Genomic DNA, 72,089 nt, shown 5'->3' on the forward strand with positions numbered 1-72,089 from the left:
GCTTTCGATACGGATTGCCATTTCTACTATTGCATGGCACATCTGTATTGCTGGTTTGAGTCATGCCAAGCTCATATAATCTCATATCAACATCAGCAAGTCATCTTCAACCATGCAAAAGCACGACCAAGCATTCGTCAAGCTGCTGGAAATCTACTCGAGACACCCATATATATATATATATATATATATATATCTCTCTCTCTCTCCCTCTCAAAAAGCAACATCCCAAAAGAATCTAAAACATATGTCCTCTCAAGCTAAGCTGAAACCATAATCATTACCTTTTTAGTAAGAAAACGTAGACATCGCACTCTCTTCGCCTAGCTGCCGAAAACACTAAAATGTCAAGCCTTAATCCCTTCTTTATACTCATTTTCTCTTAGCTTCCATGCCACAAGCCTCTCATGCCAAGCCTAGTAGTATCTTAATTCACCAACGCAAACTCTTATGCCAAGCCTGTGCAACATCAATGCACCATCTCCAACTCTTTGTCTAGTTGTCGGAAACATCAGCACAAAACACACAGCCGCTGGAAGAAGATCAAAGTACTCCCCTAGGACTTGCTTCTCCCTTGAGATGGTTTGAGCCTAGTTCTCGCTAACTCAGAAAAAAGGGCAACGAAGGCTTGATTCACCACTCTATGGCGGTCCAAGAATCAACAAGCCCGGACAAGCCTTTCGACGAAAAAAGACCCCAACAATAGTGAAAAGAAATTATTGAGGATTTGTTTTCGGCTTATTTTTTGATATACCCCTTAAAGTGTATTGGAGTCTCACTTTGCCCCCTGGAACTCATTTTGTCTTACTTTTCCCCATTTTCATACATACTTGTCTCACTTTACCCAATTTTCATAAAATATTAATTAAAAATTAAAATCCATAAAAAAATGTTACTGAAAAATTAATTTTTTAGAAAAAAGAAGACTTAAAAAAAAAAAAAATTGCATCCTACCTCTCCCCTCCTCTTCATCTCCACCTCTGCCCCGTCCTCTTCTTCTCTCTCACTGTTACCTGCGACCCAAACCTTACCCCCTCCCCAACCCACTCACTGCCTCTCTCTCTCTCTCTCTCTCTTGTTTGTCTCCCCAACTACCTATGCCCACCCCCACCCTGGCTACAATCCACCCTTGACCCATCTCCCAAACATTAGAATATATTAATATTTTTAATATCTCATTTGATTTAAAATTTTGAACTTTAGTTTTAAATTTTAATTAATATTTTATGAAAATAGGGTAAAGTGAGACAAGCATAAAGATCTTGGTGGCGTTGGAATCAGAATGGCCAATCATTTTAATCTTGCTGCTCTTGCAAAGTTGGGTTGGAAATGCATTACTGACCATTCCAACTGGTGGTTCAAGGTTGTTTCTCAAAAATATTTAAGATATGAAAATTTTTTTAGCATGCAGAAAAAATCTAATCATTCTGTAGCTTGGAAGTCAATTTTGGATGCTAGACAGGTGCTGTGCAAAGGTTTGAGATGGGTGATGGGCAATGGCGATTCTATTCCTTTCTGGACCTCCCATTGGGTTTTGCCTGTCCCCCTCCTTGATCTCATTCCCGAGCACCAAAGAGGTTCTTTGAATCTTGATGAAAGAGTTTCAGACTTTATCATAAACAACAACTAGGACAAAAGAAAATTATCTCAGGTTATTGATGATGATGATGATTTCTTCTCCAAATCTTCAACTAACTGCCACCACAAATGCTAGGAATTTGCAGGGGGTTCCAAATGAGCATTTGAGTAGGAGTCATTTCACACAGAATGAAACTTTGCAGATTGCTACAGATGCATTGCCTTCTGCGTTAAATGGGGATGGGTTTGTAAAGCTTCTTGGGATGATTTCTTGGGATAAACAGCTTCTCGAATATTATCGGGGATTTGGTTTTGGAGATAAGCTTCTTAGTTCATTAATGCCTTTACCAATGCTACACATATGGCTTCAGGGAGTTCCACCGCTTCTTCAATATTTGAATGCGCTGGTGGATTTTCTGCCTGTGTTGAGACCTTTCGCTCTTCATGAGTTTCATATCTTCCTTCCAGAGGCATCTTTGTCATCTACCTGATAAGCAAGTTATCATATGGACTGTCTCCGTTGGCCCTCTTACGAAGAACACTTTGGGAAAGTATTCTCCTAGCATAACTGGAGTTCGTGGCCCTTGGATTAATGGTCCATCTTCTTGTTCAGAGTCTCTCCTCACCATCCGTCTGGTTTTGTTCTTAGAATGTTGGTGTGAGCCTCTCTTTCGCCGCTCCTTCTTTGATTGAGCATTTTGTCGTTGAGGAATGCACCGTACGAGACTTCCGCCAAGTAACGAGCATTCATCCTTCATTGTCATCAAAAGACGAGTTACCAACAAAGCTATCACCACATTGATTATTTGGTTCGCCCACCACTTCTTTTGTACATAGACCAGTCTTTTGGTGTATGCTCCTTGTAGATTGAAACTCCGATCTTTTTGACAATACGGGCAACGGCACCGGATCAAAGGATTTGAACACAATTGTGGCAACGTTCACCTCTGCAATTTTTTCAACATCCAACTCGATCCTTCCTTGCCTAGCTAAGTTCATAATTAGCTCCTTCAACACGAAGCACTTTTCTACTGGATACCTGCGACATCGGAGTCAGGAAAATGGTACGTTTTCTCTTCCAATTCCTTCAAGGTGCGCCGACGTCTATCTACTTCTTGGGATGACTCTATCCTTTTGACTTCCCTCTTCTTATCTCAGGTGGAGATTTTGACCAGGACAGTGTTGATTGTCATTGCTTCCTTGGTAGGCTTCTTGACCGGCTTATCTATCTTTTGTCCAAAGACTTTCTCCTTTCTATGCTCGATGACGGGCTCATGCTTTCCTCCGTGGCTGGCGATGCTTAACCTCATATCATGGGCACGAGTGGCTGGCGATGCTTAACCACATATCATGGGCACGAGTGGCTAGCTCCTCAAACGTGCGGGGTTTAATCCATTGTAGAATGTAGAGTAACCCCCAATGCATCCCTTGAATGCACATCTCGACTGCCGATATCTCCAAAAGCTTATTTTTGCAATCCAAGCTTAATGAACGCCATCGGTTGATGTAATCAACGACAGGTTCATCTTTCCATTGCTTGGTATTCGTGAGTTCCATCACACTCACGGTGCGACGAGTGCTATAGAATCTGTTCAAGAATTCTCGCTCCATTTGGTCCCAACTGTCAAGGGACTCGAACTCCAAGTCTACATACCAATCAAATGCATTTCCCTTCAGGGACCGAACAAATTGTTTCACCAGGTGGTCACCCTCCGTTCCAGCATTGTTGCATGTTTCGACGAAGTGTGCAATGTGTTGTTTTGGATTTCCCTTTCCATCGAATTGTTGGAACTTGGGAGGTTGATATCCCGTCGGCATCCTCAAGTTGTCTACCCTCCTGGTGTATGGCTTAGAATACATGAGCGTGTCTCGGGAAGGTGCTCCGTATTGAACTCTGATGGTGTTCGCGATCATGTCCTGAAGTTGTTGGACCGACAAAGAACCCACCGAGGCGGCGTCAATTTTTCCGTGCGACTTCTCACCCGACTCTATTTCATGACCCAATCCTTTCTCGCTGGATTCAGCCTCATGATGTAGTCCTTTCTTGTTTGCGTCTTGACCAGGCTCCTTATCCTGATGTGCTTCCCACTTGTTGATGAGAAAAGCAATCTGCTCATCCTTCTCTTTGACCATTTTCATCAGTTTCGTGACCGCTTCGCTCATATGGGCCAGCTGTTCTTTAATAGACATTGCTCCCGTCACCATAACCTGCATGGCCATAGAATAAGACTCACCTATGGATGCCGAGGCAATCTTCTTCTGTTGGTCGTTAGGCGGGGATCCATGGTATGAGCACGTGCTTGAGTCGTCGTCGAAGCAGTGAGAGGGCGTTCTCTTGAATTCTTGAGCCCGAAAAACTCTTTTCTTCATTCCTAGAGTTTCTCTCACCCGCCAGGGAGGTATTCTTCTTTGCCCCCAAAGAGGCCAGATTGATAACGGTTCATGCCTTCGGTTCACGTCTTTCGCCTTGGCTTGAGTCGATATGGAAGTGACCTGTGGAGTTGAGGATATCGCCTTGGCCTTACTCCGGGTGACGACCCCAGCAGAATCTCCGCTTGAGAAGGAGGCGCTCACGCTTTTCCCTTTCGCCACAAGAACGGTTTGAATCTTCTTAGAGGCCATCGTGTTTGGCGTGTTGGTTGATTTTGGAACTGGAAAAAGAGATAAGAGGTAGAGATGGTCCCACTGGGCGTGCCAAATTTGTAAACACGAATTTCCTGCGACAAATGAGACAAGAACACGTGTACAAAATAATATTTGTATTTATGAAATTTAGGGTTACAATCTCTGTATTGAATCCTCTGATTCGATCTCCAAAATGTGTAAAGAAAATTTGTGTTTGATGCAAGGGTCGTAGAGACTTGATCTTGATCAAACGGGTAGCACAAGGCTTGTTTGGTGTTTTGGATTTTCTAGGGTGGAGGAACCGGCACGTATTTGTTGTGCTTGGTGGCTCTTCCAAAGTGTAGATGAAGAATGCGGGGAGTTTTCTGCTTCTTCTCAATGCTAGGTTTTTTTTTGCCCTTTCTTTCGTCTTGAGGTCTCCTATTTATAGGCCCTTGTAGGATGCTTAACCTAGATAACTTTCCCCATTTAAAACCTTGTTTTGTGGGATTTTGATTTGATTTAAATCAATTCCCATAATTTGACAATTTAACCAGATTATCTTCAATTGATTGACCTAATTAATATTTGATTTAAATCAAAGTTAATCACAGAAGATTCTTTCCCTTAATTTTGTCTTCATCTTGAACCGTTTGATGCACTCCATCGGATGTCGCCACGTGTCACTTTTTGACAACTAATCCAATTTTGATGAGTCACACGCCACATGGGCGAATAATGGGCCCCACAATTTAATCCACCAAACCCTAATTATTTTCTCGTCCAATGGGATTTATTACACTAAAATTCCATTGTCTACACATATAACTAAATATTTTATAAATTCCTTTCTTCTCATGCTTCATTACTCAAAACCATTTCCCTTTAAATACTCACAATACAAACGACGATTTGCTCCAATGACCGTCGTCTAGGATACAAAAACGCAGAAAATAAATCTCCAATTCCAAGTTATTTTCCAAGAACCCATAATAGAGAGTTATTATGAAAAGCATGCAAACGCTAAACGGGTTTTTCAGATTCCATTCCCGATTCATAGCTCCCAAAACATTTATTAAGAACCCATAGCACCCAAAACATATATTAAGAACCTATATCTACCAAAACAAACGAAATCATTAATTGATTTAAGAAGCAGGTCGGATTAGGTTTGTACTTAAGAACCCATAACGCAATATCATTAAATAAAGTAGGACAAGTTTGTGAGATTAGGGTTTGTACTTACAGGTAGACAGAGCTCAGAGAATATCACCAATGCCGCGAGAGGGAAAGCGCAATATAAAATGACGGAGGATGGAGAGCAAAAACATTAAGATTAGAATTTGAGTTGAAGAGAAAGAGCGAAATGTTTTCGAGGGAAGGGCGAATTCTGCAAATTTTAGATCATTGTCAAATATTTCAAAGGCCCGCATTTTTAAACAATGACAACAACAATAAAAAAAACACCATTGAAGGTCACAACATAGACAACGGTTATAACATGTATAGGGCAGTTGTACGAGTTTACTATGGCGGTAATATATGGGTCACACCATAGTAAAACCTTTTCAAGGTGCAAAAACTAACACCGATGTCTTAAAAAATAAAATAATTAGGTGGGCTTTGGTTTTCCTGGGATTCGAACGCTCGTGACTAAGGGTGTAATTGACCAAAAACCGTCGAGAGGAAACTGGCATCGTTTCAATATACCCTAAACCCTAAACCCTAAATTCTTTATTTTTATTTTACAAAAATTATATAAAAAATGCATAAGTATGAGAAAAATAAACCAAAAATTGCTATGGACTCCTTACGACAATGCCTTCTATATTAGAGGGCTAAAATCTAAATTTCATATATTTGTATTTATGGCAACCAATGGATCACACAGACCTTAGGGTTAATGAAAGTATAAGTACTATTGTGCTTTGTCTACAAACAATTTTGACTTTTGTTATGATTTATAATTTTTATAAATAAATTACATTTTTCAAAGCTTTAGGGGGAAGACAATCTCTCAATGAGTGCATAGTAGTTGTCGGTTTATTTTTTGGATTTTTTTTTGAATTTATTATGAATGTTAGGAATTTAATACAATTAAAAAAAATATCTTATTAATGGGAAATGACATGTGCCAAGTGCTCATAGGCTTATTCCCGCATTTCTGACGCATGTCGTAACAAGAGATTCAGAGAGCGAGATGGCTGCATGCGATATTGAGAGATAACCGACGTTGTATGCCTTTACAACGGCGTTATTTATCTACCTACCGTCGTCCTAGTCCCTTTAGATGTCTACAATTGGGTGAGAACCGATGTTTATAAATTACAAGATCACTTATTATACATTTGCCGTCATCTTCCATCATTAAAACATCTATAAGTGGGTAAGTACCGACGTTGTTTGAAGTTACAACGTCATTGTTTGTATATTTGTCGTTGTTGTAGTCCTTTAAGACATTTATAAGTGGGTAAATAACGACGTTGTTCGAAGTTATAATGTCCTTTTTTATGTATTTATCGCCGAAGCAGTCATTTAAGACGCCTCTAAGAGGGTAAATACTGACGTTGTTTAACATTACAACGTCAGTTTTTATGTATTTATTGCTGTTGTAGTCCTTTAAGACGTCTATATGTGGGTAGATACAGTCGTTGTTGATTTACAGTCGATGTTTTGTTTTCAACTTTCATAAGACGATAGTGTATGAAATAATCATGTTGTTGTCACTGTCATGGGACGTTGGTTTAGTGAATTACTTTCATGTTCAATGGTAAGTCATTCATATACACATACATCTCCTCAGTCATTGATTGTTCACTAATTACAAAAAAAAATATGTACATTCCAAATGGCTATTTTGCGAGATTGTTTGCCTACGTGTGCATTATACATTTTGATGGCACTGTTTCAAGACAACAAGGTGTTAATCAAAAATATTTTAGCCTACGAACACACATTACGTGTTCACTACATGTTTTCATTCCTCGTCAACCGTGCGGTTTGATAATGGATCCATATAATATACAGTCTCCTTTTTTGGTCTCACAATCATCAACACCCAATGACACCTAAACAAAATGAGGATAGGTTAAATAGTTTAGAGCTGCTGCCTAATTACAAAGAAAATCTTGTTAAGGGGACTAACCCTAGATTATAAGGCACCAATAAAATTTGATCCCCATTTGCCTTTTTAAGGTGATTTGCTAGATGCCGTGATCTTTGAGATAACGATCCACATTGAGTGCTAACTTGGGCAAGCTCGACAAGGCCAACAAGGTTTACCATATTTACCAGTTTTAAGAAGTCAAATAGGTACCTAAACATATGAAATCCAATGAGTTATTTATTTTAAAGAAAGTGAATTTTAAAATGAAAATTGGATTTTTAGGTTTATGTATACAGCAATGACAGTGGCTCCTATCTCAACCATGGATGCAAACTGAAAAATATCTTCATGCAAGATGAAAGTTTCATGCTAAAAAACAAACACTTCCTCTGCCATTGTAATTCTCATGGTTTTGTCAACATCCTTCAATGTTGTTTGAACATAATAGCAAAGGGCTTTTAGAGCTGGTAGCAAGTCTAGCATTGAGAAATCATGTTTCAAGAAATAAAGGAAGATATATAAGATAGTTTGTACAAAAGTAAAATAAATGATAGTAACTAAACCATACAAACCATCGTGGTATTTAAATTCAACTGACAGTTCCTTGAAAAAATTGACGTAGTAAATGAATGAAGACGACAATAAATAAACACCATCATTGTGTACAATTTCAAACGTCACAAAGCAAAAAATTGTCGTCTAAATCAAATGCAAAATGTAGAGAAATAAAAAGTTGACAAAAAACCAGCATTATCTAATAGAATTGGAGATAAAAACAATTGCACAGAGAGAGAGAGAGAGAGAGTGTATGTGTGTGTGTGTGTGTGAATGAGTGAAGATAACTTGTAAAACAAGTAAAATAAAACAGTCATCTAAGTCAACCATCTAAACCGTTATGGTATTTCATTCACAACGACGGTTTCATGACAATACTGACATACTATGAAATTTCAAACGACAATAAGAATTCAATCTGTCGTGATGGTTAGTTTGCTTTCCTGATGAACAACTCTCTGTTCCCTACTTATCTCTTTAGAAAATGTGGTTTGCTTATCCCTTGGAAATGATACCTGCTTTGAAGCAGACTTTTCTTTGTATATAGAAAGGGACTTTGATCTTCTTCCTTTATTGTAAAGACCGGAGAAATTTTCATGTTTAAGACATGCCTTCATTAATTCCCCATCAACTCTAGTTGAAATTTTTGACTTTTCAAAGTCAGGTAGTCACGTGGGTTTTCTTTGTGAATAGACTTTTTAAAAGTCTGCTGACTTTGTACTCTGGGATTGAGATCAATGGTGAGATTTTTAGAAGCTGGGCCCAATCAAATTCTTTTTAGAATTTCATCGACCTGTTTGGTGATGAATTTCTATTTAATTGGCAATTTCATTGACTTACTTTGTGTTTTTTACACCTCTGCCACTTTGTAAAAGACATGGGTCTCTTTTGTTTGGTTTGGGCTGCTTTTCTGGAATCAAGGCCCATTCTTTTGTCTTCTATTTTGTGGGCTTTTGTAAAAATGGGCTGTCGTGCAGAGCGTTGGCCCAAACATAAGGAGAATTCCGGTGGTTGCCAAAAATTGACATGGGCTTTTTGATTTTGGACTGGGCGTGCCGAATTAAGCCTAAACAGCAGCTTGCTTTGTTAAACATTAGATTTTTGGGACTTTACTCTTGAGGCAATATTGGAAGTTTGAGCATGCTAGGTGATAAGTCCATAAATATACTCATTTATGTACTCTTTTTACTTAGGTTTTGTAGGAGAATTAGATTTAAAAAGGGCTTATTACTTTACTTTTCTGATTTTCAGCTTTTCTGCGCTCTTAGAAGGTTTTTAAGGAAAAATCAACTTTTTGGAGGAATTTTAGTGCAAGGCCAATTGGAGATGAAAGCTAACATCTTGAAGTTCAATCTGTGATTTTTCTAGAATTTTCTACCTAGCCAATTGGTACAGTATTACAAGTAAAGTTAGCCCACGTGCAGACAAGACAGTTTCGTACATGTTACGTGAATGTGAAGAACGGAAGCCTTCCTGAATTGTCCAAGTTACGTGCTATATATGGTTGGAAAGATAAGACATTTATCTTTCTAAAATATATTTTTAATAATTTTTATACAAGGCCAAAGATCCCCAAATCGTGTGACAATTGGGCTGAGCTGTATTTCCCTGTGGAGTTAGGAATTGTGATTTTTACTTTTCTATTTGGATTCCTTGTTTACCAAGACTTCTTGGACGACTCTCAGTCAATTTTAGGGTTTATAACCTTTGATATAAGTGATATAAAAGGCCAGCCAAGGCCCTGATATAGGGGATTCACGTCCAAAAGGGATCAACCGCGTAAGAGGAGAAAGCTGCCAACGAGTTCTTTCTTTTCCTTTCTTCTTTTAAGTTTCAGTTCTTATGTATTTATTTTTGAGTTCAGCCAAGAGCATGAGTAACTAATTTCTTGTTAGTTAGGGCTTAATCTTGAAGCCCTAAACATGATTTCAATTCTATAAACAAGTTTGAATGGATTTTCAGTTTCTACAAGTGTGATGATTTCGGTTTCTCTATGTTATGTGAATTCTGATATTTTGTTTCTTTGAGTAGCTAACTTTGAAGCATGTATTGGAATTAAATTGTTGTAGAACATAGGTCAATTGCCATATTGAATGTGTTCTTGTTTGCAACGAATAATTGGGTTAAGAACTAGTTATGAGAAATCGATTCTTGAATTCCTAATAACAAATGCCATGTTTTAGGGTTTTTGTGACACTCATATTCTCTTTGATCTTAATGGATTCTTGATTGTTAATTTGAGTAAATGCCATACTAGATTTCAATTAAGAATACACGTATTGATGTAAATGCCATATACTTTACATGCACTTAAGAGAGAATCATACAACTCGAGTCAAATGCCATGATCTTGTTGTGAGTGTCGTCATCATATGCTTGCTAGAAATTGATTATCTATTGTTGTTTATGAATTGATTGATTGGTTAGAGGTGGATAGTGTGTCCTAGCTATTGTTCTTGATTGATTATAAACCAATTTCTCTTAAACTCTAATTTAAATTATGTTTTGTTGTTTTCCTTATTTTGTTTTATTCACAAAATCAAATCAAAACCCCCCTTGGTGTTGGCGTGTGTGTGGAAGTCCTTGTGTTTTCGTTGCGTGACATTGATAAACATCTCTCTAGATTACAATCTCTGTGGGAATGACCTTTGCTTGCTTACTATACTATCATTTGATTTGTGCACTTGCAATGTTTTAAATATTGTTGTTAAAAATTACCAACAAGTTTTTGGCGCCGTTGCCGGGGATTGTCAATCTAATTGAGTTTTGTTTTCAATTTTCAGGTATATGCTGGGTCGTCGTTCACAGAGTCACGAGCTTATACCATACGACCCTGAACTAGAGAACACACTTCGTTATCTTCGTCGAGATAAAAATAAGCAAGATACACTTCCAATCAAGATGGGAGACGCGTTGGAACTTAACAACCTCACCCGACCTTTGAAGGATTTCACGGTTCCTAAAGCATTGGACCAGCCGTCTTGCATTGCATATCCAGCCACTACAACCACCTTTGAGATCAAGAGTGGCACCATTCACCTTTTGCCACAATTCTATGGCAAGGTTGGGGATGATCCTCACATACATATCAAGGATTTCTTTGCTGTGTGCGCAACTATGCACAATGGAGGGATTAGTGATGAGGCAATCAGATTGCGTTTGTTTCCATTCTCACTCAAGGAACGAGCCAAGGAGTGGCTCTATTCTTTACCTAGTGCATCTATCACCACATGGACAGCATTGGCTTCCAAGTTCCTTGCAAAGTTCTTTCCAGCTCAAAAGACTAACCATATTAGGAAGGAGATCATGGGAGTGCAGCAACTAGATGGAGAATCATTTCATGAGTATTGGGATCGGTTTCAAAGACTCCTAGCTTCGGGCCCTCATCACCAAATTGAAGATTGGCTACTTATGCAATACTTTTATGAGGGATTACTTGATTCGGAGAGGATGATGGTTGATGCTACTAGTGGAGGAGGCTTGATGAACAAGAGTGCTACTCAAGCTAAGGAGATGTTTGAGAACATTGCAGCAAACTCTCAACAATTTAATTACCGGAGAGCTCCCCCAAAGAAAGCAGGTGTTTATGAGGTAAGTGCTAGTGATATTGGTCCTCAAATAGCTAATTTGACTAACCTTGTTAAGCAATTAATCCCTCAAGCACAAGTGTGTGCCGTGTGTGCTAATCCCGGACATCCTACGGAGTCCTGTCCAAGTTTGTATGGTGATGGAGAAGAGATGGCTCAAGCACACTATTGCAGCAACAAAAGCCAAGAAATGATCCTTTTTCTAACACCTATAATCCGGGAGGCGGCAACACCCTAACTTTGGATGGAAGAACAACCAAAATGTGCAAACAGCCCCAATTCAACAAAATCAGTTTGTTCCTCAACAAAATGCACCACCACCTCATGGGCAAGGTAAGTCTTTAGAAGAGTTAATTAATTCTTTGGCATTAAGCACTCAAGGTTTTATGTAGGAAACAAGGCAAACACAGGCACAAATGTCTACAGCAATCAAGAGCCTTGAAAACCAAGTTGGACAAATTGCAGCCTCCTTGAGTCAAAGAGAGCCAGGAAAGTTTCCAAGCCAAGTCATTCCAAATCCTAATGGAGGCCATGAAGCAGCAAAGGCGATTACTCTTCGAAGTGGAAAAGAGGTGGCAAATGTTGACAAGGAGGAGAGAAATTCAACCAAAACAGTGGCTGCCCCCTTTTCCAAGCTTACGGTTCCAAGTGACAACTCTAAGGTAAGTTCTCTTGTGAATCATTCGATTACTCCAAAAGTTCCTTTTCCTCGTAGGTTTTTGAATTCAAAGAAGGAGCAAGTTTCAAAGGATATCCTAGAGACTTTCCGAAAAGTGCAAGTGAACATTCCCTTGCTTGATTATCCAACAAATTCCAAGCTATGCAAAATTCCTCAAAGACCTTTGTACAAATAAGAGAAAGTTCAAGGAGCATGAAACCGTGGCCTTGAGTGAAGAAGTCTCAGATGTGCTATTGCGTAAATTGCCTCCTAAACTAAAGGATCCAGGGAGTTTTACTATACCGTGTCTCATTGGAAATCGAAGGTTTGAACATGCTTTATTAGACTTAGGTGCTTCAATTAATTTGATGCCTTTTTCTGTTTTTGAATCTTTAAATTTAGGTGAGCTTAAGAAGACTTCCGTGAGCATACAATTGGCTGATCGATCAATCAAGTATCCTAAGGGAGTGCTGGAAGACGTTTTGGTCAAGGTGAATGAGCTAATTTTTCCAGCTGACTTTCTAGTGCTCGAGATGGAGGAAGTTCCTATTCCTGGAAAAGACCTTCCATTGATTCTAGGACGTCCATTCATGAGAACAGCAAGGACAAAAATTGATGTGTATGAAGGCACTCTCACAATGGCATTCGATGAGGAAACCGTGGAGTTTAAGGTATTTGATGCTTTAAAATATCCTAACGATGATCATGCTTGTTTTTCCATAGATGTACTTGAACAAATGGTACAAGAAACATTTAGTGCATCACAAGGAGAGACGCCATTGGAGAGGGCACTCATCCAAAGCCCCAAAGCAGTGAATAAAGAAGGGAACATAGTTGTACTTGAAGTGTGAATATACTTGAGGCCTTGCCTCCCCAAAGAGGTAAGTTTAACTCTATTTTTGAGTCTCTTCCATTATCTACTAATAAGCTTGTTCCCTCTATTGTGAAGGCACCACAAGTTGAGCTAAAACCCCTTCCGGAGAACTTGAAATATGCATATTTAGGTGACAAAAAGACGCTGCCTGTGATCATTGCTTCTAATTTGAGTGCATCCGAAGAAGACAAACTAATTCGAGTTCTAAGGGAGCACAAGACTGCCCTAGGTTGGACCATTGCAGACATCAGAGGAATAAGCCCTACAAAGTGCATGCATAGGATCCTTTTGGAAGGAGAATCGAAACCTACAAGGGAAGCCCAAAGGAGGCTGAATCCAGTGATGAAAGAAGTCGTTAAGAAGGAAGTTTTGAAGCTTTTGGACGTGGGAATTATATACCCCATTTCGGATAGCAAGTGGGTGAGTCCCGTCCAAGTTGTTCCCAAGAAATCCGGAATTACCGTTGTGAAGAATGAAGACAATGAGTTGGTGCCTCAAAGAATTCAAACGGGTTGGAGAGTATGCATAGATTATAGAAAGCTCAATACCACGACACGTAAGGATCATTTTCTGTTACCATTTATTGATCAAATGCTTGAGCGTCTTGCAGGTCATAGTCATTATTGCTTCTTGGATGGATACTCCGGATACAATCAAATTGCCATAGCTCTGGAAGATCAAGAAAAGACCACCTTCACTTGTCCATTTGGTACGTTTGCTTATAGGCGTATGCCTTTTGGTTTATGTAACGCACTTGCCACTTTTCAACGTTGCATGATGTCAATTTTTTCTGATATGGTGGAGGAGATAATAGAGGTATTTATGGATGATTTTTCAGTTTTTGGTGATTCTTTTGATATTTGTCCTCACAACCTCTCTCTAGTGTTGAAAAGGTGTCAGTAATGCAATTTAGTGCTCAATTGGGAGAAGTGTCACTTCATGGTACAACAAGGTATTGTATTAGGTCACATTATCTCTTGTAGGGGAATTGAAGTGGACAAGGCAAAAATTGATGTTGTGAAAAGCTTGCAGCCCCCCACAACTGTGAAGGAGATTACGTCATTCCTAGGACATGCAGGGTTCTATAGGCGTTTCATCAAGGACTTTTCAAAAATATCAAGGCCCCTATGTCGATTGCTTGGCAAAGATGTGGAATTCGAGTTTAATGAAGCGTGCTTGGCTGCATTTAACAAGCTTAAGGAGCTTTTAACGTCTGCCCCTATTATACAACCTCCAGATTGGAATTTTCCCTTCTAGTTGATGTGTGACACCTCGGATTATGCAGTGGGGCCTGTACTTGGACAAAAAGTGCACAACGTACCACATGCCATCTATTATGCCTCTCGGACTTTGAATGATGCTCAGTTGAATTACTCAACTACGGAAAAGGAGTTGCTTGCTGTTATTTTAGCTTTAGAGAAATTTAGATCATATCTTATTGGCACAAAAGTAATTGTATTCTCTGATCATGCAGCGCTTAGGTACCTTTTCCAAAAGAAGGACGCCGTAAGCCAAGACTGATTAGGTGGACTCTCTTGCTTCAAGAATTCGATTTGGTGATTAGAGACAAGAAAGGGAGTGAAAACGTGGTGGCTGACCATTTGAGTAGGCTGGTGCAAGGATCCAATGAAGAAGAGGACATGCTTCCTCTACGTGAAAGTTTCCCCGATGAGCAACTCTTCACCCTCGAAGCCAAGGACCCCTGGTACGCTGGCATTATCAATTACAAGGCTTCAAAACTAATTCCGGAGGATCTCACTCGAGCTCAAAAGGATAAGCTTGTCAAAACGAGTAAGTATTATGTTTGGGATGATCCATACTTATGGAAATATTGTCCAAATCAGATTGTTAGAAGGTGCGTGTCCGAATCTGAATTTAATTCTATACTTACCTTTTGTCATTTATCTGCATGTGGTGGACATTTTGGTCCTAAGAAAACAGCCCTTAAAGTATTGCAATGTGGTTTTTATTGGCCAAGCTTGTTCAAAGATGCATATACTTATTGTTCCACATGTGATAGATGTCAAAGAACCGGTAACATCAGCTCTAGGAATCAAATGCCTTTAACGCCTATCCTTATTGTTGAAATATTTGATGTGTGGGGTATTGATTTTATGGGACCATTCCCTTCCTCTTATGGCTTTATTTACATTCTCCTTGCTGTTGACTATGTCTCTAAATGGGTGGAAGCAATTCCTACTCGGACTAATGATTCAAAAGTTGTTTTGAGCTTTGTGAAGGAAAACATCTTTTCTAGGTTTGGAACACCAAGAGCCATTATCAGTGATGGAGGCACTCACTTTTGCAATAGGTCATTTGAGGCACTTTTAAAGCGGTATGGAATTACACATAGGGTCTCGACACCTTATCATCCCCAAACAAGTGGACAAGTGGAGATTAGTAACCGAGAAATCAAGCAAATCTTGGAGAAAACCGTGAGCCCTACGAGAAAGGATTGGAGTTTGAGACTTAATGAAGCATTATGGGCATATAGGACAGCTTACAAAACCCCCATTAGTATGTCTCCTTTTCGTTTGGTTTATGGTAAAGCATGTCACCTTCCGGTTGAGCTTGAACATAGAGCATTTTGGGCAATCAAGAAATTCAATTTCGATATGAAAGAGGCTGGAGATGCAAGGCGACTCCAATTGAATGAATTGGATGAGATGAGGAATGATGCTTATGAGAGTGCACGGATTTACAAGGAAGAGACGAAGGCATTTCATGACAAAGCCATTCAAAGGAAGACCTTTGAAATAGGGCAGAAAGTCTTGCTTTTCAATTCACGCCTTCGGCTATTCCTAGGTAAGTTACGTTCTAGATGGTATGGTCCTTTTGTTGTTACTAATGTTTTCCCTCATGGTGCAATTGAGATTCAAAATGACAAGATGGGAAACATATTCAAAGTGAACGGACATCGCTTGAAGCCATACTATGAATCTTTTGAGCTTGGAAAAGAGAGCATGCTTGTGGATGCACCACCCCCATCTATTGTTTAATCATCTACAGAACCGCGTCTGGCTGAAGACTTTAAACTTAGCGCTTCTTGGGAGGCAACCCAACCATTCTTAACTTTTGTTTTAGTTTATGTGTGATTTCTCGTAAATTTTCAAATTTTTGTTTTTGTTATGTTTTGCTTCATCAAACAATGGATTTTGTGTTCCAAAGAAAAATTTCACATTTTTATAGCCCTAGGGTGTTTGCAGCATATTTCAAATGTGTTCCAGAAGTTTTTTGGTGATTGGCGAGTTTAGATACCATAAAACAGAAAAATAGCTTTTATGTTCTTATTTTGGTCAAAACTAGAATTTCTGCCTAATTTATTTTTTGCTGTTTTTCAGGTCAATCCGATGCCACCAACATGTTTAGAATGGTTATTCTGACGATTTGGACCAGGTTTGGGGGCCTCCAATGGCCTACATTATGTTTTAGGATGATTTGAAGCTCAAAAAAGGTCCTAAAACACTAAAAACAGCAGCTGCTGTTCTGCCCAGAATTTGAAGATTTTTCGTCACCGAAGAGGTTTTAGCGACGGTGTTCATCAGATTTTTCGTCACTAAAGAGTTTTTTGCCGCGGTGTTCATCAGATTTTTCGTTGCTAAATGTCAGATTTCCAGACTTTCATGATTACATATCCAGCTCAATTTCGTTCTAATCTCATCACAGTCCGAGACTTTTAGGAGCTATTACTAGTCCGTTGGCATTCAAAGACACAAGTTGTGGGTGTTTGAGTTCGTTGCCTTGTTTATCTCCTCTCACTTCAACAAATTCTTGCCCCTCCGCACACCTAGAAAACCCGGGAAGTCCTCAAACCCTCTCTCTTTAATTGATTATCCATTAATTTATTTCTTTATTTTACACATTGAGGACAATGTTTATTTTAAGTTGTGGGTGATTGAGTATTGTCTTGTTTCTAATTTTGTCTCTCCTTCAAATATTTATATAAAAAAATCAGAAAAATGTCATAAAAAAAAAAATAATTTCTTTTACTTTGAGTCTTGTTTTTATTTGTTTGTAGTAGTCACTTCCCAATTCTATGATGAGATTGACTTTTATTTACAAGTTACTTTCAAGAAGTTGTGAGCATGACAATAATTCTTTACATTATCTTTGTGTTAGCCTTATTCTTGTGATTAGACTTGGTAAATCTTTTTGCACATAGCCATATTAATATGATTTTCGATTGGAGTTCACATGATTTAAATTCCCAAATAAGGCTAGTGTAGACTTATATAACCCTTATTATGTGAGCTTTTGAGCCTATCCCTTTCTTTCTTGAGTGTTATATACTATTCTATAATTTTCTCGTCTACAAGTCGTTGTGATCTCATTATTCTTTGTTTTGGTCAAATATTTGAGGATGTTTAAATTGTTTGCTAGAACTACTTTCATTATCTATTTGAGGCATATTTCATGAACCACATGGATCCTAGGAAGTGATATAGGCCTTGATTCGTTCCTTTGAGCCTTTCTAGCCAACCCATATCAATTTTATCCCTAGTCAACCCCTTGTGCCTTCTATGTAAGCCTTTATCATTCTTTACCCAATTCTCCTCACCTTAACCTTTTGTATATTTATCCTACACCCTTCTAAGGAGCTTTGTAGAGCACTTTCATGGTTAAGGGAGAATTGCACAAAATGTTCAATCATGTGTATATGATATTGTTTCAAAAGAAAAAAAAGAAGAAGAAAAAAAAAAGAAAAAAAAGGTATGATTCCGAAGCCTTTCAACTCGAGTTTTTAAGCCCGAGGAGTGTTTTACACTTAATACCCTAAAGCTATCTAGCTTGGGAGTTATTGGCCTAACACTTGTTACATGGGTTGATTAGAAAGCTAATGGAGTTAGAAAAATAAAAAAAAAGTGAAAAAATAAAAAAAAAAAAAAAATATTTAAGACAGTATCAAGATAAAATTGTGTGCTAAAGTGCAAGATGTTATAATTTCATGGAAAGCTTTACTTAGCCCTTAGACTTCGTTTGTTCATCCATATCTTTTTCTTGTTTCACCCTAAGCCCTAAGCCTTATTTCAACCTTAGTGAAAGTCCTACTTGATCCAAGGAGAAGTGTGGTTCCTCATGTGGAGAATAGGTGTGGAAGGACTATGGTCGGATGGTTTAAATATTTTCAAGTATGCGATATCTTCCCATGAGATCTTTTATTCATGTCTTGTGCTTTTATTTCAATTATGTGAGTACATCCTATTGCTTTGATTCTTCTCACATACATGAGTGACATTACCTAGTCAAATTTCGAGTGTTTTCATTGGAGTGAACATCCTTGGTGAGAATTGAAGTTAAAACTTGTTCTTATTTGGTTATTTAACTTTTGTGAAGCTTAAGTCGTGGTTATATTAATGTTGGCTATTTCACACACGACACTCCAAGTTGTTCAATTAAAGTTTGGTTAACCCTTTGATAATGTCTTGAGTTAATGTTGCTTATTTCTTGGAAGTAAGTTAACCGTTGATGATTATCTCTGAGATCAATATTGGGAATTTAGTTGTTTGTTTGTTTTGAGTCGTTGTTTTTTTTGTTTTTATTTTCCGTTTTGTTTTGCTCGAGGACTAGCAAAATCTAAGTTGTGGGTATTTTGATAAGTCCATAAATATACTCATTTATGTACTTTTTTTACTTAGGTTTTGTATGAGAATTAGATTTTAAAAGGGCTTATTACTTTACTTTTCTGATTTTCAGCTTTTCTGCCCCCTTAGAAGGGTTTTAAGGAAAAATCAACAGGAATTTTAGTGCAAGGCCAATTGGAGATGAAAGCTAACATCTTGAAGTTCAATCTGTGATTTTTCTAGAATTTTCTACCAAGCCAATTGGTACAGTATTACAAGTAAAGTTAGCCCACTTGCAGACAAGACAGTTTCGTACATGTTACGTGAATGTGAAGAACGGAAGCATTCCTGAATTTTCCAAGTTACGTGATATATATGGTTGGAAAGATAAGACATTTATCTTTCTAAAATATATTTTTAATAATTTTTATACAAGGCCAAAGATCCCCAAATCGTGTGACAATTGGGCTGAGCTGTATTTCCCTGTGGAGTTAGGAATTGTGATTTTTACTTTTCTATTTGGATTCCTTGTTTACCAAGACTTCTTGGATGACTCTCAGTCAATTTTAGGGTTTATAACTTTGATATAAATGATATAAAAGGCCAGCCAAGGCCCGGATACAGGGGATTCACATCCAAAAGGGATCAACCGCGTAAGAGGAGAAAGCTGCCAACGAGTTCTTTCTTTTTCTTTCTTCTTTTAAGTTTCAGTTCTTATGTATTTATTTTTGAGTTCAGCCAAGAGCATGAGTAACTAATTTCTTGTTAGTTAGGGCTTAATCTTGAAGCCCTAAACATGATTTCAATTCTATAAACAAGTTTGAATGGATTTTAAGTTTCTACAAGTGTGATGATTTCGGTTTCTCTATGTTATGTGAATTCTAATATTTTGTTTCTTTGAGTAGCTAACTTTGAAGCATGTATTGGAATTAAATTGTTGTAGAACATAGGTCAATTGCCATATTGAATGTGTTCTTGTTTGCAACGAATAATTGGGTTAAGAACTAGTTACGAGAAATCGATTCTTGAATTCCTAATAACAAATGCCATGTTTTAGGGTTTTTGTGACACTCATATTCTCTTTGATCTTAATGGATTCTTGATTGTTAATTTGAGTAAATGCCATACTATATTTCAATTAAGAATACACGTATTGATGTAAATGCCATATACTTTACATGCACTTAAGAGAGAATCATACAACTCGAGTCAAATGCCATGATCTTGTTGTGAGTGTCGTCATCATATGCTTGCTAGAAATTGATTATCTATTGTTGTTTATGAATTGATTGATTGGTTAGAGGTGGATAGTGAGTCCTAGCTATTGTTCTTGATTGATTATAAACCAATTTCTCTTAAACTCTAATTTAAATTCTGTTTTGTTTTGTTTTCCTTATTTTGTTTTATTCACAAAATCAAATCAAAACCCCCCTTGGTGTTGGCGTGTGTGTGGAAGTCCTTGTGTTTTCGTTGCGTGACATTGATAAACATCTCTCTAGATTACAATCTCTGTGGGAATGACCTTTGCTTGCTTACTATACTATCATTTGATTTGTGCACTTGCAAGGTGTAGGGGCTTTTTTTTCTTCCGGCAGCTACTGACTGCCGTAAAGGGCAAAATGGAAGAAATTGCCCCTTGGGCCTGAGTTCGAAAATTAAGCCCCAAAATACCTCGAAAAGGCAGTAGAGCCTTAGGAAGTATTTTGGTTATCTTCACCAACTAAAATAATGGCAGCTTACAGGTAATTTCTTCATGCTTACAGATAAACTTTTGAGCTTGGCATGAGGGGCTTGTGGCATGGGAGCAAAATTAGCATGAGTTGAGCACCAAAAAGGAAATATGGCTTCCTAGGGAGAAAAGGGAGTGTTTAAGGTGAGGAAGAAGAGGTTTTCAAACATATGTGGCTAGGAAGAGAAAAGGGAAGAACTATGTTCCTCTGGCAGCTTGTCAGAAGAAGAAAATGGAGGAAGATGAACAGTGCACGAAATTGCTAGTTTTTGCAAGTATGAGAGGAAGCTTGCTCTCTAGTTGTGGATTCATTTGTTGGGTTGAAGAGGCCTCAATTTATAGCCGCTGGAAGCTGACATTTTCCAAGAAACCCTAATGGTTTCCATCCCATTTTGTCAAGTCTTTCCCTTCCTTTCTCCCTTCATCCCTTCAATCATCCTTTTTTGGTGAAATCTTCTCTGTTCCTTTGCACAAAATCAGGGGTTTTGGGAGCTCAAGGCTCTCCTTTCCCGTAGCTGCACAGTGGGGGACTCCATTAACAGATGCACATGCTTGGTCTGAAGGGTGCTTCTCTTCCTGGCAGCTTACATGCTAATATTCCCTTGGGTCCTTGCATGTTTCTTTTGCTTTGAAACTTGTTTCTTCCTTCTCATCAACCAACGTGATCTTCCATGGCTTCTTTATGGCTTTATCCTTCAGCCAATAGATGGGGTTTTTTAGTTGTTTGCTACCTCTATTTTCTAGGATAGGAAATCAGCCCCTTAAACAAATGGGCCACCCCTATCAAATATTGGGCTATTTGGGTTAGTTTTAGTGGGCCATTTTGACTGGGCTTTTGGTTGGACTATTTTCCCCTTTTTGTGCTCACCCATATGTTTGGGCCTAAGAAATGGGCTTGGGTTCCGAGGCTCCCAAGCAACCCGGAACCTCCACTTCTTGGTCCATCAATAGGCCTCATGATAATTTATTACCATCCATACCACAACCCACTCAAGCAAGCCCCGGGCATTTGAGTGGCTTGGGCCCACTTAGGCTTGTGGCGTGATTAGGTGCGGAATGATAATTCCTTGCTTAGCGTGGCGTGTCGTTTGGCGTGGCATGTGTGCAAGCGCATATGATGAACTTTCGCATGCCCAAATCGGGTTTCTTCTTGGTAAAGCATCGCATTGGGCCGAGAATTTATTTGGGCCGAACCGTGAATATTTTGGGCCTCAACATTAGCCCCCTTGATTATTGGGGCCATGAATGTGTATTGAAATGGTCCGAATAATCAATTTTCAGCCCAAAATAAATTACCGTGGCATGGCATGGCATGGGTTTAGGAGCAACTCAAGGATAACAGGTTAAGAGTCTCTGAAATTACAGCTAGGTCTTTTCCGGGAAGGTTGGAGGGGTCACACTGGTCCCGCTTAAAACCCAATCCTTCTTAAACACCGAGGGTGTTGCCTTGAAGAACTTTCCTAGATACTGTAATTTTGGAGGTCACTTACTAGAGTTACCAAGAGTTGATCTATTTTATGGCATGATATAGAAGAAAATGCTTGATGGATTAGCCCAAGATAACTACTTAGCTTGCATGATTTATTTGCTTGAGTGACTAGAGAGGCTTGATTTTGCATGATTGTGGTTTGCAAGAGTTGCATTGACTTGTGTATCTAATATTAGTTATGTATGCTTGATTTTGGCTTGCATGATTTGCTTTGACTTGTATATTCGGTATTTGGCTTGATGCTTAGCATTGGCATGTATGCTTGATTTTGGCTTGATACTTGGTATTGGCGTGTATGCTTGATTTTGGCTTGCATGCTTGGATGCTTGGTTTTGGCTAAGGTAGCATGGTTTAATATGGCTTTTGGGACATTTAGCATGGTGGATGTCATTTGACAGTAGTCGGACGTGCTAGTGGATAGTGGGGATCCAATCTTAGAGTTGCGGATGCAATAAGCTTGGATTCACCATTGTGTTTGATTTTACAGCACCAGCCTCCGAACACTTTGAATTTAGAGGACAAAACTTCAATGAAGGTGATATCATGCGACATTATGGCTAGATATTGGAAGAATGCTTGAAATAGGGCATGTGCTGGAAGGATGTTTGAAAACATGGCAGGTGCTGGAAGGATATTTGAAACAGGACAGGTGCTGGAATGGGCCGAATAATTAAACCCGACCCAAAAAATCAGATTTGTATTTGTAGAGAACTTCTCTTCTTCCCGCGTGCAAAATGACGACGTGTCATAATTGGCCCAGTGTTATTTGATTCCCAATGCCAAACGCCTTCTTCCTTTCTTTTTTATTATTTTCTTTCTTTCTCTTCCCTTTTCTTGCACCAGATCCAACTTCTTCCTACTTTTCTTCTCTTCGTTTTCCCTTGTTCCCCCAGCTCAAAACTGAGTGAGAGAGTAAGATCAAGTGGAAAACATCGCCTCAACTGGGAAAAGAGCCCAAGTCGATTTCAACCCCTTTAGCCCTTCTCCCTTGAAGAAGCCCTGTTGCTAGAAGGGACCTTTTTGTGCGGGTTTTCCTCTATGATTCTCAATTTCGCTCCCTTCTTGGTATATTCAAAGTCACCCGTTGGGATTTTAGCAAGGTATGTCCCTTCTCTAGCTTTCTCTTGGTTTTATTGAGGAATTTGCTGGGTTCCCTTCATCCATGAATATTGCCCTTTGTTTTGATTGTCAAGCATCAAACCCTCTTTTGACCTATTTTGTTATTGCAGCAACGTGAGTGCTTACAACGTGGGTGCTAGCAAGGAAGGGCTCGCACTAATCTTCTGGGATTCCCTTTTCTTTGATTTGCTCGAGTTGCTGGAAGGGTGCCAATTTCCGTGTGAACAAAACTGTTGGTATGGGTTTCTACCTTTTCCTCTTCTTACTTTAATCTTGCTCTGACCTCTTTTTTGTATAAAAAGGCTGAATGATGAGTCGATTTTATATTATATATTTAACCCTATTCTTATTATATTTTAGTTAATATTTTGGAAGAATTTTGATACTTTGAATTATATTTCCAATATAGGGTTTTCGACTTCCTCCGGAGCAAAACATAATCAAATGGATGAATTTTGGAGTAATTCTAGTTGGAGGACGTTCGTGAGTCACTTAGCTTGATCGTGTCAGAATTTCAGACTTTTCCACCAAGCGATGATTTCCTGGCGAATAAATAAAGGAGCAGTGCGCTATGCTGGAATAGTGACGTTTTGGGCTTTTATTGCGATTTTAGAGCCCAAGATGACCTCGAATGGGTTCGTGGCCTTCTGGAGAAGTGTTTGGAATATTTTTATCTTTAAAACGAGCTATCTTGGGCCAGATTTGGAGGAGATTTGAGACTAAAACGTGGCTGGGCAGATTTGGGCAGATTCTCCTAATCCAATTTGGACTTTATTTCCTAGTCTTATTTTATTTTAACTTAGTTTCCTTATGGGGTTTGGGGTAGCTAGGTTTTAGGAGGTATTTAAGCTTCTTTTCACAGAAATTTAGGGACCTCCTTTTAGAATTTCTTTTTGGCTTTTGGAGCAATTGCTAGGGTTTTGGATTTTCGCTACTTTCAGGTGTTTTCATTCTTATTCATTCGAATGATATTTTATTGGATTTCAATTATGATTATGTGTAACTAATTCCTTTTGCTAGGGCGAGGCCGTAAGCCTTAGCATGAATATGTAGTTTTATTAATTTGCTTATGAATGGATGCATGTTTGCTTTGAATTATTAATCACTGTGTTTAAAACTATCTATCTATTTTAATGACTGATCACCATTAGGATATGTAGACAAGTAATTTGATGCAATTTCTGTTGGAACATCACCCTGAAATTGAGGAGGGCTTCTTGTGATTAGTAATTGTAAGTTCACTTAAGGCGAACATCACGCTCTTAAGGGTTGCATGGTTTTTCAAAGGGTTTTCACAAAGCTTAATGAGTCTTGCATGTTTATATTTGATCTGAACATCACAGACGGATTGCATGTTAGATATACGTTTTCGCTTGAACATCACAAGGAAAGTATGCATTAGGACAACCTAACCTTCAAAGCATATATGTGGAAATTCATAAGTAATTGATAGAATTGCATAGGATTGCGACGGTGTTGGCTAAACCCTAGTTTTCTTTAAATTGTTAGTCTTTAAAAAGAAATCGTTTTTCTTCTTTGCTGTTATTTTTTCCCAACTTTCAGATTTCTTTTACTGTTAGTTTAATCTTTTCAAATTCATAAACTTCAAATCTTTGATAAAATCTATTTTAGTTATTAATTAAGAGTTAGTTTAATTACAAATTAGTCAAACAATCTTTGGGGACAACGACCTTGCATGAGCATTTATACTACAATTACTTTGTATTCTTGCAAGTATTTTCAGTGATTTTAACCCTGTTTGCTCAGGTACTAAAAATCCTATCACTGAACTTGGCATGATGTGCTTTATTTTCTGATTTTCTCTCATTCTCTTCTTTCTTCTTCTTCTTCAAGACCCAAACCCGTGGGTATTGTGCATCAGTACATAAGTCATATTTCGGAAGCTCGGATCAGAAAACTTCCTCAATCAAAGTTGTTCATCTGCTCGAGTACTATAGCCAGTAAAATTTGCAGAATTTTTTGAAATTTTCTGATACCTCAAAGCTGGTTTGCAACTTCTGCATTCATCCATGGCTGGTGAGTTTTTGCAGATTTTTCTTCTGCATGTGTCTTTAACTTATGATACTCGTATGATTGCGCTGCTTCACAAAATTTGCTTGAAATTATGTTGTCTATAACATATCCAAAATTGAGGATCATCCACCCATTCTAGTGCTCTCTACCTCCATTTTTCTAAAGCATGTTCATGAGTTGATGTTGATGCCTTTGTTCCATGCTTGTCTTCTATGCTTGGATGCTTGAGTTCCTCTGTATTTCCCAGAATTTGTGAACTAGAAATCGAATTCTAAGGTTGAGCTTTTGATTTAGGATTCTAGCTTGGTGATAAACAAGAGTTATACAAGCTCACTTGGGTATGCATGCCAAGTGCTTGTCAAAATATCTCAAAGTGGCTTGCTGGCTGCTTTTTGAACTTTTGAAATGTTTCTTTTCGAATCTGAGTTGGAGCTTTTGAGACATAAAAATGGACTTCTCAATGGTTATGTTGGAATTGGTCTTGCATCACTTGAAGAAAAAATGAATTTTCGGTGGAATTTCAAAGTAAGGGTTAAGGTGCTGGAGCTGTACAGTTTCTGCTGTGTGGGCTGTCTTAGAAATCTGTTTGACATGCTTCCCTAGCTCGAAATGCAACGAAATTTTGGGAAAATGAAGCTTGATATGTCTAGTTCTAATCTGGAAAGTCTGGGATTTGTTGGTTGTAAGCTTGATTTATAGTGATTTTCTAAAGGTGGGATATTCTAGCTAGGATGGTTGGAAAGCTTGTGTATAAGTTTTGCTTGGCATGTTGCTTTTGCTTGGGAATTTAGCATGTCCTTTCTGTTGGTATTGAGTGCTGATCTGAGTATTGCTAGAGCATGTTCTTGAGCAATATTGTCGTGAGAGCATGAAGTGGAATGGTATTGTCGCAAGAGCATGAGTTCTTCAATTTGCTTGAAATGCCCGAATTGCTTGGAATGCTTGAATGAAATGAAATTTCTTGGTATGTGAATTGGTATCACACCTTGTGAATTTTGTCAAATGCTTGATAGATGAGTTTGCTTGCACTTTGAGAAAATTATGCTTCCGGCACATCCGTTTGTGTATGAGTACCTTTCCGGCGTCTGATTTTGGCTAACATATTCTCTTGTTTTAAAAGCTCGACAACATGATAAAGCATGAGAAGTCTAATTTGATAGCATGAAAGTGAGTCTTGGTCTCTTGCAACTTCTCTTTGGAAAACATTATGCTTTAATAGCGATTCTACTTCCGACACCCCCTTTCTGTTTACTAGTTCCCTTTGATCGCCAACGTACTCCCTTGTTTCTTTTTCAGGCTTGATTGAGAGGTTCCAAAGCATGAGGAATGCCATCTTCTTACTGATTTGCTGGGATCTTGATAGAATAAAGGTGAGTTTTTCATCTTGACTTGCAATATGAAGGTTTATGAAAGATTCGAATTGCTTGATCAGAGGGACTTTGGGTGAGAAAGAGAACAAGCTAGTTCTTGAGGCCGTTTTGAGTTTTCTTCCAAAGATGTGATGAGTTTGTTGAACTATTGCTGTGGGATAAATTTTACTAGCATGATGTTTGAAATAGGACAGGGGCTAAGAAGATTTGAAGTAAGGGAAGCGCCAAAAATTCTTTGCTTGTAGAGTAGGAGTTGGAAGAATGTAACTTGGCTTGTTTCAAAAAGGGGAAATAGAAAACTGTTTCTCACCATAATGCAAGATTATCTAGGCTTGTTGTAATCAAAGAGATGATTTATACTGTGTGGCAAAAAAGGTAGATGGGTTTGCTTGTTTGGATGACACGGTGTCCTTCCTTGAATTTGCTTGGCATGAAGCCCTCAAGTCAGCTTGTTGCGGTCAGCAATTGGTTGATGAGTTGGGTTATATTCTCTTTGGCTTACTCAGGGTCGAGAAACAAAGTAGAGGCCTGCTTGTAAATTTTTTATTTTTTTTTTTTATTTTTTTTTGCAACTTGCTTCAAAGAAGATTTTTGGAAGAAGTAGACTGAAGATGAGAAGGAAGAGGCTAAGCGAGTTGCTGGAAGAGATTCATACTGACTTGTTTTCCTCCGGATAAGTAACAAAGCAGTTTGCTTTCCTCCAAGAGGAAAACTAAATTTTACAACAGCTTCAGGATTCTTGTCTCTCTCTTTTGTTTGGCATGAAGCCCCCAAGCCATTTGGAGTTTGCATGTGCTGTTTGCTATGATGGATTCTCTTAAGCCCCCATAAGCCTTTCGCAAGATGTTTTATCTGAAAAGCTTTAAATTTTGCTGTAGTGCAATTGCATGAATAAAGCTTGTCATTTTTCAGGAGTTGTCGTATAGCCATGAGAAGAAGTTCTTGCAAGTATTAGTTGCCGAAGTATCCATCTTCAGAAAGACCAATTCTTAAGTATGCCTGAAAATAATGATGGTGCCAAAGTTTGCGCAGAAAAACATGAGGATAATTGCAATGATGGGTCAGCTGGTTGCATAAATAATGAGATCAACAATGGTGCTGAAGGAGATGGTAACGTGAAATAGAAGATACGATATTCTTTTAGCACCAACTACCCTTCTTCCAGCACCAACCACCCCTCTTTCTTGGTGCATTTGAGGTCGTCCTTTGAGGTGATTGACAAGGTATGCCCTTTCTTCTTTGCAATTTCTCGAATCTATCGAGGGGCTTGTTGGGCTCTTCATGCACATAGGCTTTGCTCGTTCACTGGAATCTCAGGTCCTTCTTTTTAACTCTGTAGGAATAGATATAGACTGATATCTTGGCCTAGGCTTGTTTTTCGCATGCTTGAATAAATTTGGACTTTTCTCCCATGTTGTGGAAATAGAAATTGATAGAGTGCATGCTCTGCAATGCTTGAATCCTTTTGCATTTTGAGGAAGAATTTGCTTGTCATGGGAATTGCTTGAAAATTTAAACTTGCCATGGATAAATTGTATCTGCTTGGGTATTTGCTTAAGTGTTTCCTTTGGCCTGAGCTTGACTTGCCCTGCTTGGCGTATATTTTGCGTGTGCTGCGTTCTTGACCCGCTTTTTTGTTGTTGAACTATATGCATCACGAGCGCATGCTTGTAATCGCATGATTAATGCATAGGATTAGAGGCTATTGAAAGCTTTGAGAAAAGCACCATTGGTTTCTTTTTCTTTTTTTATTATTAATTTTTTTTTTATGAGCTTAGAATTTGGTCATGGGTAACTGTTTATTTTTTTTGGCTTTATAGGGATAGACATAAACATGTGTATGATGGGTCTGCAAGGATGCTGTGTAACTCGTAGGTATTTTGTTTTTGTGAAAAAGGTTACTATAAGGTAAATAGTGCTCAGTTTGTAGCACTTGCTTTGTGAAAAAAGGTCTGTTGGAATGATTGATTGAGCATGGAATTTGCTTATCATGAGCTCGAGTAATAGATTGCATGATACTTCAAAAATATTTTTTTTGTTTATGCATTTCGCTTGGCATGAGATAGCTTGCTTTGCTTGGCTTGTAAATTTTATATGGCTTGCATGCTAGTGTGGAGATTGCTTGGCTTTAACACAGAGAACTAGCTTTATGCTTTGCCGTTTTTTCAGCGTATTCTTTGTTGGCAATTCTTGCAGGGATTCATCGCTTGTGAAGATCTGCCATGGCATCCACTAACCCGTCGTCAATTATTAGTGGCCACCTTTATTCAACGGATGATAAATTGAAGAGGGGAAGGCCCCTCCATTGCTCAAGAATGATTGTGAAGATGTTGTAGTAGGCGAAGAGCCAGTGTCGTCTTGCTGCGTTTGTATCATTATGGTTCGGGAAATTCCTCCTCTGTGACTTTTCCCAAGATTGTCTGCATGCGCAGGTGTTCCCCTTGGCTTTAGCAATAGCGCATGGCGGCATGATTCCCATAGCCCCTATGTTCTTGGGACATCCGATGCAGGGGTAGACAATGCCCTGCTCCTTCTAGCAGTGCTGCCTCATACTCATCCTTTTCTCGGAACATCCAACATAGCTGCCGGCACTACCCTGCACCTTCAGCAGGTCTGCCTCCTACTCATTCTCTTCTCAGAACATGCGACATAGCTGCCGGCGCTGCCTTGCATCTTCCAGCGTGTTGCCTTCTACTTCTCCTCTTCTCGGAACATCCAACATAGCTGCCGGTGCCCTGCACCTTCCGGCGATCTTGCCTCCTACTCATCCTCTTCTCGGAACATGCGACATAGCTGCACGCCTTGCATCTTCAGTCGCTTTGCATCTTCCGGCAGCTACTATGGGCTGACTGCCGTAAAGGGCAAAATGGAAGAAATTGCCCCTTGGGCCTGAGTTCGAAAATTAAGCCCCAAAATACCTCGAAAAGGCAGTAGAGCCTTAGGAAGTATTTTGGTTATCTTCACCAACCAAAATAATGGCAGCTTACAGGTAATTTCTTCATGCTTACAGATAAACTTTTGAGCTTGGCATGAGGGGCTTGTGGCATGGGAGCAAAATTAGCATGAGTTGAGCACCAAAAGGAAATATGGCTTCCTAGGGAGAAAAGGGAGTGTTTAAGGTGAGGAAGAAGAGGTTTTCAAACATATGTGGCTAGGAAGAGAAAAGGGAAGAACTATGTTCCTCTGGCAGCTTGTCAGAAGAAGAAAATGGAGGAAGATGAACAGTGCACGAAATTGCTAGTTTTTGCAAGTATGAGAGGAAGCTTGCTCTCTAGTTGTGGATTCATTTGTTGGGTTGAAGAGGCCTCAATTTATAGCCGCTGGAAGCTGACATTTTCCAAGAAACCCTAATGGTTTCCATCCCATTTTGTCAAGTCTTTCCCTTCCTTTCTCCCTTCATCCCTTCAATCATCCTTTTTTGGTGAAATCTTCTCTGTTCCTTTGCACAAAATCAGGGGTTTTGGGAGCTCAAGGCTCTCCTTTCCCGTAGCTGCATAGTGGGGACTCCATTAACAGATGCACATGCTTGGTCTGAAGGGTGCTTCTCTTCCTGGCAGCTTACATGCTAATATTCCCTTGGGTCCTTGCATGTTTCTTTTGCTTTGAAACTTGTTTCTTCCTTCTCATCAACCAATGTGATCTTCCATGGCTTCTTTATGGCTTTATCCTTCAGCCAATAGATGGGGTTTTTTAGTTGTTTGCTACCTCTATTTTCTAGGATAGGAAATCAGCCCCTTAAACAAATGGGCCACCCCTATCAAATATTGGGCTATTTGGGTTAGTTTTAGTGGGCCATTTTGACTGGGCTTTTGGTTGGACTATTTTCCCCTTTTTGTGCTCACCCATATGTTTGGGCCTAAGAAATGGGCTTGGGTTCCGAGGCTCCCAAGCAACCCGGAACCTCCACTTCTTGGTCCATCAATAGGCCTCATGACAATTTATTACCATCCATACCACAACCCACTCAAGCAAGCCCCGGGCATTTGAGTGGCTTGGGCCCACTTAGGCTTGTGGCGTGATTAGGTGCGGAATGATAATTCCTTGCTTAGCGTGGCGTGTCGTTTGGCGTGGCATGTGTGCAAGCGCATATGATGAACTTTCGCATGCCCAAATCGGGTTTCTTCTTGGTAAAGCATCGCATTGGGCCGAGAATTTATTTGGGCCGAACCGTGAATATTTTGGGCCTCAACACAAGGTTTTAAATATTGTTGTTAAAAATTACCAACACTAGGATCAAAATTGGGAATTAATTAGCTGAATTGTTTCAACATATATTCCCGGTCAGCTTGTAACAATTCCTTAGTTCTGGCCTCCATCTTCAAACTCTCTTCTCTGATAGCCTCTTTTCCTTCAGTTTATCGGCAAACTTTATTATGTGGTGTTTGGGTAAATTGAAGTATTAACTAGGGGAAACCTCCGCTCCTAAACCTCTGACTCTCCCACCATGCTCGAGGGTTCCCAAAGCCAAAGTCAATACATCATTACTTTTAGAAACTATCAGAGTGTCATTAGAGACTTTTTTTAAACTAAATTCATCATAAAAGAGAGAGAGAGAGAGTGTGTGTGTGCATTAGTGAGTGAAGATAGCTTGTAAAACAGATAAAATAAAAACGACCCTAAATCAAAAATCTAAACCGTCGTGGTATTTTTTAGAAGTCTGCTAGGGTTTTAAACTGCTAGCAGTGGCACGTTCACGCACAAAAGAAAGTTGACTTGTTGACCACCAATGGTTGTCAAGCTAATGGGTAACTTTACCCTACCATCACAGGATTAAAATCAAAACGGGTGAACACCTTACTTTGAACCTCTGTTTCTTATAGGAAATCTAAACCCTCTCTCTCTTTAATACTAAACTCATTAATGCTTAGCTTTCATGCCACAAGCTTCTCAAGCCAAGTCATATATTTATCTATAAGCAACTGTTGGTTTTGTTGGTGAAGGAGACCAAGTTGTTTTCTAAGGCTCCATAACCCTATCGAAGCACTTTTTGGGTCTGATTCTTGAACTTAGATATAGGGGCAAGTCCCCTCATTTGCTCTTACAGCAGCACAAACCCATCCGTAATTGCTGAAAAAAAAGACCCCCACAATTACTCATCACTATCTAGTAAGCTAATTAATTATTTTGAGTTGTTAATTTGCATATACTACTGTGGCTTTACCATTAGCGTAAGGTGATTATTTACCACTTGTTATGATGTAACACAAGTAATAATGAGCAAGCCAAATCATGGAATAAAATTCAGGATGACAAGTCTTCTTTATTTTTCTAATTATTACATAATTAATCTAAGTTATACCATATATATATATATGGAAAAGAAATAGCATTACAATAAAACTCTAATTGTTGCCGATGAGGTTTCATATCATGAAAATGCAGCCTTATAGCAACATCCCGTCCCAAAATTTAATTTAATTTTCTAAATTTGAAAGTGAAGGGGCGGTTGTACCCTTAAGGTTTTAAAGTGGTTTAAGGTTCACTCTTTATTCGGGACTAGTTTTGGAAATTTTCTTGGTTCAACTACGTAGAGCTCGAACTCACGAGTTCGTGGATGTTTGTTGTGTAAACCCCGACCCAATAAATTATTTCTAATTAATTATTTAATTTTGTCATTGCATTTCTGCCCTTGGAGTAAGGGCACTTTAGTCGCTTTTTGTTCAGAAAAGAACTTGGGGAATTGAGTCGCATCGTTGGGTACAGCTAGTGAATACGAGTCCGTAGACATGTGTAGGGCTTTTTCGTTCAGCTCTGCAGGCTGGGCTCTGTAAAGAGCCAAAAATATGAAATTGCCCATTGAGTCTGAGTTTAAGGATCGAGCCCCAAGAGTGTTTTGAAAGGGTAGCTGAGCCTTAGGAAACACTTTGGTCATCTTCACCAATGAAACCAACAGTCGCTTACAGATAAATTCTTAGGCTTGGCATGAGAAGCTTGTGGCATGGGAGCTGAGCACTCACGAGTTTAGCATGAAAGAGAGAAAAGGTTGTGAGTTCTTATGAGAAGCATGGGTTCTAAGGAAAGGGGGAAGATATTCTAAGAGGGTATGTTGAAGAGAGAGGGATGGGGGTATATTGGGTGTGTTGAGTAGTTTCCGGCAGCTCCATAAAAACTCTGTCAAGCTTTGGAACAGTTTATCAAAAGGGAAAATGGGGAGACATGGAAGGATGGGGCTCAAAATTGCAGAGATTTCAGAGGTAAGAGATAAAGCTTGCACTCCATATGTGTCTTGAGAGAGAGAGAGAGAGAGAGAGAGAGAGGAAGAAGATGGAAGAACAAAGCATGAAATTGAAGGGTTCCAGAGGGGATGCTTGCCTTCGATCAGATTTCATGGTTCTTTGGGAGGCTTACAGCAACCAAGGTGAGTTTGGTGCGTGCCACCAAAGTGGGTTCTTTGCTGGGTAGAAGGTGGCTTCTTTTATAGGTACTGGAAGCCTTAATTCTGTCAAGCCTTCCTCCCCCTTTTCTTTACTTTCTTCCATTTACCTTGTTTGGGGGAATTTCCCTAGCCTAAACCCATAGGCACGCAGCATTTTAGGGTTCCAAGGTCCTCAAACAACTGGACTCCTCCATGTAGGTGAGGCACCACCCACTTTTGCTTCTTGTTTTCTGACCAAAACTTGAAGAGGAAATAATGGGTATGGGTGCTAGACAAAAGGTCATCAGCACATGGAGTTTACTTGGTTTTGATGGTTTTGACAAATATGCCGGATATTTTCCATGATGTTGGGCTGGGCTATTGGTATCTTGTTTCCAGCGGCCTGTGAGTTTACTCAAGCTGTTGGAAATAGCCTATTTGATCAAGGTGCGGGATATTTTGGCTGTTGTGGGATTTTTCCAATTGTTTGCAAGCCATTGGATATTTCCCTAAGCTATTGGACCACTCATTCTCTCTCACACTTACCCATATATTTGGGCTTAAGAAATGTACTCAAATTTTGGTCATCCCAAGCAGCCCAAAACTTCCACTTCTTAGCCCATCAATGGGCCTCGTGAATGCTCGTAACCATCCATGCCACAACCCACTCAGCAAGCCCAAGGCATTCGCCTGGTTTGGGCACACTTAAGCTTGTAGCGTGACATGTTGCTTAAATAAGGATTTTCCTCTTGGTGTTGTACTAGGGTGAAAATATATTTGGGCCCAACCTTAGATTTTTTTTTGGGCCTCAACAACATGAGGCACGCTCAATTCAAATTTAAAACGAAGAAATTATGATCTACGAAATTGCAGTGGCACAATCGTAAATATCTCGAAGTTCTGATTTAATTAGCAGATCAAACTCCTTTTTCTGGATCAAACTCCTTTTTCTGGAATTTATCTCTCTCCCCTGGCTCATGTGACCCTTCTTCGCGAAATAGACTGACCTATTTGGCCGACGTTTTATCCTCCATCCAACCACAAAACGTTCGTCTCGTCCTCATCTAAACATCCATACCCATATCCACCTTTGAAACTCCAAAATTGGTCGCGATTTTGGACTGGAACCGAGTGAAACCCTAGTTTCCTCGTTGCTTTTGTTTGTGCGATTTTCGACGATTCTAATTACCAAAATCATCGAACAAGGTATGAAACTTCATCCTCTCATCGTGCTCTACTTGTTTATATGCTTGGTTTCGATTAATTTTGAGGTTTTAGAGATCGATTTCTAACCTCCAATTATGCAAACAGTTTCACTTCGTTCCAGCTAGTTCCGATCAGTTTTCGGCCGTGGTCCAAGAACAAAAAATGCTCCCCTAGTTGTTCTTGATATGTTGGTATAGGTATTATAGTGTGTTTCGAGAAATTTCTGTCCAGAAATTTCTCAAGACATCCACGTGGTGCCGGCTGTGGGTGGCGATACATGGACCATTGTGTGTCGGCCCATTATGTTCTAAAATGCTCCCTATGTCATCCTGAGCATGATTGTATGCTCGGATTTGGAATTGGTTGTCATTTTACTATCGAACGGATATTGCACCTATTTTGAGATATCTGGGTTCGATAGGTTCAAAACTTTCAATCGGTTTCAATTTCAAGTATGTTGTTGTCGATACCTCTAGGATTGTGTAGGAACTTTCGGATTAGAAATCGGAGGTCATGAGCCTTGTGAGCCTTGTGGGCCAGATTGACCAATATGGAAAGTTTGACCGCTTGGTTGACCATGAGTCTTCCGGGACTGTCTCATCCTTCTGGAAGTACTAGAATGATTCTATAAACCTTCTTAAAGGTTGTGCACACTTCGAGACCCAGGAACTAGAGTTTTGAGTTAAAGTTCATTGTTGGGTACGTTTGTTAATTAATCCGTTTATTCTCTCGAATAGGTATCACACTTCACATACTCTAGAGGAAGAGTCCTCTCAGAATTCAGCTGCATTGGACATGTTGTGAGTGGACATATGTTTTTAAATGAACATTGTTTTTCAAACATGGAATTGCTTGCATAAATGTGATTTGATTGGAAAATTGGTTATTTTGGGTTAATTGAGATTATGGGATTATATTATCGGGCTAGTCTTGGCTTTTACATTGTGATATGGGATTTCTAGGGATTATTATTTTTTATTATTATTATTATTAAAGTATATGGATTTGGATATATTTTGGGATATGGGATTTATGTGGCTACACACCATTTGTTGTACCTTACCCTGGTTCGATATGAAAAGGATTAAAGTTGGTCTTTGGGACCCATCAGGGCACACATATACTTTTTGAGAGGTGTGTGAGGATGTTAGTCTACGCGTATGATTGGATTCAGCCACACGTATGATGTAAGTCCCCGTGTGCGTGTTGGGGAGCAAAAGTCCCCCGATTGGACTACTCATCCTTATCCATACGTATGATGGAAGATCCCGATATGTGGTTGAGAACAAACAGTCCCCGAGTTGGATTGTTTCCCCTCGTACATATCTTGTTATGGTGACTGTTTGTGTGTCAAATATATATATATATATATGGGTATATGTGGATTTATTTCCATGTTGAGGTTTCTTGGGCATGTACACTGAGAATACTCTACACATGAATGAACATTTGAAATGAATTTCGGAATTGAGATGGGATATTTAGAAATTACTTGGCTTATTGTATTTTTACAAGAGTATAATTGCTGGAAAAAGAATTTTGGGTTTTGATGTTTATATTTTATACTAATGAGTTTACTTTAGTGGTGTTGAATTTATGGTTTACTTTATTATATTTTTTTTTGCTCTCTCCTCTCCCCCATTTTCTCTCCGCTAATGAAAAGCGGTGCAGAGCGCTGCTTGAGGAAAATTCAAGGGGCCACCCCTCTCATGGGGTGTGGTCGATGTTTGACCGAGCCGTCGGTTGATCTCTCATGGTTAGAGTCCACGTGTTGATCTCTTATTGGGTAGACTGGGCTTGACTATTACTGAATGTCAACACTAATAAAATGTTTGTAAAATGTTCTTGAAGGTGTGGCAACTCTCTTCAGTTTCTCTCTTTTTTTTCTCTTCTACATAGTCGACTGTTGAGACTCTCTCTTCAGCAACTTCAAATTATATTGCAAAAAAGACGACTTCAACTGACTGAAATTGTTACCGAGTACAAAATAATATTAGAACAAAGAGCGGAGCCAAGAATTGTTCAGTACAAATGTTTACCAATATGTATTAAATAGCCAATCCGAAACCTAATTAAAGAACTGAAATTGAATAGAAATGATTTATGAATAACTTAAAAGGGAAAATAGGGAAGCTGAGATAAGTATATTAAATAGTCATTCACATGCATACTATAAAGTGAAATCCAATGAGGTGTTCTTCAGGCATGGAAGTATCGTATTGCCCTCGAGTCAATTCGTACTACCGCATTTTAAAACAAGTACCATATATGACCATGTCAAACAAACAAAGAATTGTACGACCACGGGGGCCTCATTCTCATCTCTCAAAATAGCAAAAAATAAAAGAAATTCTTAGGCCTCTCCCGAAACCCTAAATCCTAAACCCTAAACCCTAAATCCTAAACCCGAAATTATGTTGTTGTACCTAGTTAGAACAACAAAAAGAATTGAAACTTGTAAGCAGACTGACCAAAATATCTTACTGATTCGAAGACCTTATCTTGTAAAAGAAGACCCTAATGACAATGATGCCGTAATAAAACCTAATGACAGCCTTATGAATTAGGTTTGGCACAGTTGTGGACCGTTTATCCTTTTACATTGCCTTCGCGTCTATACTTTTAGTCACACGTTATTAAAAATAAAGAAACCACCATCCATTGAACTTTAATTCCTCCATATAGACTTTACTAGTGAGGGTGCCTGAGCGATACAGAGGGTTTTTAAACTTTTTTTCTAACTTAAAATTAATAAAAAGCAATAATCTTTGAGAGAGATCAAACAAATGAAGAAAACTCATAAATCCCTTTGAGTTAAACCCATAATAATAATTAATCAGGGATGAAAGGAAGGATGAACCCATCTATCATTGTTACCCTATCTATCATTGATTTAGTAGTAAATATGCATGATCTGGAATTTAATTGTTAACCTATCTATCATTAATTCTAGATTAATTACCCGGTGGGATGAGAGGAAGGATGAAGCCTAGCTGGAACGGACTCAAAGATCAAGCTAGCACTCAAATGAAATATAGCTTAGTGGAAAACCGATCAGATGAAGACCAAAAGGACAGTCCGATTAGCAGCAAGTGCCCAAAATAGAAATGAACAGCCCCAGATGGATCTTCAACAGTGAAGCCGGATCTTCCATTCTTGTCCCCCAACCAGCCTGGTTAGAAATCAATGCTTTCTCGGAGCAAAAGAAACAGTTGCAGCAGAAGGGATTCGAAGGGGAATGGGTAAAAAAGGAAAGACCCAAAAGGTAATTCCGTCATTTCACTGTGCTCTAAGACAAAAAAGGGGGTCAAGAACAGTAAAACAGGGGTAATTAATTCCTTTCACTATGCTTAGGCCTTCTCCAATCCATGAGGGGCTAAACCCAAATTTCCCCCCTCCAAAAAGTGACTATTTGGGTTTTGCCCAAACTCAAATTGTTTTTTCTCCCAACCCTACGGACTCAAATTTAGGTCCGCAACTTTATTAAATTGTTTAAGAATGGTTTAAGTCTAATTTTTTTTTTAATGAATAACTTTTCTTCATTCAATCTTTTTAATAACTTCATAATTACATTTTTTGAACAATTTGACCTAAAAAAATTAAAATTCCACAAATATAATTTTATTTCAAAAGAAAACACACAACATAATTCTAAAAGAAAACACACAATACTTCAAATTCACCATACATGAATGCCAATAGGAATAAACTAATAACCACCATCGTGGGGGCTTGGATAATAGTCCCTTGAGTTATCTTCAGGATTAATGGTAGGCTGTTGACCCCCTGCATGTTGTTGCATAATTTCATCTTGTTTATCCCCCCAATACTTCTTCTTTCTTGGAGTAAATTTGGACATGTCCATGGACATTATTTTTTGTTCTTTGGCTTCCTTATCTTGTTGCTTCTGATACGCATCCGCTTGATCTTGGACAAACTTGTCCAATATGTTGAGCTTTCATCTCCTATCATCCTCGAAAGCAATTCCTTGCTCCACCAATGTTTCCAAGTACTTATCCCTTTTTTGTTGAGAAGGGTCAGCCATCTTCCCTTTTTTTTTTTTTTACAGCCTTTTGTTTATCTTGCCGCTCAAGCCTTGGACTAGGCATGGTGATTTCATCTGCATCGTTATCCAAATTCACCATACTTGCACTAGCTTCAAAAGAACGTTGTGTGGGAGGCTCATTTATATCGTTCCACTTTGGGCAATCTTTTAAGATTTCCCAAGCATGGTACAACTTGAAAGGCCTATTTGGAGGCTTATTATCATTAAGAAATATTGTTTTCGCATACAAGTCCTACGCATGAAAAAATAAATTTAAAGAATGGAGTTGAATAAAATTACAAATTTAAATTTAAAGCTTTAATAAGAATGGTTACTTACCACATCATGTAAATTTGAGCCATTTCGTGGGTTTGTATTGGGCTTAGTCAAGCATGCCTTCCAAAGAGAACATTGTTGGTTGATAGTCTTGAACCGAGAAGCAATGACTTGATATGTTCGTCGCTCGGGTCCACTAATGCCCAGATCATTTTCCAGAAACTTTTGATATACATGCTTCCAAAATGTGTCGCTTGCTTGATTGGTGCCAATAGCCCCATCTTCACTGACAGAAACCCACCCTTTGCACAATGCCTCATCTTCTTGGGGCCTCCAATTCACACCTCTTTGAGATTTTGTGGACATCTTCAACAAGAATGAAAGGAGATTGATGAGATTGACAAAGGAAAAATAAATTGAGAAATAGATAAAATGTTTTTGGTAGATTATTTGAGAAATGGATGGGTATTTATAGAGTTTGGAGTGAGTTTGGGGTTGGATCTAATCTAGAATAATTTAAAATATTATTTTGACCGTTGGATTTAAATTTCAGCCGTTGGATCTTTTTTTTTTTCCCGATAAAATAGCTTAGATTTAATCCCCATCGTTGATTTAAGTTACATGAAAAAATAAAATAAATACACAAACAGCAAAAAGATACAAATGTTGCCGTTGAATTCCAACGGCAACTTCCTAGGTGATTGACAAGTGGCGCGCAGGAAGAAAACATGGCAGCATCAAAAAACGAGGTGGGGCCCACAGAGGAATATTTGCACATGGGGGGGTTGCTGATTTGAAAGTGGGCTCCACGAATATTTGGGTCTGGGCAATAAATAGTCTAGTATTTGGCCCTTTCATTTTCAAGGGTTGGGAGAGGTTTGGGGCCAAATGTTGGGTTTAGGTCTTTGGGTTAGAGATGGCCTTAGAGCACTTCCGCCTATTTGCCATGGCAAAGAGCGAGGAAGGGTATTACATTATTTATGTGAATAGTGGTATCCCTTGCAAAAAGCAAGGTGTGTTTCCACTCATTGTCATGGCAAAGTGCAAATACTATTCACTTTTAGTTTTTATTTTATTTTTTAAACATAAATAATTAATTTGGAGAAGATTTTCGGTTTTCACGTGTCAATATTTATTATAAAATTCATATCTCATAATTCGAATGAATTTTTCGGATAAAATATCCGGATATGATTCTCGGTTGCCATGTGTCGACATTTATTATAAAATACAAATCTCAAATTTCAGATAAGATTTTAGGATAAGATTCTCGGGTGCCATGTGTCGATATTTATTATAAAATACAAATCTTAGATTTCAGATAAGATTTTCACCCTCTAAAATCACACCATGTGTCATCTCTACCAGAGGCTCAACTCATACCTCTCACATCAGATCTTCTCTATCCTTTCATTTCTCAGATTTTAGATTTCATAGTCCACTCTCAATGTCAGACATGAAGAGATGCTTGGAGAGGCAAGAGCGAGAAATTAAAGAAAAAAGGCGTAGACGAGCTGAAGAAAAAAGGGTGTGGCAAGAAATGATGAACAAGTTGCCATGGCAATGGTAATGCTCGATATATCAAGTCAAGGCCGCTACCGAGGCTCACAAGTCGATCGTGGCTTGAACGTGGACAGACATAGGCATTCTAGAGGTAAGAATCTTTTGAAAGACTACTTTATCCAAAATTATGTGTAATATAATGTTGATTTTTTAGGGCGATATAGAATGCAACCTCATTTGTTCAATAAAGTTATGCATGATGTTTGCAATTACGATGCATACTTCGTTCAGAAGTATGATGTTGCTTTGGGGTTTTGGGGCTTCTTCTGGAGCAAAAGCTTATAGCTGTTAAATGAATGTTGGCCTGTGGTGCATTTGCTGATCAAGTAAATGAGATTACTAGGATGGGGAAGTCTACTACTCTAGAATGCTTGGTCAAATTCTGTGATACAATTGAAACTCTCTACACCAGGGACTACCTCCACAAACCTACGCATAGAGAGCTCCAAGGGCTTCTACAAAAAAGCTAGAGGTTTTCCAAGCATCATAGGAATAGGAAAGGGCAAAAAAGTTTCATTCTCGAAGCGGTTGCTGGATTCGATACATGGGTTTGGAATGCCTTTTTTTGAGTTGCCGGATCTTAAAACAACCTGAACGTGCTGGGTCAATCCCTGGTATTCAACGATGTCTTGAGAGTTGAAGCCCCGAATATCACCTATGAAATCAACAATAATGTCTACTAGAATGGGTATTATTTAGCATACGACATCTACCCGAGGTGGACCACATTCGTCAAATCAATTCCGCATCCCCCATCAGAGAAGGAAAAATTATTTTCTGCCCATCAAGAGGGTTACAGGAAAGATGTCGGAAGGTGTTTTGGTATCCTCCAAGCTCGGTGGGCAATTATTAGGGATGCTGCGCATATGTTTGATGAGGAGGTGCTGCGGAGCATTATGATGACGTGCATCATCCTTCATAACATGATTGTGGAGGATGAGTATGATTATGATGCTCCAGACATATTCGAACCTGATCCCATGAACACGGCCTGACAAGAATTTATGAAAAGCCTGTGGGAGCAAATGGACAACCATTGGAGCATGAACTGTTGGTTAGGGATAGTAGTTTCATGAACTGTATGATTGATCGATATACGGAGATGCAATCGTCTTATATTCATGAACGACGTCAAGTTGACTTGATGGAGCACGTATGGGCAGTGAGAGGCAATGACCGGGAATGAAGTGAAGTGAAGATACTTTGTTTTAATTTTGCTTTGTTTGTGTTTTTTTTTTTAAATATGTTGTGGTTATGTTTTTTTTTTTAATTTTTTTATTTTGCTTTGGTTGTTTTTAAAAAAATTATGTTTTGTTTGATGTATGCAATGTGTTGAATAAAAATGTATTTTATTGAATGATTTCTTTATTCACTAAAAAAAAAAGAGCAATATAACTGATTAAGAAAAACTACTAATTAAATAAAAGACAAGAAGCAAACAATTACTAATTTTTAAATGGACAAAATTGCCCTTATTTATTTTAGATTTCAAGATCATTACAACTTTGACTTGAAAGTTGAGAGGTTTTACAAAACAAGCATTTATACAATTAAACTAACTTAATAGTTTTGATCATTTAACCAATCGGTGTAGCTAGGTCCATCGTCATGGAAAAGTCTTCTTCTCATGACATCCCTTCATTCTGGCTTCCAAAATTGTTTTGTTTTAGGGGACATATGGCTTGTATCCATGGCCATGCACTACTACAAAAATCGAAATAGACGACGGGAAACCACCGCCGTGTAGAAGGTTTTCCAACCGTCGTGAAATCGACCGACATCTATTTGGGTGTCAAACTACGACGGCTTTTCACCGTCGTTGTTTATCCCCAAAGACGACGGTTTTTAAAGAAAATCGTCGTTGTTTAGAGGTAAAGATCGTTAATTATAGGAGGAAAGACGCACTGTTTTTAATAAAACCGTCGTGTATTATATGTAAAGATGACAGGTTTTTTATGAAAACCGTCGTGGATTATTTATAAAGATGACAGTTGTTTTATAAAAAAAACCATCATCTTTACATACAATACACGACCCTTTTTTGAAAAAAAAGGTCATCTTTACTTCACAATAGACGATCCTTTTAAAAAAAAACCGTCATCTTTACATATAATAGATGACCCTTTTTAAAAAACTGTAATCTTTACATATAATAGACGACCATTTTTTTATTATAAAAATCGTTATCTTTACCTATAACAGACGACTCTTTTTTTATAAAAACCGTCGTTAATTATCTGTAAAGACCATGATTTATTATAAAAACCGTCGTATAATAAGTTTCCAAACTACTACATTTTAGTTCTTTTTTATTTCCTATGATGCTATACAACGATTTTAACTAGAAAACCAACCATAATGCTTTATTAATGAATATATACACTCAAAAATACTTTCTTTCATAAAACTTAAAGATTCAATAGTTATTACATAGTTAACCAATCTTTATTCTACAACAAACATGATTCCTAACAAGACCTACGTATTCCTAATCCAAACATACAAATGATGCACAACTAAAGTCTCCTCAATCATCCCTGTAAATAAATCAAAATGACAAAGAGAGAAAAAAAAGCTAAGATTATAAACATAAAAAATTAGGTGGAAGAGAAATTTTACCATTGGTCCATATTTCCATAGAAAACTTGTAAAATGAGCATAAAAAAGACCATCAAGGACCTGCAAAAGGAAAAATATATAAATAAAATGATGGTGAAAGTAGAAGGTAACAAATTTTGAACAACAAAAAAATATACGACTCCCATAGAAAACCTGTAAAAGAAAAAGTTATAAATCTGCAAGCTTCCTCCTCACTAATCCAGAATTCACTAGCAAGATATAGAAGGATATTGAGAGATTAGGTGACTTTCAAATCAAACCTTTCAACCAGCTTTGATTCTCAAATACAGAACCTCCCTCTACATCTTATGGATCTGCGAATACCTCAATCTCTCAACTCCTTCATTGATATCAATTTTTTGATGATTTTGTAAAGAGTTTCATGAGGGTGTTTTAGAGAGTGCATGAGGGTTTCAAGGAGGGAGAGATAAGGATTTCAAAGACGGGGGAAAATCTGAAAATTTGTCAAGCGCGAATTCACTTAAGTACCCTTTTTTAGCGTGTTTTAAAAGACGACGCTTGTTAATGAGAGATAAGGTTTTCAAAGATGGGTGAAAATTTGAAAATTGGTCGAGCGCGTAAAGCGGCCATTTTTTAGTGTATTTTAAAAGACGACACTTTTTAAAAAAAGATAGTCATCTTTACATATAATAGACGACTTTTTAAAAAAAAAACGGTCATCTTTACATAAAATAGACGACCACTTTTTTTTTTTAAAACCGTCATATTTACTTCATAATAGACGACCCTTTTTTTAAAACAACCGTCATCTTTACTTCATAATAGATGACCTTTTTTTAAACAAACCATCATCTTTACATATAATAGACGACATTGTTTTAATATAAAAAACCGTCATATTTACTTCGTAATAGACGACCTTTTTTTTAAAACAACCGTCATCTTTACTTCATAATAGACGACCTTTTTTAAAAAAAAGCCGTCATCTTTACTTCATAATAGACGACTGTTTTTTAAACAAACCATCATCTTTACATTTAATAGACGACCCTTTAAAAAAAAAAAAACCATCATCTTTACTTCATAATAGACGACATTTTTTTTAAAACAACTGTCATCTTTACTTCATAATAGACGACCCTTTTTTAAACAAACCATCATCTTTACATATAATAGACAACCCTTTTTTAAAAAATACCGTCATCTTTACTTCATAATAGACGACCCTTTTTTAAACAAACCATAATCTTTACATTTAATAAACGACCCTTTAAAAAAAAATCGTCATCTTTACTTCATAATAGACGACCCTTTTTTTTAAAACAACCGTCATCTTTACTTTATAATAGACGACCATTTTTAAAAAAAAATTGTCATTTTTACTTCATAATAGATGACCCTTTTTTAAACAAACCATCATCTTTACATTTAATAGACGACCCTTTTTTTAAAACAACTGTCATCTTTACTTTATAATAGACGACCCTTTTTTAAACAAACCATCATCTTTACATATAATTGTTTGGGCCTAAATTAGCACGCCCAGCCCAACAAAAGGAAACCTAAGATCCAGAAAGGCCTAGCCCAAACCAGACCAATGGACTCGGGCCTTAAAAGAAAATCACCTCTTGGGCTCAAAACAAAATAAGCCCAACACGATTTGGATAAACAAAGGGACTTATCCTAGAACCCACGTGACATCTTTGTATTATCAGGTCTGGAAAAGTCAACAAAACCAACTAACACAGAGTTGATAAATGGAAGGGTCAGTGGCTGGCAAAACTGGAAGAGACACCTCTGTAATTTAAAGATGAAATCCCTCTTACATATATATATATATATTTAGAGATTTTTTCTACTTTACAGAGAAAGGTGATTCTCCCAAGAGATAAGCAAGCTACAATCTCATAAAAAGATAAGTAGGAAAGCAGGGAGTTGTTCAAACTGAAGAAATCAAACTAACCATCACGAATAAAATCTCACAATGGGCAGTTAAAATTGGGAAAGGAGATTAGGTTTTCTTTTAAACAGAGAAGTGATCTTAAGGATTGATTGATGAGAACCTATCTAACAAAATTTTAAAACTCTTCTCTTTTGTATTTCTTTCTAGATTTTTAAAAGATTTGCCGCCCATTATTTTAAGAAGAGAAACCCTAAACCTAAACATCTATTATAAATAGAGGAGAAGGGTGAACAGGTTCAAGGACACTCAATTCAACAACAATCAATCCAACAATAAAAAATGATCAAACAAACAAACAACTCAAAAATCAACCAAAAAGCCCACTTGAATTCCAAGTGAAACCAGCTTCAGATCAGAATTCCCAAGGTTCAGACTTAAATCAAAATGAGATTTCTCTCGTTACAAATTTGGTTCAGCAAAGAATCAAGACAGGTAGAGCTTGAGCTTTTCCCAAACAAGAAAACCTCAACAAATTTCATAGTGCAGTCTCTAGGCCACTGAATTCCTCAAGAACAGCCACTTATGCCCTTCTAGATTGAAGAAACCGCAGTTCTGCCCACTCAAAAGCCTCACAAAAGCTTGAAGTACATTAAAGCTTTGCAGAATTAACCTTTGCATCGATTTACAGCTGAAACTTAGCAGCTTGAAGTTGTCAGCGATCCAATCCAGCCAGGCATTTCCAGCCTAGCCCGGATCAGAGCCTCCTATCCAAACAGAAATGAATTTCCAGATGTCCTTTCATCTTTCTAGCATGGATATTTATTTTTATAGTTACTCAGAAGCGATTCACTGCGGCAGTTTAAATTCCATCAACCATTCTTGAACGACTGACCCAATTTCCACTTTGGAATTGGTGTCTAAACTGCTTAAAATCGACACTGTAACTATGGGTCGTAAATGACCAAAATGCCAAAACAGAACATAAACCCCGAGCCCTAACTCGTGGTGCGCTGATAATCGAGGTCGCCACGTACTTCTTGAGGGATCAAGCCACGTAGTTATTTCCTCTGTTCTGACTGTGATCGTTTGTTTTACTATAAACCTCACTCTAGGGCTGACATTTCTGGAGTATCCGAGACTCGCGTTTTACGATCCACAAATGCTATACGATCCTGAAATTACCTAGGAAATCACACAATATGTAAAAATCCGTTCAAGGCTCAAACGGTACCCAAATTGAAATCCGAGCATACCGTCGTGCTTGGGAGGATGTGGAGAACATTATAGGACAAAAACCCAGCCTTGGCACCCCGCCGATGTGCCGCCACGTGCCGCCACCACCGGTGGGTGCATTGAGTAATTTTCCGACGATCGGAAAACTCCAAACCGCCGACCAATAATCATACCTACGGATTAAGCACAACAAGGGGAGTAACTTTATACCTTGGCTCGACGATCAATTCCACCTCTAAAGCCCTCGAACGAAGCTTTCTGTCTCTTGAAAACCTAGAAAATTTTAGTTTTGAAATCAAAGAAATTGGAATGGATTCACGCTAGGTTTTCAAAGGATAACACAAAGGAAAGGTAGGAGAGTACTTTAGGTGCAATTACCTGACCTTTGGCGGCCGGAGATGACCGGAAAATACCCCGAAATTTACTGTTTGAAACAGCCCATTTTTGGGTTCACTTTGGCTTGGATTTTGGCTTTAATTTCCTTAGATTTGGGGCTGCAATTTCGTATAGATGTGTAGAGGAGAGAGAGACGAAGAGAAGGGATCCAAAATCGTGGCCATAGGCGGCCGGATGTGGCCGGAATCTTCATCGGAAGCCACGGAGGTCATAGCTGGCTTGAACAGAGGAGAGAGAGAGGTGGTTCTGCGTGAGAGGAGAGAGAGTGATCAGGTTTTTAAAGACTGGCTTTGCAAAAATTATGGTTCTGCCACTAGACTTCCTTTGATCATAACTTCTTCGTCACAACTCCGATTTGAGTCCATTCCATGTCCACGGACTCATTTCGTCGCGCTCTACGCAACAGTGCAAGTGGAATGGTCGAATTCTTCTTCAATCAAAAGTCAACTTCCCTTTAATAACTTAGTCCAAGGGCAAAATTGTCGTTTCCCCTTAATAAACTAATAGTTAAATATTAATTAAGGTTTGGGTTATTACAATTCTAGCCAAAACAACCTCTTTATACTGAGATAAATTGTTAAAGTCCTCACCAGTCTGAGGCAAGAAAAGAACTTACTTGGGAGATATTCCTCACCCAAATTCACAATCGTTTGTTTGCAGAAATCAGTAACTTGGGGCGCAAGTTATCCATTCTAAACTAAGTCTGCTAGAATCTTCATTGCTAGTAGTGGCACGCTCACATAACAAAGAAAACTGACTTGTTGACCAATCAATGGTTCACAAGGCAGTGGTGAACTTTGCCCTTCCACCACAGGAGTAAACGCAAAACAAGTGAACAATTTGGCACGGCCAGTGGGACTTCTCAGTATACATATTCTCACAGAATTCTTCTCAAGTTTATGAATATTGGAAGCTCTAGCCAGAACCCACACCACGACATGGAGATAAACCAAGTGGCTCTCAGGGAAGGACTGGAGTCAGAGGAGAGTGATGCCCGACACTCAAGACATGGCAAAGCACAGGGAGCAAAAGATCCAGATCTGGCTCGAAGGATGAACTGATATAGGAATTTGTGTTACGACAAGAGGTCACAACACAAAGGAGCCAGGACACTCTAAATAATATGACAGCCATGATGCAATGGCAGGTCAATAGGCGCGATTCAGAAAGGACCGTGAGGCTGCCATGGCTGAATTCCAAACCGGATGTTGTAGTCCAAAGCAGCTAGACCTTCCCTATGGTCCCCTACTAGGATTGGCATGGCCATATCAAGAGAATCCTCTTATTGCGCAGATAGCTGGGATGCCGAACGTGAGGAAATTCAGATTTGGACAAAGGGATGAGCTCTTCCTGCCCAAGAACGTCGAGCTCTAATTTGGCCGAAGGCCTGCACTGTGATGATTCAGCAGAATCAACCGAGCCTCAACCTATTCCACAACAGGTGACCCCACAGGATCACCTTTTGGCAATTCTGTCGAGCACCAGCAGTGTTGCCCTACGCACCTAGAAGGTGGATCCCAATCCATTCCCTCCACCGCAAGAGGCGAAGAGGTGGAAGGGTAATAACCTTTTGCCAACAATGACAGAACAGTGGGGCAAACTGAGGAACCACCTAGATCCGAAGAACATGAAGAACACAGGAAGAAGTTCTCGCCTAGGCCATATAGGGTGGAACCGGGATTGATCGTGCCCAGCCTGCAGGGCAAAATCTCCTCTCCATTAATGCTTTAAATGACGTGGGGGCATTGCAAAGGATGATCAGAGAAATGATGGAGCCTGAAGCCAGAAGAGGAGAAAGGCCCACCTATAGGAAGCCATATCCAGCTTATATCGAACAAATACCTCTATCCCCATGCTTTATCAGTTGAGCACATAGGCAGGTTCTCTCGTCTAAAGGTGCATAGCCATAGAGAACAATCCTCTTTTGAAGTTGAGGCTTTTCAGGAATTCTCTCTCTGGACAAGCTTTTACTTGGTACACCAACCTGCCAGCTAATGTTCAAACACAGGAGTAGATGGAAAGTGTTTTCACGACTATTATTACAGAGATTGGCCAGAAGTCACCATCGGTGACCTTGCGCCCTCAAAAGCAGTGAAGATGAACTGCTCAAGACTTCATAACCAGGTTCAGAAGCTCAAAATGAAGCAGAATCCCTATGGAAGAAAGACACTTCATCCAGATGGCTTAAGCTGCCCTCAAGATCTCTCTAAGAAAAAGATTTGATGGGATGCTTTGTTTGGAGACTGGCGAGAATCTGGCGGATAAAGCATCCAAGTATGAGGAATCTGCTTAGGGAAGAACAGAGAAGAGGAACTCATCCAAAGGCACGTATTACAAGTCACTTTCCTCTTCAATACATCTGGTTTAGGTAGAATTAGAAGAGGAAGCAGAATGCTTAAAGGAGGGAGAAGTTGCAGTAGCAGAAACGGCAAAATTGAAACACCCCATCAGCTGCAAGGCCCTTACTAAGCCACCAAAGGTTTAGAAGCCACCACCTTTCACAGGAGGGTTTGTTCCGAGCAAACCAACACAGAACAAGGTTTATTCCTTTGATCTAACCAAGGTGGATGCTTTATTTGATGAAATGTTGCTGCAAAAGGCAATAGAGACACCCACAGGATGCCCAAACCAGAATAGCTCAAGGGCAGGCAGTATTGCAGGTGGCACAACTCTTGGAACCATTCTACCAATAGTTGTGTAGTTTTCAGAGATGTTATACAGGAAGGAATAACAGCAGGAAAGTTGAAACTTGGGGAGAAATCTCCTTTAGTCACAACAAATCCTTTTCCCCAAACACTTGTCAACATGGTCAACTTAAATTAGTCGAAGAAGAGAAGCTAAGCGAAGCAGTTCAGGCCCAAAGATAGGCATAATGGTTTCAAGGGAAACTATTGAAAGGCCAAAAGCGACTATCTCAGCTAGAGTAGTGCTCTGCAACAAGTGCAAATGTGAAGCTAAGCTAGAAGTGGTCTTGGACAAGCAGAGTCACCTATTACGAGTGTTTTTGACAGATTGGAACCTCATCCCGAGATAGAGTCGGCGGAAGGAGTATCCCACCAGCCCAGACCAGAGGATGTGAGCAACCCAAGAAGGAAATATCAATCAAGATGCGAGGAATAAGAAACCTCGCTGCTATCATGAAGGAAGGTGAAATGCTGTCGGAAAAGTGGCGAGCAATTATGGAATTAACCAGAACCGAAGAGGAGGGTTCAAAGGCAATCTGCATATTCCTCAAGAACAAAAATGATGCACAGCACCTCCGAGACCACTTGATGTAAAAGGGAAAGATCCGGAGATACCTTCCAGCAGAACAAGTAATCCGACCATAGAAAATGTTGAAAGTGGATCTCGCTAAGCCTTCTATCCATCTTGCCTCATCCTCGGAAAATCAATTTAAACCTTCACAGATACAAGGAGAATCAACCAATTCAGAGAAGGGCAAGAAGACTGGGATGAGGAAAATGAAGAGGAGCTAGATTATGAGCCATCTGCAGATGACTGAATGCACTCCTCAAACAGAGAACAGGAAGACGGGACAGAAAGATTCGGGAGGAGGCAGATGGAATATGATGGGGAATTAGATCAGAAACTGAAGCTTTTGGTGCAGAATTGGAAAACTGTTGCGGGGTGATTTGGGCATCAACATGGTGTTTATTCTGCCAGAAAAGTTCAGAGCTGCGAGAACGATAAGAAAGCACTCTTGAGGGAGATGTTTTCTCCTAGGAAAGTTTTGAATGCAGGTTAGCGAAGCAGGAGGTACTGAGCGAGCAAGCGGTGAGGATAGGCAGAACTACCAACAAACTAACTGCAGAACAGCTTTGTTTCTCCAAACCAACCAAGGAGATGGCCAATCATCTCAGACCTTTGTTTATAACAGCAAATTTTGGAGGTGTTCTTATTCCCAAAGTCATGGTAGATAGAGGTGCAGCCATTAATCTTCTACCTCACAGAATGCTGAGCAAAATGGACAGAATAGAGAAGGACTTGATCCTAACACGCTTAACCGTCACCAACTTTGCAGGGGGCGTCACCAAAACTCATGGGATCCTAGATGTGGATGTCATAGTTAGAAGCAAAGAGCTAAAGATTGCATTCTTTGTGGTAGACACCACTTCCACCACCTACAATGCACTGCTTGGCAAAGACTGGGTTCATCAGAGTCTATGTGTTCCTTCCACTCTTCATCAACAGTTAGCTTTATGGAATGAAGAAGGTTACATGGAGATAGTAGAGGCCGATCCACGGCCATTTCTGCCTTCTGCCATGTGTTTCAAAGCAAGGTACTATCATGATGACCTTGGTCCTTTCACCTTCCTTGGAGTCAACCAGAATGGCTGCTCCCATGGTGTCACGGCCCAGAGGCTCCTTGAAGATGGTCTAACCAATTGCTTAGAGGACTGGAATAGACCTTTTGTTCTAAACTTCCAGAACTCTAATGTTTAGTCCCAATCAACAGAAGAAGGATTGAGCCGCAACAATCCGATCCATTACAAAAAGATTGTTGATATATTGGGAGGAAAGGAAGCTCTTCATGCAGGATCCAGCCATCAATGTGGCAAAATTCACTCATGAGAGCACGGAAGACCAGGAGGAAGAAGAGTTACAGAAGGAAGTGTTAGATTTTGCGCCAGCGGCATTGGATGACTCTCTGCGAAGTGGAAGATCCTTTACAGGAAATAAACTTAGGGACAGAAGAGGATCCAAGGCCTACTTTTATTAGCGCACTATTGAAAGAACCGCTCAAGAGTGTGCTCATTGCTGTAATCGCTATGGAGTTCAGAGATTGTTTTGCTTGGCATTATCATGAAATGCCAGGTCTAGATAGGGAATTAGTGGAGCACAAGCTGCCAATCAAAGAGGGATACCTTCCAGTCAAACAGGCCAGAAGAAGAATGTCCATGGACACAGAACTGAAGGTCAAATAAGAAATAGAAAGGTTGCTCAAAGCAGGATTCATCAGACCAGCCATCTATGCTTTGATTGGCTAGCTAATATTGTACCAGTTCTGAAAAGAAAAAGCGCAGTTAGAATCTGTGTGGATTACAAAAATCTAAATGAAGCTTCTCCCAAGGATGAGTACCCTATGCCAATGGCAGACATGCTAGTAGATGGAGCTGCTCATAACCAGATGCTACCTTTTATGGATGGCATTGCAGGTTACAATCAGATCATGGTGGCAGAAGAAGACATCCACAAGATAGCCTTCATGTGTCTAGGACATATAGGTGCTTTTGAGTACACTGTAATGCCTTTTGGCTTGAGAAATGGAGGAGCCACTTATCAAAGGGCAATGAATTCTGTCTTCCATGATGGCATTCTTTGGAAGTTTATATCGATGATATAGTGATTAAATCCCTAGAGGAGGGAAACCACATGTCAAATCTAAGGAGGGCATTCCTAAGAATAAGGCAACATAAACTGAAGATGAACCCAAAGGTGTGTTTTTGGAGTTCAAGCAGGAAATTTCCTAAGATTCTTGGTCCACCAGAGAGGCATAGAAATCGACAGAAATAAAGCAAAGTCTATCATAGAAGCTCTGCCGCCTAGGAACAAGAAAGAATTGCAGAGTCTCTTAGGAAAAATTAATTTTCTAAGGAGATTCATATCCAATTCTGTAGGAAAGATCCAGCCTTTCTCCTCTTTGTTAAGATTAAAGCAAGAACAGACCTTCAATTGGGAAGAGCAACACCAGCTAGCTTTTGAGGAAATCAAGCATTACCTCTCAAATCCACCAGTTCTGTCCCCACCAAAGAGAGGCAGACCACTCAAGCTCTATGTGTCCAGATCGAAGTATCCATTGGAAGTTAGTTCAAGATAACAAAGAAGGAAAGGAACAGGCAGTCTACTATCCGAGCAAAACTAAGTAGAAAGAAAATATTCGCAATAGAAAGACTGTGCCTAGCCTTGTACTTCACTGCTGTAAAGCTCAGACACTACATGTTGCCATATACCATCTACATCATTGCCAAGACAGATCTAATTAAATATATGCTAACCAGGCCAATGTTGAGAGGCAGAATTGGAAAATGGACCTTGGCCTTAACTGAATTTGCCTTTAGATATGTTCTCGTAAGGTCACAAAGGACAGTGTGGCGGAGTTTCTTAGCAGATCATCCTGGAGATGAGATTGAGAACATGGACTCTTTGGACATAGCAAGTGCAGATCTGTTAACTAGAGCTCACACTTGCTTTAACAATCCTATCTATTCAGTTCATCTCACACCTTGGAAGCTGTATTTTGATGGATCACAAACTGATATAGCTTCTGGGTAGGGATTGGTTTGGAAGAACCACTTGGAATCGGACACGTTATTCTTTCCAGTTAGATTTCCAGTGCACCAACAACAGGGCAGAATATGAAAGCTCTAATCATAGGATTAGAAATGCTGGTGGAACTAAGAATCCAATCTGTGGAAATCCTGGGAGATTCAATGCTTGTATTAAAACAGATTGCTGGGGAATACAAGTGCCTAAGTCCTTCTCTAGCCGTCTACTTAGTGGCAGCTAGGAATCTTCTGACATAATTCAGAGAAGCTACTTGGGAGCATATCCTAAGAGAAGAAAACTTTGCAGCCAATGAATTGGCTCAAGTAGCAATAGGAATACAAATGCCTGAAGATTATGTACAAAGAATCATCAAGATAGGGAAGAAAAGCCTACCATCTGTTCTGACCAGGGGGATGGAAATAGATGTTAACTCGCGCAATCACTGAAGATGATTGGAGAAATCCTATCATGACTTACTTACGATATCCAACTCTGCCCTCTGAAAAGAGAGTCAGAATCATGGCTTTGAACTACCTTATATGGAATGAAGATTTGGTCCGAAAGAGTAAGGATGAGGTGCTTTTAAGGTGCCTCGGAAAGAAATAATACATGAAAGTCATGGGGGAAACTCATGAAGGAATCTGTGGAGCTCATCAAGGTGGGAGGAAAATGTGCTGGTTAATTAGAAGGTATGGCTACTTCTGGCCAACCATGATGAAAGATTGCATTGACTATTCCAAGGGGTGTGAGTCTTGTCAAAGACACGGCCCAATCCAGCAGGCTCCTTCAGTTCCCATGAATCCAGTGGTAAAGCCATGACCTTTTAGAGGATGGGCAATGGACCTCATTGGCAAGATCTATCTAGCCAGCAGCCAGCAGCACTGTTTTATCATTGTTGCCCAGACTATTTCACTATGTGGGTAGAAGCCAAGCCTGTTAAATCCACTACATCTCAAGAGATCATCACTTTCATAGAAGAGCAGATTATACAGAGATTTGGCATCCCAGAATCAATCACAACTGACAGAGGATCTTCTTTCATATCTAGAGAAATGTTGGATATGGCGGAGACATTCAAATTCAGGCTGCTTCAATCCACTCCCTATTATGCTCAAGCTAACGGGCAGGCAAAATCAAGCAACAAGGTAATCATCAACATTATCAGAAAAATGCTTGAGAAGAATCCAAAGCAGTGGCATGAGAAGTTGTCAAAAACTCTGTGGGCATATAGAACTTCAAAAAGAGAAGCAATTGGCATGACCCCCTATGCATTAACCTACGGTCATGATGCAATTCTGCCTATGGAGATAGCTGTTCAGTCCCTCAGAATTGCTCACCATCTTGGTAGGAGAAAACTACTCTCAAGCCATGCTGCTAGAACTGGAAGAATTGGATGCAAGCAGAATTGACACCCTCAATAAACTCCTGGCAGGAAAGCAAGCTGTGTCAAGGGCTTATAACAAAAGAGTCAAGAACAAGAGTTTTGAAGAGGGAGAGATAGTCTGGAAAGCGGTGCTGCCCCTTGGAACACATGTGGCTGGTTATGGAAAATGGTCACCCACATGGGAAGGCCCTTTCATAATCAATCAGATCCTTGGAATGGGGGCATACAGGTTGCAGGATCGAGAGGGGGAAGTTCACGCTGCCCCAATCAATGGCAAATGGTTGAAAAAGTTTTTCCTAACTATGTGGGACCCACAAGCCATACAGACAGATCCCGGGATAGAGAAGGAACAACACTGAAAACTGTTTATTTCAGATTCTATCCAAAATTTATTTCTAATCCAAGTTGTTTACAGTTTATTTCCCTTTTGTATTTTTACCATTGCTGTTTACTTCGTCAAAAGAAATTGAAAACCAAAATTGCAACAAAAATAAACTTTATTTAAAATAAATAGCCATGGGGCCCTCCCCATGGAAAATTGTTCATCATAAAGCAAAAAACTAAAAGCATAAATAAACTAACAAAATGAAAATCCTAATTTCTTGAGAGTTTCTTGCAAGTTGGTCTTTTTAAGGGAAAGTTCTTTTTGAAGCAAAGACCCCCTGATGGATTGAAGCCTCTGCAATCTCCAAGGCTGGCCTAGAAGCTGCAACCATGCTCTGCACAAGGAAGGTAGCCTTAATCTTGGAGCTCAGTCCAGCCCCGAGCCTGCTCTGCACTTCCCTGCACTCGCCACCGCTCTTGAAGCTCGCAATCTGCTTCTCCAATTTGTTTGCAGTGGTTTTGGCTTCCTTATACCCCGCCACCATCCGATCCAGCTTTTGTTTCGCTTTGCAAAATCACCAAGTTGGCTTCATGAGTGGCCTTGCAGAACTCAGAGATTTTGAAGGTGGGCTTGAGATCCTCATAACGGTCATGAAGGTTGAGCACATCCCTTGCCAAACCAAGGCTCATTTCAAGTATAGGTTTTGGGGCCATGTTCTGTCTGTGCAGCAGGTCCAGATCCTTCATTAGCTGGTCAATGGCTTCCCTATCCTCATCCAGCTCGAGATCGCTGATCCTCGGCCTCTCCATAGCCTCCTCCACGCCTTGGATTTTGCCTTACCTACAGGAGAGGTGAGCATCTCCAATCTGTCTAGCTGGGCATCTAAGTCCATAGCTTCAAACTCGCCAGCTTCTGGATCAAGCAAAGGAGGCCGTGGTAGATGAACTCGAAGGGAATGAATAGGCATCTCTGTAAGGAAGCATAAGCAAAAAAAGCGAAACAGAGAGAAAACCCAAAAATGCAATATATACTTACAAAGAACAATTGAAGGCTTCAAAGGATCGGTCATCATCGCTGTAAGGCCAGAGACTGCACTTCTACTTGGAAAGACAAATGCTTAAAGAAGCGTAACTAGAATAGAATTACAGTAAAATAAAGAGCAGGTAAAAAGAAAATTACCATCACTTGGCAGCTGCAGCCACTTTCACTACACCTTTCGAACTAAACAGTAGTTCTCGCTTACTCACAGCTCGGATGCAGATTGCTCGCTCCTCAACCGCAGCAGAGAGTGTTCTGCCTCTGATCCTCAAACAGGCCAGCTCAGCTAGTCACCGCCCTTGTCTTATGTTGCTACTGAGCCAAAGCGATGCTCTCAATCACTTAGAGAATTTCTTCCTAGCATGTATTGCAGACAAAGTGGACAAAAGTTAGAAAATGGAAAGAACAAAAGAGAAACAGATCTGTTGATCAAAGACTTACTTCTTTTTCTACTGTCTTTGTTTCTTCTTGAGGTCTCTCTCCAACCTCTTCTAAAGCCTCTAACTCCTTCTCTTGTTCCACAGCTTCAAAAGCCTCTCTCACTCTTCATCTCTGTGCTGGTTGTGGTGGAATCTGCATTACCTCGGCCACATATTCCTCTGCAGTCCTCTTTCTAAGTTGTTTTGACTTAGTAGGAGGAGGAGAAGGACTCCCAGCTGCAGGAGACAGAAGATAGGCCATTAGAACATAAGCTAAAACAGGCAAACAGACATAATGTAATTATGAAAAACTCAAATCACAAAATTCACCAAGCCGCAGGATGTGCGCTTCTTTCTTTTTCTTCTGGCAGAAGAAGGAGTGGCCTCAACAACCGCTTGTTTTGCCCGATCTTCTTCTTCTTCTTCTTATTCTTCTCCTTCTCCGTAAAGCGCTCAGATTCTCTGCAATAATGTATGACCGCAGAGGAAGCAAACAGTCGAGAAGGTCAATCATGAGAAAGACAAAAGGTAAGGAATGAAGGATAGAAAATTACTAATTACTTCTCCAACATGGGATGCATCATCCACCAATGTTCTGGTCAAGGAGGATCATTGCGGATGTAACAAAGTGTTAAAACATCATCACTACAAAAAGGATAGACAGAAGTAAGACACTACCTTCTATAACTTGAGCATTGATGTCCTTGATGGTCTGCACCATAAATTTGTGAGTCTCCTCTCCTGTGTGGACAGTCCATCCATCCCAGCCCTTAAAAAGCACCTCAAGTGCAGCGCTTGAAGGTAGAGCATGGAACCTAGCTTTCCACCAGGCATCGAACTCGGCAGAACTACAGGAATTCGGTTCCATGAGGGATAGAGGGCGTATGCACTATTGTTTATCTTGTTTACTACACATCTAGCATCCTTGTGCACCTCCAGGTCATCTGCATCTCTCCAAGAAGTGCCCCGATTGTAACTTCTATAAGACTTGAGTGGAATGAGCTGAGGGCAGCCAAGTTGCCTTGCACAGAAGTTGGGATGGTAGACTTCTACCCCCAAATGATAATTTGGAGGCTTTCCTCCTCCATGAGGCAGATCTCTCGGCAAAGTGACACTTAGGAATTTCTTCCTAAAGTCCTGCTCGATGCCTCCTCTTCCGCTCCTTCTCAAATAGTCTCAGATCCACCGGAACCAGTGGATATGTTCTTCTAATCACCACCGCCACTAAGCTACGCACTCTTAGTACAAAGGAAAAACATCGATACTCCTCGATCGATCGCTTGGCACCTCACGACATCAAGGGAGCCGCCATGACCTCGATCTTCGTGCAATGATGTTCGAAACCTCGGCCTGTGAAATAAACTCGCAGCCAAACTGGATCATCCGAATGCGCCGGAGCATAGTTCGTGAGGATTCTCCAAAGTAGCGAGATGCGATTCTGAAAAGATGGGCTAGAATTGTAGGACCAAGCCCTACATCCGTATGGTTGTACAATGCTTCGCTAAATGTTTGTATTCAAGCAGAATCGCCAAGACCGATTGGGGAGAATGAACCTATTCAGCCAAGATGTATGAATAGCATGTGTTGCCGGTCTTTGTCTCCGCCAAGACCGAACTTCCTCATGTAGTTGGAGAAGGAGCAGCCTGTTGATAAGAGTTGGAGAGATAGTGAAAGGCTTGGCTAGTTTCTCCTGGTTCTTTCTTTTATGGTAATCTCCTACTGCATCCACAGGTCTTCCATGGGGCCCTGAACCCAAATATTTGTGCCATATCCAGCAGAGTTGGAGCCATAGGGTCCACACGGAAGTCAAATGTGTTCTTGGCGAATTCCGTAAACATAGAGCAAGAGCCAGGAGGTTCTCATCTTTATTGATGGAATGCTTGGACATGAAGTATGGCATCATATATGCCAGCCCTCTTCTAGTGAGCTCCATATCTTAGAAGGAGTCTGTGCCAGTCTACCCATTTCACCTGAATTGTTTCTCACTTCACTAGATGGGAACGAACGGCTCAGATTCTTGTTGACCCAAGAATGAGAGGCCAAGGCGTAGTGCTCTCAAAACACAAAGGAGCTTCAGATCCTTCTTCATCAATTTTTCCATCTCAGTCGGAACTAGGCCAAACCAGTGTGGACCCAAAACTCGATTATTCTTGAACAAGTGAAGGACATTCTCATCCAGGTTCTTTTGGGCAAAAGGATGGAGCTTGCTCATAACCTCTATCGCGTGATTGTCAATTCCATTCCCAGTAATATAATCTAGAGGAACTGGAACAAAGGAAGACTGGGCACGGGATTTTGGGGAAGACATTTCTCAGGATTGTTCTTATTTTAGAAAAGGGAAAGTTGATAGGAAAGGCAAGGTAGGTTCTAGCAAAGGGAGAGTTGTCAAAGAGAAGCTCAACAGAGTGAAGTCTGGAGTACTAGGTTTCGGGATGAACAGGAACAGTGGGTTTTGAATTTCTTTTAAATAAGCTCAGAAAACGTGGGAAAGAGAAGCCAGGGATGTGGAGAAGACAAGGCGTCATCTGATATTGACTAGCTAGTAAAGAGCTAGTAACTAGCAGTTTCACCCGGACACTAGCTTAGTGGGAAGACGTGGCAGACGTGGGATAACGGAAGAAACTAGCGCGCCAATTTAATGGCTATTCAATTAAGTCCAAACCGCTCCAAAACGATTCGCACTTAGAAGCGTGTTTGGGCCTAAATTAGCACGCCACATCCAACAAAAGGAAACCCAAGATCCAGAAAGGCCTAGCCCAAACCAGACCAATGGACTCTAGCCTTAAAAGAAAATCACCTCTTGGGCTCAAAACAAAATAAGCCCAACACGATTTGGATAAAGAAAGGGACCTATCCTAGAACCCACGTGACATCTTTGTATTATTAGGTTTGGAAAAGTCAACAAAACCAACTAGAACAGAGTTGATAAATGGAAAGGTCAGTGGCTGGCAAACTGGAAGAGACACCTCAAAAATTTAAAGATCAAATCCCTCTTAACTATATATATATATTTAGAGATTTAGAGGTTTGCAAAAGGCAGTTTTGCCCGAGACAGTTTAAATTTCATCAACCATTCTGGCCAGAACAACCTCTTTATACTGAGATAAATTGTTAAAGTCCTCACCAGTCTGAGGCAAGAAAAGAACTTACTTGGGAGATATTCCTCACCCAAATTCACAATCGTTTGTTTGCAGAAATCAGTAACTTGGGGCGCAAGTTATCCATTCTAAACTAAGTCTGCTAGAATCTTCATTGCTAGCAGTGGCACGCTCACACACCAAAGAAAGCTAACTTGTTGACCAATCAATGGTTCACAAGGCATTTGAGAACTTTGCCCTTCCACCACAGGAATAAATGCAAAACGGGTGAACAATAATAGACGACCTTTTTTTTAAAAACACCGTCATCTTTACTTCATAATAGACGACCCTTTTTTAAACAAACCATCATCTTTACATTTAATAGACGACCCTTTTTTTTTTAAATACTGTCATCTTTACTTCATAATAGACGACCCTTTTTTTAAAACAACCGTCATCTTTACTTCATAATAGACGATTCTTTTTTAAACAAACCATCATCTTTACATATAATAGACGACCTTTTTTTAAAAAAAAATCGTCATCTTTACTTCATAATAGACAACCGTTTTTAAACAAACCATCATCCTTACATTTAATAGACGACCTTTTTTATAAAAAAAGAACCGTCATCTTTACATATAATAGACGACAGTTCTTTCAAAACAACCATGTCTTTACCAAAAAAAAGACACTTGATTTTTAAAAGACAACACTTGTCATACCTGCTATCGTTGTTTTTTGGTCAGATTTTAACTCTGAAGAAAACCTTTTTAATAAGACGACGCTTTTTTATTTGTGTGTGTCGTTATAAAAAAATATTCAACAGTACCTCCGTTTTTTAGTTATTTAAGTCACTTATCCACGACGGTTTTTTGTTACCATCGTCTTTTAAACACAACGACGGTTTTTTCTTCTACCGTCGTCTTTTTCTGATCGTCTTTTTCACTTTTTGTAGTAGTGATGGTTTCCCGATCCTTCTTCTTAATGTCTTGTTTGCTTACATACTACAATTCTCTTGCATATTCTTCATTCATTGCCTTCTTGTCCGCATCTTTTTTCATGTCTAACTCAATTCTCATGTTGCCATTCCTTGCAATTTCCTCCAAAAATGTTGCAGTATCATTGTTGGAAGTACTCCCCTCTTTACCTTCACCGCCATTCAACCAATAGGCCTCGACTCCTTTTGAATTAGTGAGGCTTGATTCATCTAGGAATCCAAAGGCGAATCTGATGCCGTTGAATCATGAAGTGGCATCTCGTTCAACACAACGGTCAGACGAGTGGGAATAATTTTGAATCGTGAACAATTTTTCACCACCTCCCAACATTATTTATGGTTGAAAGATTTTTTGCCTTGGCCAATGGCACTGAACCACATTTGTGCTTGTATAATCTATTAAAAAAAATATTGGTAATGCAAGAAACATGAAAAAAAAATAACAAATTAGGACATTAAATTTAATAAAACGGAAATTACAAATAATTTACCTCATTGCTAAGATTTTCACCGCTTCGATGGTTGTCCCTCGCTTTTACCAACGCATCGCTCTATTTCCCCAACTTTTTATTCAAAATTTTGCACCTACTTGCCAATGCCATTTTCGTACGAGTCGAACCTGATCTTTCACAAAATTTGGCATGAGGTTGCAACTGCTCTTAGGAATAGTGGCTAGTTGCATCAGGTTTTAGTATATATAAATTTAAAGAAAATTAGGCATTAGACATAATTAACTTTACTAATTAGTATGTAAGACATTGGGTATTTTGGTTTGGGTTTTAATACCTAGGAAAGAATTGCTATTTTAGATTTGGCCAAAGAAGAGGCCTAGATTCGTTGGGCCAGCTTAAAAATAAAAACTAAAAAGACAATTCTACCCTTCTTCTTAAAAAGCCTGGCCCATCTTTAAACCTAAAAACTAAATGACTATTTTACCCATGACTGTTTAAACTACGCGCGATTTGGTCTTGGTTTCTATTTCGTTTTCCTTCGGCGTTGAGGTTTTGGAGCTCTAGTTCTCGTTCTGCCATTGGAGCTTCAATTTGCTGGTAGGTTTTCGTTCATTTTTCTTCTTTTTTCTGCTACGCTTTCGTTCGATTTGCATGCGAAATGAGGGTTAGTTTTGGGTGATTTATGTTCTCCTTAGTGCGAGTATTTTGAGCTCAATTTTATTGCACGATTTTGTGGCGCAATCTTGTGGCATTCAATGTTAAACCCTCTCTTCTTCGTTTTGTGATCAGATTTGATTTTGAGCTGTTATTTGGTCATGGGGATTTTTTGCAGTCCTATGTCTGAGGTATGAGTACTTTAAAACCTGTTTTCGTTTATATCGACTTATATGTTTTTAGAATTTTGTTTTAGTACTTTTGTCTTAGTTTTCTTTTGGTTTCTATTCGAAGTTTTTTTATTTTCTCATAAACGGTCATATATTTGTTTCAGTTTTTTAGCAGAAACGCATTGCATTTTGGTTTCATAAACTACATTGGAAGTGTTTGGCAATGTTACAACTGCGGATGAACTGGAATTTGTTTAGATTTTCTGTCATAAAATGTATCTGCTTGTTTCATTTTAGCGAAACTGCAATGCAGTTTCTGGTTTCATAAACTTCATTAGAAGTGTATGACAATGTTGCAACAGCTCATGGCTTTCTTTTGGTTTCTATTCAAATTTGAGGATATGTTTTCTCATAAAGTGCACTACTGTTTCCGTTTATTTCAGTTTTTGACTAGAAACTGCTCATCTACATTATTTACTTATTTGAATTGTTTTCTGTTTGTTGTTGTTGTTGTTTTGTTTGCATTGTCAAGGCTAATGGAGGTTTCTACCCCAAGTGCACATATAAGTCGGAAACCATTATGTTTTTAGTTTCATCAAAGTCATCCATGGTTGATGTTTCGAACAATTTGTGTCTAAGGTTTAGAGGTTTGCAGTTGGGTAGTTTCACATTACGGTATTCGCTGCCCGGTTATCCGAGTTGTTTACTAGAAACAGATAGTGATTTGGACATGATGAGGACATATTTGTCGATATCAAATGCGAAGAGTGTGGATATTTAGTGAAGGATTTATGCGGGAGCAGTGAATATAGTGGTGATTTTTGTGTAAATAAGGAGTTGATAGCATGTGAAAAGGGCGAGCCATCGTGTTCTAGTACTATCAAAGACAGAAATGAATTTTTGGGCAGGTCAAAGAGAGTAAGTACTAAGCCTTTTTTGTTGAATGAGTGGGAGACGTATATACATCACGTAGGGCAGAAGTTTGACGGTGGTGCAGAGGAGTTCCGGTTGAAATTGTGCAAGTACGCTCTTGAAGTAGGATTTAATTTTTTTTGTGGCAGCAATGACAAGAAGCGGGTGATTGCTGTTTTTTCGAATAAGAAATTGGAGGGTTGTAGCTAGCATGTTTAAGCTTCTCATTGTGAAGCTACTGGCTATTTTGTAATTCAGACGTTAAATAATGTGCATACATGTGCGGGTCGGTGTCCTCTCTCTTTGTGGATAGAATTCGTGCAAAACCAGAGCTGAAGCCACTCGAGATTATACACGAGTTCAAAGATTATTATGGTATAGACATTTCATACTACCATGCATGGTTTGGCAAAGAGTTAACTAAATTGGACGTTCACGGTGATCAGTCGAAATCCTTCAACGAGTTAGTGTGCTATGTAGACGCTATAAAGGAAACTAACCCTAGGTCTCTCTGTGTTCTTGAATGTGAAGCTGGAATTACCGTTTTAGATGGTTTTTTGTGTTGTTTCGTGGTTGCATTGCTGGATTTCAATATTGCATACCCTTGTTGTTCATTGATGCTACGTTTTTGAAGAGCAAGTACAAGGGACAGCTTCTCTGTGCTTCCGGAAAGAATGGGAATCAAGGTATGGTTACTGTAATGTAATGTAGATTTCATTTGTTGCAGTTTCTTATTTCATAATTCAATTTTTTAAATAATTTTTGCAAGTTTGTGGGAATGTTGCAACTCCTCATGAACTTAAATGTGTTTTAAACTTTGTTTTAGTACTTTGATCATGGATTTGTCTTTTGGTTTCCTTTCAAATTTGAGCATATTTGATTTCATAAACTACACTGCAGTTTCCGTTTGTTGGTTATAATTGTGCTTTTGGTTTTGTTTTGCAGGGTTTTATCCTCTAGCTTTTGTAGTTGCTGATTCTGAGACAGAGGAGAATTGGACTTGGTTTCTTCAACATTTGACTGCTATATTGCTACCAATGGGGAGAGTGGTAACGTTTTTCTCGTACCGCAGTCAAGGTTAGTTAAATGCAATGGGGTTTGTGTTTCCTGGATGGCCTCATTCTTACTGTTACTATCACCTCAAACAGAATTAGATATCGAAGTATCCGAAGTCAGGTTATGGGAAATTGCTCAAACATTTGGCTGCTAGATGCGCATATGCTGTAACGGAGGACGAGTTTAAGGTAGCAATGGACGAGTTGGTGATTCTTGGGAGTTCGAAAGTGAAGACATTTATATCTTATTTGTCTAGAGATCACTATGCCAACACATTTTTCAAAGGAATGAGTTATGGGGTGGTGTCAAACAACAGTTTAGCCGAGTCGTTTAATAATTAGGTTATGTGTTTTGAGATTTGCCAGTGCTACCTTTGATAGAAGGGATTCGACAAAAATTGATGGTATTGAATTCTCAACGATGAATTGAAGCCGAGAAGTGGACAACAATTTTGTGTCCGGAGATGGAAACTAGATTGTGGGAAAACGTGGAGGTTGGTAGGACTTGGGCAACTCGTCGTTCTAGTTGTACTGTTTTTGAAGTATTTGCTGATTATTCTGTGATGGTTTTCCTTGCACGCATGCGGTGGCTACAATTCTAGCAAAGAAATATTCAGTTTATGATTACATGAAGTGTTACTACAGGTCTGACTTCTTTTGAAAAGCCTATGAGAGTCCTATTTTTCCTATTCCAGATATTGGGAAAGGCTTGGGCAGCAACGGTTCTACAACTAGAGTTGTGCTTCTGCCAATTACAAATAGGCTAGCCAGAAGACCACCAACAAAAAGGATCAAAGCTTTTGGAGAATTTACAAGGCCATTGAAATGCAGTCGGTGCAGTGTTACTGGGCACAACCGGAAGACTTGCAAGGTGGTGATATAAACATTCTTTCTCAGTTGACGATCGGTTATGTTAGATATGATTTATTGAATGTATAGTCAGTTTTTGCATTGCAGTTTTTGCAAACATTGCATTGCAGTTTTTAGTTGCTTTTAATTGGCTACACAACTTATTATTGGATATTATGATTATTTTTTGAAGTTAATGAAAATTATACAATTGTTTCATCAGTGGATATTCGTTTTTAACTATCATTCAATGCTTGTTTCTAATTTTGAGCAGATTTTGTTTCATAAACTACACTGCAATTTCCGTTTGTTTGTTGCAGTTTTTGACCACAAACTGCAGTGAAGTTTCTTGTTCCATAATTCAATTTCAAAATAATTTTTGATAGTCTATGGAAAAGTTATAATTGCTCATCTAATTTTTGCCTTTTGGTTTTCACTTCACATTTGAGCATATGTTTTTGCATTCATTGCATTGCAGTTTCTGTTTGTTGCAGTTTTTTACCACAAAATTCAGTGCAGTTTTTTGTCTCATAATTCAATTTCAGAATAATTTTTGCAAGTATATTGAAATGTTACAACTGCTAACCTACTTAAATGTGTTTTGAACAGAGTTTTAGTACTTTGATTATGACTTTGGCTTTTGAGTTCTTTTCACATTTTTTTAGCAAATTTTTTTTCACATAAATTGCACGACAGTTTTCATTTGTTGCATCCTATTCCAAGATTATATTACAGTTTAAATGTATAAGAAATATGTTCTCATATACCATAACTAGAAATATTTACAAACATCTTCAAGAATTAATATACATATTGTCTTGAGTTAACTAAAGGCAAATCACTAGAGACGATTAATTACAATGTATGTGGTGTAGGAGTTTTGTGACGTATTGAGCTCGATATTCATTCATGAAATTCTTGTCTACACTTTTTGGAATAGATTGTCCTTGTGCTATTTTATCCATGTAGAACATGACGAACATGCCACAATCCAACCTGCAAATGAATACTAGATTAGTTTTTGGTATTGAATGATTTCAAACAGTAATGAATAGTTGAGTAAACACAATTCTTACGAAGATAAACTTTGTTGAGTGCATTCTGTGTCATCCTCAAATGGAAACTAATATGGATTTTGCAAAATCCAATTGAGAGTGAGTTCTTCATTCGGGGACAAATCTTCATGTACAGGTGTAGGGGGCCCTTCCTTTTGCTTCACAAGTTTTGGTATTTTTCTAGTTTCTAACAACGCTTGTGTTTCAGGTCTGATGTATCCTAGCCACCCTTCAACAATATTAACCTGTTTAAAGAAGAATAAAAAAAAGAGAATTTTTTGGTAAAAATAGGTACTACTTTTTGGTCTTTGGCCTTATGCTAATTAGATGAAATTGTATTCCTATCTTCCAAATTAGTAAAGTATTTTGCATTTTAAAACTAAAGCTCTCTAAATTTAATCTAAAATTAAAGAGCAATGATTTCCTCACTCCTATTTTATCCACTTACACTCCTATTTTATCCTACTTTTTTAACTGCCATTCAATGCTTGTTTTCAATTTTGAGCAGATTTTGTTTCCTAAACTACACTGCAATTTCCGTTTGTTTGTTGCAGTTTTTGACCATAAACTGCAGTGAAGTTTCTTGTTCCATAATTCAATTTCAAAATAATTTTTGCTAGTCTATAGGAATGTTATAACTGCTCATCTAATTTTGCCTTTTGGTTTTCACTTCACATTTGAGCATATGTTTTTGCATACATTGCACTGCAGTTTCTGTTTGTTACAGTTTTTTACCACAAAATTCAGTGCAGTTTTTTTGTCTCATAATTCGATTTCAAAATATTTTTTGCAAGTATATTGAAATGTTACAACCACTAACCTACTTAAATGTGTTTTGAACAAAGTTTTAGTACTTTGATTATGACTTTGGCTTTTGGGTTCTTTTCACCTTTTTTGAGCATATTTTTTTTTTTTACATAAATTGAACAACAGTTTTCATTTGTTGCAATATTTGACCAAATAATTCAGTGCAGTTTATTGTTTCCTTTTCGTTTTGTTGCATCCTATTCCAAGATTATATTACAGTTTAGATGTATAAGAAATATGTTCTCGTATACCATAACTAGAAATATTTACAAACATCCACAAGAATTAATATACATATTGTCTTGAGTTAACAAAAGGCAAATCACTAGAGACGATTAATTACAATGTCTATGGTGTAGGAGTTTTGTGACATATTGAGCTCGATATTCATTCATAAAATTCTTGTCTACACTTTTTGGAATAGATTGTCCTTGTGCTATTTTATCCATGTAGAACATGACGAACATGCCACAATCCAACCTGCAAATGAATACTAGATTAGTTTTTGGTATTGAATGATTTCAAACAGTAATGAATAGTTGAGTAAACACAATTCTTACGAAGATGAACTTTGTTGAGCACATTCTGTGTCATCCTCAAATGGAAACTGATATGGGTTTTGCAAAATCCAATTGAGAGTGAGTTCTTCATTTGGGGACAAATCTTCCTGTACAGGTGTAGGGGGCCTTTCCTTTTGGGTCTGATGTATCATAGCCACCCTTCAACAATATTAACCTGTTTAAAAAAGAATAAAAAAAAAGAGAATTTTTTGGTAAAAATAGGTACTACTTTTTGGTCTTTGGCCTTATGCTAATTAGAATCTTCCAAATTAGTAAAGTATTTTGCGTTTTAAAACTAAAGCTCTCTAAATTTAATCTAAAATTAAATACCAAAATTTATAAAATCACTTCTACTCTCCTAATCCTAGGCTTTTAGAAAATTACCCTCAATTAACTAAAACAAAAACTGGTCATTTAAATATATATGTATATTTTTTAAATCAAACTCAATATTCATTGTCATCAGATTCCAGAATGCATGAAACGAAAATTTGGAAGTGCAGATTTTCAACAGAAAAAAAAAAAAAAAAAAAAAAAGACTGAAAGCGCAGATACAACAAAATGGAACAAAATCCCATAGAGATAACAATATTCACTAAAAAAATTCATATAACAATTATTTATTATTTGAAAACCAAAACAAAAAGAATCATAAGGTTGAAACTTATAGTACCTCTTGTTTTCCGAAACCGCCCAATCCAAAACGCTCTCCTGATGCCATAAATAACAACATATCTTTTTGGAAAAGAAGTTGGAGGTTGTTGGTTGCATATATAAGAGCAAAGCCCTTACAAATGGTTAACATCATCAATCAAAATCTGACTCTTCCCTTAAATTTCTGCTAACCCACTGGAACTGCAAGAAACACGACGTCAATATGTTTCACTTCCTTCCAGCATGAAACGTTAAAAATTAAAGAAAAAGACATGTATTGCAACATAAAACTACCTGAATTTCTTTCTCTGGTTGGAGTTTCCCGACTTGATGTATGAGACGAAGATAATTTGGGATTCTTCAAGTTTTTAAGCCAGAAAGATTATCCAAAAATTAGAAAAGGAAAGTGTATGATCACTACAAAACAGAATGCCTTTAGTGAGGGTATTTTGTGGTCGCAAAAAGCCTTTTGCCGTCGGAAATTCGCTTTTTGACGGCAAAGGTTCGTCGGAAGTCGTCGCTAAAACGCCGGTTGGAAATACTTTTTTTCCGACCATTCCGTCGGAAATAATGTATTTTCGACACCCATATTTCGTCGATATTGCTAATTTTTTTTATCAGAAATAGATTTTCAAAACGACCATACAAATTCATTTCCAACAATAAATGTGGTCGCAAATACTTGCGAACCTATCGGAAATAATTTTTTATCGAGATCTTTTGTTCTTGCCATACTATTTTTTCGACCAATGACTATTTGTCGTAAATAGTATTTCCGACCCTAGATTACTATTTGTGATCAATATAATTCGTTGGAATTGTGCTTTTTTGACATGGAAGCTTGTCGAAAAAAAGTTTTTCCGACTACATTTATAAGCATTAAACGTACAAATATTTTGTCAAAAAATATAAATAATATTTCAATTGAGAAATTGTTGTTCGAAGAATAGTATATATCATCATTAATAAAAGACAAATGTAATAAATTACAAATATTCATTACAATCCTAAGCTATGTCCTATATCACTAGTCCCAAAGTCTACTTCCAATCGAACATTAAAGAGTTCGAATGCATGCTTCATAGCTTCCTTTGAATCTTCACTAATGCTGGGCTGCTGCTACTTCCCATTAATAATAACATTGTTTGTTTATCCTGCCAAAACAAGAACAGAGCTAGTTCTGTTTCCAAAACAAAGTTTTAGTCAATGTGTTAAATCAAATATATCAAGAAGGCAATACATGACAGACAGTAATGAAATAAGAACAGAAAAATAGATACAAGCACGGTAGGTGCCTAGGCGAACCTCCTTTGCAAATACAAAATCCTGAAGAGACACCCTTCCAGATAGAATCCGCTTCCATTGACGCTGTTAGTATGCTCTAACCTGTGTAAAAAAAACAAAGGTCATCATCTAACCGTGGAAATCAAGTCAACCACCAGTAAAAGCTATTTTAAGGAAAAAAAACTCAGGGCAAATACAAGATATCTATGAAACTAAAGAGGTAACATGGGAACATGGATTGACTTACAACCAATGGACGTCCTATCTTTTGCTCTTCACCCTTGATTTTATCAAACCAGTTCAAGTACAATCAAAAGGAATAGCACATGCTTTTGTACCTCATACATATCCTGATGTTCAAAAAAAAGTCTCAAAGACTGCTCCATTGTCTTGGCAACAGCCCCACATGTATCCCTGCGAACTGTCATGGACAATCTGTTCAGGGCTTTCATAACTGTAACCAACATAACGCTTCTTAATAAGGAGGAAGCACGGGCTATAAACTTTTTCCATCTTCCAAACAATTGGATTTGGTTTCATAGCAGTAATTTCAGATGCAATCTCATGTCCAATCTGAAAAGAATCTTCAATGCTGTGTAAACACAAAAGAAAGTTAATTTGCCCCATTTACATATGAGAGAAAGAGAGAAAAAAAGTGATGGAACAATCTCCATTGACCCACAGGCAATTGACATAAATAGACCACATACAACAGTCTAAACTCATGATATGTCATTATGCCTAATCAAACACACAGTAATGAAAAAGAACAAATCAGAAGAATTTACTGTATCCTATTATTACCTTATAGGATGACCATGTACAATTTGACTATTATTAACTTGTAGGATGACCATGTATGCTTCTATTCTATGTTTTGATCTCTTTCTAATCTTATTATTTCTATAAAATCTTTTATGTTCTCTGTTTTTTATCTCTCTTTTTTTTTATTGTCTATAACTCAAAATCAACCAATAGACCCAAATGAAAATGAAAAATCAAATATATAAAGACTATATAATGTTCTCTGCAAACACGGCTATAATGTTCTCTGCAAGCACTCCTCTCTAAATAGTTGATGAAGCATTCAGATCCAATTCCTCTTCTCAAATATAGACCAAAATTACAAGATACAGAGTGATGACAAATATACAGAAGGAACCAAAGATGAGGTCTGGTTCCCACCATGTATAATCTGAAATCATAAATTGCTATATAAAAAAATTAAAATAAAGAGCAAGGATAGGTTGAGATTATTACCTTGATTGGAAGAGCAAACAACCTTGTAAGATTGAAAGGCAGGGAGGAGCGAGAATCTGAAAACCAAAGATGAGGTCTGGTTTCATCAGATCAAAAAGATTACTAAACCAAAAGGCAGACATGGAAAACCCATCTATTATCAAGGAAATATAATGGAAACCAAAGAAGAGACCAATTCCAGAAATTACCCTAATAAAAATCTTCCTTCTACCTATCATGGAACTCACGATCCCACAATACCATATGATGGCGGATCTACCTAGACCTTCCTTCTACCTTTCATAAATTTGTATCTAAATAACTGAGGTGAGATGAGACGAGATGGAACTTACCTGAAATTGAGATAGAGGCAGCGGCGACGAGATGATGAGAGGAGACGGCGATGGCGAGTGACTTCTTCGATTGGAGCAACGACGGCAAAAATGGAGCGATGGTGGGTGTGGGTTCAACTCAAAGTGATATTTGTGAGAACTGGAGAGTTTGTAGATGAGAAGGAGGAAGTGAGGGTTTGGGTCAGAAAAAGCTTGAGATAGAGCGAGTTAGGGTTTTTTTTGTGTTTCTTTGGTTTTTTTTTTTTTTTAGGCAAAGTGTTAGACACAAAATTTAAATGGAGCCAAAAAAAAGGGCGGCAGGAGAAAAAACATTTGGGGGAAAGCGAGCGCAAAATTTATTACCGAGGGTATTTGGCGTCCCTCGGAAAAACGTCGTCGCAAATATGCTTTTTTTTATATAGTAATTAACTTTTAATTTCATAACAAATAAATTGAAAAATAAGAAAAATACACTAAAAAATCCTATGAACTCCTTGTGACATCCTCTTCACCTTAAAACTCTAAAAATCTAATTTTTGAATTATAAAAATACAAAGTAATAACAAAACTCAACTTTATTCATAAACAAATCAAAACATTATGTCACGTAACACTCTTGTTTATTGGATCCAATGATTCTCATTAACTGAAACATGTGGAATCAATGGTGGAACCAAGAATTTATATAGGGCCTGACTATATTCTTTTTTCTTGGCTTCTTCTATAATATAATATAAAATGATTCAAATTGTCTATAAATTTATTTTTTGATAAGGACGCTAAAGCCCGAAAATAGCATAACTAAACGCGAACGAGGACTATAGTTTAGTTAAATTTAGAAATTTGTTTTCCAAACACTACACAAATAAGTACAACCAAACCCAAAAAAAAAAAACACAAATCAATAGAACTAAAAATTGGAGCCAATTAATTAGCAAACAAACAACCATTGAATAAAGATCAGAAACTTGAGAAATAAAGGTGAGGTAATAACCTTAGATTGTATGCAAATTGGGGAAGATTCGGAGCTTAGTACCATTGATTTAATGATGTTCTAATATATTGATGTTGTATTTGAGTTTGACCAACCACAAACAATAATGGAGCATGAAAATAAGTGTAAGTTGTGTTATTTTAATGTCATAATGTTTTACTGTTCCTTTTTAAAATCTTTTTGTAAGTTGTGTTTGTTTGATCTTGTCCCTTTCTGTTGGCTGAGAATTAAAAAAAAAGTGATATATGTGGCTATGAGATAGTAGGCTAAAGATAAAAGAGTTTGTAGCAATTTTCGGTGCATTTTTACTATTTTTATTTAATTTTTTTTATGAATTGTTTAAGATAAAAACAATAAATAGTCAGAAAATAACACATGTCGCCATATTATAGGCCTCCTATCAGAAACACTGACATAGTTCCTTTAAGAGGCTAACACATGTCAATCCATTCTATTTCATAGTATTTCTTTAAGATTTAACTTTTATGATTCATAATAAATAAATTTAAAATAAAAAAATATAGCGAAAATTCCTAGAAACTCCTTGTGACATTCTCTTAGCCTTAAAGCTCAAAAAATCTAATTTTGAATTATAAAATACAAAGTAATAACAAAAACTCAATTTTGTTTATAGACAAATCCGACGGAATGAGAAGCCTCTAAAAAAATAGTCGAACAATTCCGACCGAATGAGAAGTTGCTCAGAAATAGTCAAACAATTCCGAGGGAATGAGAAGCTCCTAGGAAATAGGCAAACAATTGCAACGGAATGAGAAACCCCTCGGAAATAATCGTCTTATTTCCGACAAAAATAGTTTTTGTCGTTAATAAAATTAGCGCCAAGTTTTCCCTCCAAATAAATTACATTTCCGACGACCTTATAGACTTTTTCCGAGGGTAGTTCCTTTGTCGGAAATAAATTTCAGCCCCATGAAATATTTCCAACGGATAACATTTTTTGGTCGGAAAAAACACTTTTACCGAGGGAGTTTCGGGACCCTCGGAAAAAGTTGGTCGGTAATGACACTTTTTTTTGTAGTGGATGGAAGCAGATGGGTGGGTGTGTGGATGGTGAACAAACGAAGTTATTGTGCTGTTTGTGAAGGGGGGCGTGGCCTTTGATTTCTTCAAGGTCATTATATTGAGTCACGCGAATCTCTGCAAAGATGTTTCAATTTTCAATGGACTGGTCTGTGGCTGTGGTGCTCGAGAGATGCGAGTGCTTGCCAGCTTTCTCTGACTGCTTTCACTTCTCTGCTATTTCTTGTCTTCTTCAGTATTGAAGTGCATAGTGGAATAGTATACCACTCCAATTTATACGTACGTAAAAGTTATAAGAGTAGCTAATAGAAATGTCCATGTCATTATTATATTTTAACATAAACCCAATCATTCTTCAACTCCTATTTAAAAACGTTGTCATGTAAGATAATATTTATTTTAGTATTATACACTAAATTACAATATTCTATGCCATGTAAGATAATGTTTACTATGTTTTTTTCAATCTTTCCTCTCAATTCTTTCTTTCAAATTTCTTTATTTGAAGATTTTTTAGATCAATACATCGGTCATTGCAGTGTAAATTTGTATGTGGGCTTTGGAGATAGTATTTTTTATCAACTATTCCAGTGACGAGTGTATACTTATTTTCATAAATAGAAGATGAAATGTTGTTGAATAATATTCAACAAAAAAGAAAAATACTTATACTAATAAAAGCACATTAGAAAATCTT

The 72,089-nt window shown here is 38.5% G+C and overlaps 3 protein-coding genes, 3 long non-coding RNA genes and 1 pseudogene across 9 annotated transcripts; 3 read left to right on the forward strand and 4 right to left on the reverse strand.

Moving 5' to 3' along the window:
- Positions 1-2,889: 2,889 nt before the first annotated feature.
- LOC148915038 (uncharacterized) lies at positions 2,890-4,200 on the reverse strand. The gene has a single exon (XM_089043385.1). It carries the CDS (start codon positions 4,198-4,200, stop codon positions 2,890-2,892), a length of 1,311 nt encoding a protein of 436 aa, XP_088899511.1.
- Positions 4,201-10,630: 6,430 nt separating this feature from the next.
- Positions 10,631-15,961, forward strand: LOC103326881 (uncharacterized). The gene is given in 6 exon segments (XM_089043386.1): positions 10,631-11,434; positions 11,823-12,229; positions 12,231-12,921; positions 12,975-13,473; positions 13,927-14,468; positions 14,471-15,961. Coding segments are annotated over 6 exon segments (4,434 nt in total).
- Positions 15,962-22,742: 6,781 nt separating this feature from the next.
- On the forward strand, positions 22,743-29,033 carry LOC148915039 (uncharacterized). Of its 4 annotated transcripts, none has more exons than XR_016123002.1 (7): positions 22,743-22,841; positions 22,971-23,096; positions 24,715-24,897; positions 25,731-26,061; positions 26,191-26,264; positions 27,177-27,487; positions 28,461-29,033. It is a non-coding gene; the product is annotated as an uncharacterized LOC148915039 (long non-coding RNA). The 4 variants fall into 4 exon arrangements; XR_016123001.1 differs by having other exon boundaries at positions 25,731-25,858; positions 26,852-27,487; XR_016123003.1 differs by having other exon boundaries at positions 25,731-25,858.
- Positions 29,034-54,049: 25,016 nt separating this feature from the next.
- Positions 54,050-54,764, reverse strand: LOC148915040 (uncharacterized; annotated as a pseudogene).
- A 7,036-nt stretch (positions 54,765-61,800) lies between these two features.
- LOC103339053 (uncharacterized) lies at positions 61,801-62,919 on the forward strand. The gene is made up of 4 exons (XM_089043387.1): positions 61,801-61,985; positions 62,072-62,208; positions 62,468-62,599; positions 62,699-62,919. Exons 1-4 carry the CDS (start codon positions 61,801-61,803, stop codon positions 62,917-62,919), a joined length of 675 nt encoding a protein of 224 aa, XP_088899513.1.
- Positions 62,920-64,254: 1,335 nt separating this feature from the next.
- Positions 64,255-66,920, reverse strand: LOC148915041 (uncharacterized). The gene is made up of 5 exons (XR_016122429.1): positions 66,797-66,920; positions 66,522-66,703; positions 65,849-66,023; positions 64,503-65,768; positions 64,255-64,422 (listed from the first exon to the last, which is right to left on the reverse strand). It is a non-coding gene; the product is annotated as an uncharacterized LOC148915041 (long non-coding RNA).
- Positions 66,921-67,434: 514 nt separating this feature from the next.
- Positions 67,435-69,641, reverse strand: LOC103328380 (uncharacterized). The gene is made up of 4 exons (XR_016122962.1): positions 69,379-69,641; positions 69,047-69,102; positions 68,034-68,378; positions 67,435-67,888 (listed from the first exon to the last, which is right to left on the reverse strand). It is a non-coding gene; the product is annotated as an uncharacterized LOC103328380 (long non-coding RNA).
- Between the last annotated feature and the right edge of the window lie 2,448 nt (positions 69,642-72,089).

This window comes from Prunus mume, linkage group LG8 (assembly GCF_029339155.1).
Source record: "Prunus mume cultivar Tortuosa linkage group LG8, ASM2933915v1, whole genome shotgun sequence".
Lineage (NCBI taxonomy): Eukaryota > Viridiplantae > Streptophyta > Magnoliopsida > Rosales > Rosaceae > Prunus > Prunus mume.

Excerpts from the sequence above, each read along its gene's own strand:
- LOC103339053 (XM_089043387.1), top strand. The coding sequence starts at position 61,801 with ATGTGCGGGTCGGTGTCCTCTCTCTTTGTGGATAGAATTCGTGCAAAA. Across the intron at positions 61,986-62,071 it reads CAGTCGAAATCCTTCAACGA|ATGGTTTTTTGTGTTGTTTC; the intron begins GTTAGTGTGCTA and ends TTACCGTTTTAG. Across the intron at positions 62,209-62,467 it reads CGGAAAGAATGGGAATCAAG|GGTTTTATCCTCTAGCTTTT; the intron begins GTATGGTTACTG and ends TTTGTTTTGCAG.
- LOC148915038 (XM_089043385.1), bottom strand. The coding sequence starts at position 4,200 with ATGGCCTCTAAGAAGATTCAAACCGTTCTTGTGGCGAAAGGGAAAAGC.